Here is a 72,089-nt window from a genome sequence, read left to right as displayed (position 1 = left end):
CTAGCTGGAGGCTGAAGCCTGGTAACAGTAGCTAGCTTACCAGTGCTGGTAGAGCAGCAACTTTATAACAGACTCACTGACAGGAAAAAAGTGTACTTTTTAAAACCAAGGCTTGTAAGTGGGAACAGAAGCCTGAGAAAAGGAAAATGCCCTTGACCAGGGGAAAGAAAGCTGAACAGAGGCCTTATGTGATGGCAGCTGGGTCAAACAGTAAGAATGGGGATGTTGAGGAAGGATTTACCTCAGCTCAGGAGGGAGAGTCCTCAAAGGAAGATCCAGTAGAATTTTAAAAATGGAGATTTGAGCTGGAGATGAAGGCCAAAGCACAAGCTGAGGAAAGGGCCTTTCAATTAGAGAAAGAGAGAATAGACAGGGAGGCTGAGGTAGAGAGAGAGAAGATTGCTCTAGAGAAAGAAAAAATGGAGAGGGAAGAAAGATTAGAGAAAGAACATATGTCTTTTGAACTCAGGAGGCTAGAATTGTTAAATCAAAACAATAACAACAATAGAGGAGACAACTCTGAGGGGGTCAGTTATCCAAAGCAGACCTAAAGAAATTCCCAAGTTTTAGAAAAGCAGATGATCCAGAATCATTCCTTGTGATGTTTGAAAGAGCGTGTGAAGATTTCCAAGTGAGGGAATCTGAAAAGATGATTATATTGAGATCCCAAATTAGTGGAGGCCTCGCTGAGATATACGCGGAGATGCCAATTGAATTAATCAAAGATTACACTGAATTCAAAAAGTTAGTGTTTGCCAGGTATGGCATAAATGCAGAACATCTGAGGCAAAAGTTCAGATCACTAACTAAGAAACCTGATGAATCCTTCTCACAATTGGGGGCAAACTTGTCCAGATGTTTGGAAAAATGGCTGTTGCAAGAGGGGATTCAAACAATTCAGCAGCTGAAGGATATTGTGGGATTAGAACAGTTTTATTTCCTCTTACATGGTGAACTAAAATATTTGGTCAAGGACAAGAGACCCAAAAATCTGAAAGACCAGCAGAGGGTTGGCGACCATTTTGTGGGAAAAGCCTCAGAACAGAGCCAAGCCAGAGGGCAAAATTTGGAGGGAAAAGTAGTAAAAGGGGCTGGAAATGAACAATGGAGTGCTTCAAATGTAATGAGAAAGGTCACATTGTGTCCCAGTGTGGTAAAGGCAGAGAAAATAAAGAATTTTTACCACAGAAAGTAAATTTAAGCAAGCCTAAAGCTGTTTTTTTGTCCAGCAGGGACAAGTTGATACAATAGATGAGCAGTCAGTAGCCATGGCAACGCCAGCAGAGCTATCTTCTCCAGACGAGGAGAGTGAATCTAGTATTCCTTTGGCTGAGATCAGGCACTGCTTTTTGATTAGAACAGATCACAAATTATTTGATATGGCAGGGGACAATACTGGTATTTTAGATAACAACTACATGGCGCTGAAAGATTCCTGCTCACAGGTGACCTTAGATCATCCAGATATTGTACCACAAATACATATTACCAGAAGAACACATGGCAGTGAAAGGAATAGGACAAGAAACTATTATCTTGCCTGTGGCTGAAGTGCCAATTCGTTATCAGGGATGGCAGGGAAAGTGGCACGTAGGAATTTCCTCACAGTTGCCATCGGCTGTGTTAATTGGTACAGACCTCTCTGAGCATGTTAAGAGAGTTCTGGTTATAACACATTCACAACATGAGCAGACAGAGACAGCTGAGGAAAAGAGTGACAGTCAGGGGGTAGAAATGACTGACCATACAAACACAGCTGAGATATTTACACTTGATTTGCCACATCACAATTCTTTTTCCCAAGAACAACAAGGAGATCCCACTTTAAAAAGTTGCTGAAAAAGTATCTGGAATACAGTTAACCCCTGAAACACCTGAAAGATTCCACATTAAGCAGGGATTACTGTACAGAGAAACACTGGTAAACCCCTTAAAAGGGGGCAAAGACATTCAAAAGCAGTTGGTAGTGCCTGTAAAATACCGCCAAATGATATTAGAAAGGGGACATTCTGACATATTTGCTGCACATCTAGGGATCAATAAAACCAAACAAAGAATAACGTAAAACTTCTATTGGCCAGAGATAGGAAAGCAAATTAAAAGTTTCTGCCAGAGTTGCGATATTTGCCAGAGACAGGGTAATAACCGGGACAAAACAAAGGCAAAGTTGTGTCCATTACCCGTAATCTCTATCCCATTGCAATGTATTGGTGTGGATATTATAGGGCCATTGCCTAGGGTCACAAAAAGGGGACTATCATGGACCATGCCACACGATACCCAGAGGCTATTCCTCTTAGTAATATTGAGACTCATACAGTGGCTGATGCCCTGCTGAGTTATATGAGTCGAATGGGCTTTGCTTCAGAGATCGTGACTGACCTAGGAACATCTTTCACCTCAAAATTCATGCAGAGACTATGGCAAATATGTGGTATCAAACATTTAAGTACTTCCCCATATCATCCGCAATCTAACGGGTTAACAGAAAAATTTAATGGTACCCTGATGCGCATGATTAGGGCCTATTCCGCTGAAAACCCTAATAATTGGGACCAGAGGGAAGCGAGTACCTTGACAGATGGTACAACACTAACCTCTGATTACCCTGAGAAATCTGGGACTGACGGAGATCTGATATATGGAAATGGAGTGCAGTCAATAGAGCATGTTCAGAGTGCTTTCACACTTCCACTTCCACCAGGAGGCCAGGAATCACCCTCTGCAGCTGAAATCGTTACAGTATCATTAAAGAGCCTGCAGAGAGATGTTTCCATGGTTACTCAGCTGGAGAGTGTTGTTGGAGCTGATCTAGTGCTTGTGAGAGCCCCAACTAAAATTGGTTTAACCCAAGAGCAGCTAAATGAATTAAAAGATGTGGTTACAAAGTACCAACATGTTTTCCCTAACAAGCTTGGGTTAGTCAAGGGAGTGGTGCACAAGTTAGAAACAGGATATGCACCCCCACAAGCAGGGATTCCATACAGAGTCACTGGGACATATGTTGGCAAAGTGCGGCAAAAATTAAAGGCAGTAGGGCTAACAGTGAAAGCAAACAAATTAGGGATGTGGTGATATTTGCAAATTTGTTAGTATTTTGGGGGATTTTCATATTATGGGATCTAAAAGGAGAAATAATAATATATATGGTTAAAAGTTAAAAAAATGCAACTTTGAATGTAAAAGGCCTGGAGAGTCTTATAAAAAGGAAAAGAACTGGGATATTTTTAAATAAGGATAAAGTAGAGATATATTTGAACTTATATTTAGTTGGTCTGGTATGTATGAAAGAACTTACAGAAATTCAAAGGAGAGTTGTAACCATTATTTCTAAGAAATGTGAATTTTACAGTGAACACAATGAAAAACATAATAAAGGTAGATGTCTAAAATTACAAGGTGTAACAGGAGAAGAAATTTATACTTTAATGTTTACTCTCTGAATGAATGAAAATCAAGTTGGTTTTTTCAAGGAACTGTTTAAAGTATTGGAAGAAATATGGAAAGGATTTGTAATAATGACAGGAGAAATTAATATGGCAAATGGATACTGTATAGAGAAAGCTAAATAAAGCCTTTAAAAAGTTAAGAAAAGTAGTAGAATAAATAGAATAGAATAGAACTGAACTGATTTGAGAGATGTTTAGAGGGTGATGAATGTGGACAAAAAGAAATGTTCTTCCACTTTGCTTCAGAAAAATTACTCTAGATTACAGCGTATTTTTCTGTGTATAAAATGACACTTTTTCCTAAAATAATGAGAGAAAAAAATGAGAGTCATTTTATACACAGAAGGCAGCAGGAGGAGGCAGAGAGTGAGACAAAGAAGCAGCCAGACTTGACCGCTTCTCATGGTTGCCCATTGACTGCGATCCAGTGATCATCTCCTTGCAATTGGACAGCAGCAGCAGCAGTCAATGGGCAGCAGCAAGAGGTGGTTAAGCCTGGCTGCTTCTTTGCCTCAGTCTCTGCCTCCTCCTCCTGCTGCTGCCTCCACTGCTGGTTGCGGGTTCAGTGTTCATGCAGCTGTTTGATCCCTGCTTTTCCCTTCCTTTTGCTAAGCCTTGCAGCTTAGCAAATGGAAGGGAAAAGCAGAAGTCAAAAGAGATTGTGCAGCCCTTTGATCCCCTCTGTTCCCTTCCTTTTGCTAAGCACTATGGCTTAGCAAAAGGAAGGGAAAAGCACAGGTCAAATTTTCAAATTTGGGGTTAGAAAAGGGGGACTGTCTTATACATCGGGTCATCTTATAAATGGAAAAATACAGTGCATTTTTGTTTAAAGATTTGATTTTGATAGTGACTACTAATGTGAGTGTCATAAAAGTAACTGATCATGCTCTATTGAATATGGATATTAAAATTAAATATGATTCTAATGAAGCTAAAAGATGGAAGATAGACAAAGCTACTTTTCAGCAAAAGAATATAACAGACAAAAAAGAAAAAGAGTTGGTGGGAATATGGGAAATTAATGATAGGGTTGCAGCAAGGATACTATATGGGATACTATAAAATTATGAATAAGAGGAATGAGTTTTAGGGAATCATATAATTTCAAATGACAATGAGAAAAAAGTACGAAAATAGTTGAGAAAGAAATAAGATTGTTGTAGGGAAAATATTTATTGGATAGTGCTAATTTTTAAATTAGAGTTACAAGCAAAACAGAAAAAGAGAATATTGAAATAGAGAAAATTGAGAGAAACTTATATTTGAAAGCCTTTTTTGAATATAGTAAAAAAATCCAGGAATGTTGTCAAAAATCTGAGTTTAATTAGATTAGTTAAAAATAAAATGGGTAAAAGGTGTAATCTTATGAAGGTGAAATGGAAAAAAATTTGAGATTCTCTAAATCACAAAAATATATACTTGGGGGAAGCTTTCCTTATGAAGAATAAGAAAATATATTGAGAACAATTTGGGGGAAAGACTTTAAGACATGAATAGAGCAACCAACTATAGACCCATTTATAGACCAATTTCCTTAATAAATCAAGATGTTAAGAAACAGCAGTATTAGCAAAGAGAATGGTAATTTTATTTTTAAGTATATTCAAGAATATCAAAGCAGTTTTATAATAGAAAGGCAAATGGCAAAGTTGACTAGGAGAATGTTAAATGCATTAAATGTAATAAGAGCACAAAAGGTGAAGTGGAGTAATTTCATTGGATATTTTCAAAGCATTTTGATTGCATGGAATGGCCAACATTAAAAGTGATAATAAAAATATTAGATTTTCAGAGAAATTATAGATATGATAGATCACTTATGTTCAGAGAACACTGCAATAATATTAGTAAACAATGGCAGAACAGAATAGATCTCCCTAGGCCATGGTACTAGAGAAGGATCTCTCCTTTCCCTAATCTTTTTGCTTTGCATATAGAACTGTTGGTAAATGTCATTAAAGAAGATATATTAAATTGTGACATATGATGATGATGCTGCCGCCACATTTCTCCCAACAAGGGACCCAAAGGCATAGGTATTAAAAGAAGTTTATTTTAATATTATATTTTATTAACAGTAGAAAAATCAATAATGGTTTTGGACCAAGTAAAATCACATTTTTTTTAAATTGGAGAGATTACAATGTTCTATTACAAAAAAATTGGAATAAATCAGTGATTGTGTTTAATTAATAGTAAAGATGAGAGAGATATTTTAAAATTTTGATATTAATATTCGAAAGCCAATTATATATTTAGGTATAAATATTCTAAGGAATTTAGAAACATTGTAGGAGGATTTTTCTTTAAAAATGGAGCTAGAAATAAAGAATAAATTAGACTACTTTAGGGAAATTGGGCTTTTGTAGTTTCATTTAGTAGAATAGCAGTGTGTAAAATGAAGACTTTTTTAAAAAAATATGATTCTACTGATAAAGAAGAAGAGTTAGTATACTGAAAAATATGATTAATAAATTTTGTAATGAGAATTAAAAGGCAAGGATCAATAAGAAGATACTATATAAAGTTCGAATAGTAAGAGGATTTGGGCTTAATTTATTTATTTATTTATTTAACTTATATGTTATATTTATATTTATATTTAACTTATTTATTTAATGTTATACTATATAGGCAATCAATTAAGAAGTATCATATTTCAGTGCAATAAATTAAATTAACACGGTTGAATCATAAGAACTGTATTGGAATCTGAAGAATATTCTTTTTGAGCAATAGAATAAAAGTATTCTAATCTCTTTCTTGAAAACATGCTTTTAATTTGGAAAAATTACTAAAGATTATTTGAAGCTTCACATGACTTTTCCAGTTGAGAGCAAGACAAAAGGCTTTCCCTTTCCTTCTCTCTGTATTTGTGGAAAATATTTCTAGTGCCCTTTCCCCTTTAGAAGCAAGGTGTGTACACACATGTACACATACAGAGCAAGGACAGACAACCTGACTAATAGTTATAAAAGAAGCAAACAGGCCATGCACAGATCCAATTCTTAAGCAAGGCAGCACCCTCCTCCTACCAAACAATTCACCAGATTTTCACAAAAATGGGCAATTTTATGCAAAACATTATTCTTGTCAATGTAAGAAATCTTTTGAGAGCACTAGTCAAATTATGAGAACAGAATGGCATAGATGGTCTAGGGCATTGTTGCTTGCATCGTTTTGAACAATGTCCCCAAGACTTAGTCTAATTGTCATGTCAAAGTGTTTTGACATGGTTATATATATTTAAAAGATTCTGGAGAAGCAAACAAAGAAATCTAGCTCTAGATGTACAAGAAAGCTTAAAATTTGCAGTCATGATCAAAATGATTCAGAAAGTTGAGGGGGAGGGGGGAATCCAGGAGAACTGGTTGAGAAAACTTCCTACACTTTATGAGTTAAACATGCCCTGATGTGAAGAATTTTGTTTATAATTAAGTTTAAACCTTACTTCATTGGAATGGATTTCATTTCTCCATGCCTCCATCTTGTACCATTCTAGTAACGTATGGATGAAAGAATCACATGGAAAGAATCAGTCATAAAGTATCTTTCCAGGTAAAAAATGGCTCAGGCGCCAGGAAGGGAAAATCAAGCAGTTCCACCAAATGAATGTAATATATTTGATTCTGCATTGTTGGCTCCTGCAATAATAGCCAATCTGTGTAGTCATGGACAAGCTGTGCAGTCTCAGGATGTCTCCCAAAGAAGGAAACGGTGAATGACTTCTGTGTATTCTCTACCTTGAATATCCTGGAAAGGGGTCACCGTATGTTGGAATTGATTTGAGGACACACAATAGATACATATATCCTTTCTCTGGCTGTCATCCAGCAGCACTACCCAAAACTAGGACATAGTACTCTGTGTCTTTGTCTCCTAATTACAATAAGCTACCTACCAAAATTTCTCGAAAATTGTCAAGATTGTGGATGCTGTTCATATTTCATTGGGTTAGTATTTCCTAGGGAGAAATAACATCTCGCTTCCTAAGTCTCACAGTATGGGAAGAAAGGACAGAAGATCTTATCTTCGTGATTTGCCATCATTTCAAAGAGAATTTACTATTTTTTTCTGAGAGCAAAATCTTACATACAAATTAGCTTGACTTTATTTATAAGAGATCTTGTCCTGAAAACAGCTGTCATCAGCAAAAGTGGAGTTCTTGTATAACTCTGCATGCTTTCTCATTAAAGTTTATGGATGACATAGACAGAATTCTGCATTGACAGTTAGAAGAAGCTGTATTATAATTGCTACAAGAAACATTAGGAAAATCCTTTTTGGTTAACTTGAGATCTTTCTTCATTTATTCAAGAATGGAGGAGAGATCAGAAAATCTTACAGTTCCATTTTTCATAATTCCACCAGCATTATTGTACATCCTGATTCTATACTAGGTTGCCAGATTTATTTCTTCCTGAACAGAAATTTGTTTGTATTTTGCACTTATGCACAATTTGTATGCAGTCTACCTTGTGTTTGCTGTTTGTTACACATTTGCTCATTCTCTGAAGCATGTTCAGAAATATTTCTTTGCATATAATTTGAAGAAGAAAAAGGAAAAAGAACAACAGAATTTGCTGCCTGCAATTTCTTCCTGATTCACAGCATCGCAGACCACAAACTGGATAATTTTATTTAAAAACACACATTTTTTAGTGCAAGTATTTTCTGTCTCTAGGGAAAAAGATGAATTTACTTCCCTAGAAAGAGAGAAAACAGGAAGCCGAGTCCATCAACTACACAAACTCACAGCTTGGGAGAACTGTTTTTCGATCAGCCTTTGGCACTAGCTTCAGAGAAACATTGAAGAACTGTGATCAATGGGAAATGGGACAATGAAAGCCAACGAGATTGAAGTCCACTATAGTTGGTATTTGCCCTTGGACATCTATTTCTTATCTTATGATGTTTCCTACTTCACTGAAAATGTTTGCATTATCAAAATCATAACAAAGATGTATAGTTCTGCATCTTAAAAGAAAACATCCCAAAAGTTATTGTAACGTTCAGCCCTGCCCTCACCTGTCCGTCACAGCTGGGCAGTGGAACAGCAGCCAATGAGGGGACGGAAGGTGGTGCTAAAGGGGGAGGAGCTGGGATATAAAGGGGTGTATGGTGTTTGAGAGATCAGTTTTTGATAGATTAGAGATGAGAGCTTGTGCTGAGGGTTAAAAGTGATTGTTAGTTATAGTGAATGAGAGAGCCTGTCAGTGTGAAATAGTCTGTGAGAGCCAGTGATTTATTTACAGTGATTGACGTAATGATTCTTTACCAGTGATTTACCATTTTTATTCTTGTAATCAATAAACCAGTTTTTGTTTTAAAAGATATACTTGTCCTTTTATGATTTTTTTAAAGGATAAGTTGGTGGCAGCAGAGTTTTAAAGTAAAGTAGCAACCACTCTTTTAGGTTTGAGGGTGGCTGCTACAGTTATTTACTCACATGAAACCCAGTTACAGTGTGAATATGAAATGATGTTGTCACACAGATAGAGATTTACAAGAATACTGAGAATGGGGCTACTGTGAATGTCAATAGGTGTCCATTAGGTGGGTGGACTGTATTGAGACAAATGTGTAATAACAAACCAAATCAGGGGCATTTCTGAATTTCAAGGGCAGAGCAAAAAGCTCAGAGTCATTAACAACACAGAGAGGCACAACTATGGATCCCTCCTGTTAAATCCAGCATTCAAAAATCACAATTATAAATGTGGAAAGAGAAAGAAAGAGTGAGTTTGTGGCAAAGCAGAAGAAGGTATATATTATACCTCAGAAAGGAACCTTCCCTGCCTTGCTTCTTCAAAGTGATAGAGTAAATCACCAGGCTCTACTATGGCTGCACTGCTTCTGATTTCAAATCCAGGGAAGAGGAAGAGTGGATTGCATTGCCAATTTAAAGAAGGAATCAAAGAGCACCATGCTCTTTGCCCTTTACAAGTCTCTCAGACTGCTCCTCAGGATGAAGAGTGCTTTCACCTTTACATCTGTGGGGAAAAAGGGGGCGGAGAATAAAACAGAATATCCAAATCTTCAGATGCCCTCTGCCTGATCAGATCCCTTCTTCTGCCTGCATTGTTCCATCTATGACTTAGTCTTGCTATTTACATTGCCCTATGGATGGGAAATGGGTTTTTTCCAGAAAACTGGAAATGCACAAATGGATTCAGACAATGGTTGTTCTGGTTTTTTCAGGCTCTTTGGCCGTGTTCTGAAGGTTGTTCTTCCTAACATTTCGCTAGTCTCTGTGGCCGGCATCTTCAGAGGACAGCAACCTGTGCTCTGGCAGCAGGGGCATAGGCTGTGTCAACTTGGCCAGTCCTTTTCCAAGTATGGGGCCGTCATTCAAAACCTGTGGCTCAAGTAAAAATTCTAGTTTTATAAACTAGTAACCCTATTATTTGGGAGCAGGCAGAAGCAAGGTCATACAAAATTCTGACAAATCTTTGCAGGCAAAATGAGTAGTAGGCAACATTTGGAACAGTTGTCTCCTACAGTATATGCAGTTTCCTGAGTGAGATGAATTTATTAGACATCAGCCTGCCTCTCCCAGGCATCCAAATGTTTCCAGTTAGTTGTCAAGTAGCTTTGAGATGCTGCCTTTGTTTTTCTTCCAACCTTCAGAGTTTTTGCCTCTCCCTTCTTCAAATGGCCCTCACATCTGCCAGGCTCCCTTTGTCATCTGAAACCTTACTGGCTAAACTAGCATTTATCTGCTGTTCTTCCAAAAACTTGTGAAAGAGTGCTGTCAGCTACCCATAGGCTTTTCATGCTGCACTGACAGCCCCATACTTCTGGCTGCAAGAGTCAATTTCCCCCTCTGAAGACAACTCAGCAAGAGGAGGCATACATCATTGGTTGACATATCTAGGGGACAACTTGGGCTTTATTGCATTCAGCAGTTACTCACTTTCAAATGGCACCAGAAACACAGTCCATTGCATTATTTCTGATTTCTTTTCTCAATTCAAATAATTGACAATATTTTTAATTTTACTGATGCTACATGGTATGCAAAAGATCCATTCTGGTGTTTCATCACCCTATTTCTGAACAATGGCCCATTGTTCTACTTGGTATTCACCCTGGAATTATACAAATATCTTGATGCAGTCCATTTTTGAATATTTATTTGAAGACAGTGTATGTCCCTAGTAATAACCATAGTAAGCATCCATTCACTTAAGACATTCAGTTCCGCAGCTGCCTTCTCAGTAATTCATACAACTATGCAAGATGGCTCACTATAGTTGTTTCCATGTCACTCAGAGGAGTTTATGTATGTCAGTGCCTTGCCTAAATATGCCTGGTGCATTTCTGATAGAGTTGCAGTTTGACGTGGAATTTGCTCATCTATAGCTCAGCTTTACAGGGACGTGGTGGCGCTGCGGGCTAAACTGCAGAAGCCTCTGTGCTGCAGGGTCAGAAGACCAAGCAATCGTAAGATCGAATCCACACGACGGAGTGAGTGCCCATCGCTTGTCCCAGCTCCCACCAACCTAGCAGTTCAAAAGCATGCAAATGCAAGTAGATAAATAGGGACTACCTCGGTGGGAAGGTAACAGCATTCCATGTCTAAGTCGCACTGGCCATGTGACCACGGAAGATTGTCTTCAGAAAAAAACGCTGGCTCTATGGCTTGGAAACAGGGATGAGCACCGCCCCCTAGAGTTGAACACGACTGGACAAAAATTGTCAAGGGGAACCTTTACCTTTACCTTATAGCTCAGCTTTATAGACCTTATGCTGTATTAGCCTAGGGAACTATCTGTGCTGGTGAGACAATTACCCCTTTGTATAATGTGTATTTTGCATGCAGTAGGTCTGAAAGGAACATCTCTAATTAAAGAGAATAAAAGTGAGGTGAAGGAACAGGAGATGGGAAAGTGAGGTGAAGAAACAGGAGATGGGAAAGACTCTTTTCTGTTTCAAGCTCTGGAGAACTATTTATTTAAAATACCATATTTGCCAGCATATAAGATGACTTTTTTGGCCCAAAAACATGCCTCCAAATGGGGGGTCATCTTATACGTCGGGTGCACTTGAGTTGGGCCAGGAAGGAGCTGCTGCCACCATTGAATGAGTGACACAGGGCCGCACCAGCTGGGGAGGAAGGCAGGCGGGCAGGCAGGCAGACGGGCAGGCAGTCGGTCCAGGTGGAGGGAGGGAAGCAGAGCCAGCCATGCCTGAGTGGCCAGAGCCCGCTGCCGGGCTGCCCACTTGCCCACCCGCCGCCAGAGAGCTTCCCCTCCTCCTCCTCCTCTGCTGCTGCCCGCACAGCCACTTCCCATCCTCTTCCTTGCCCTCCTCAGGCCTTTCGCTGGCTGAGCCAGCTGCCCGCTTGCCCGCCTGCCGCCGGAGAGCTTCCCCTCCTCCTCCTCCTCCTCTGCTGCTGCCCGCCCAGCCACTTCCCCTCCTCCTCCTCGCCCTCCTCAGGCCTTTCGCCGGCTGAGCCAGCTGCCTGCTCGCCTGCCTGCCACCAGAGAGCTTCCCCTCTTCCTCCTTCTCCGCTGCTGCTGTCCGCCCACCTGCTTCCCCTCCTCCTCCTCCTCCTCCTCCTCCTCCTCCGCTGTAGCCCGCCTGGCCGCTTCCCCTCCTTGGGCCTCATCGCCAGCTGAGCCAGCTGTCTGCTCGCCCGCCACCGCCGGAGAGCTTCCCTTCCTCCTCCTCTTCCTCCTCCTCCTCCTCTGCTGCCATCGCCCACCCGGCCGCTTCCACTCCTCCTCGCCCTCCTTGGGCCTCACCGCCAGTACTGCAGCAGAACCATCCACTCTGTATTTTGAGTGGAAATGTTGGGAGGTCGTCTTATATGCCCAGTCGTCTTGTACGCTGGCAAATACGGTACTAATTATAGATCATCACTTACTGAAATACAGAACAACAATTATTGAATTCTAAACAGAATATGAACTGTTTATCTGAACAATTGTCTTCTGGTTGCTGTCACATCCATACAGGCGCAGCATTTTCATCTCTTTTCCCTGAATGGCCTGCTTCTTTCATGCTGCAGAAGCTGGTTCTAATTTGTGTCCGACTGCCCTCCTTTTTTTGGACTTTGTTCTTCCGTTGCTCTGGTAGTGGCCAGTAAGATAACACAAGAACAAATAAACAAAAAAAAAAACACATATAAAAACACAACAATAAAAGCCATAAACTATATCTGACCACTTAGATCCACTTAGAAAATAGACCAGCTTACTTACCAAAGACATGTAAAAAGGTGTGAACAGAAATGGCTCTGTCGGCCAACAAAAAGACAACAGAAAGGTAGCAAACCTAGTCTGCACTTACAGGGAGTCTGAAAACAGCAACCAAGGAGGCTATCTATTATGTCCTACTAGACAACATTCTAATATAATATACTGTCACCACACTGTGCCAACAAGTGATTTTATTTTAGGTGGAGGCACTTGTGTTTCTTTATGAGGTTTTTTTCATTAACTGGGATTCTCTTTTGTGTATGTTTGTTTTTGACCCAGATTTTATCAAGTCAACAGCAGGAAAGGCAGTCTCAGAAGAATTTACAATGATCTTATCTATGTATACTTCATTGATTTTAGTGGGAAGGATATGGAACTTTGTTTAGACAATGTTGCAGAGGAATTTTGCCACTGTTTCTGAATTTCCCAGTAGGCGAAGCAAGACAAAGATGGATGGAGAGTGAGGACATGATTTGTGGCATTTCTTTTTCGTTCTAGTGTCATGCAAGCATGTGCATATGCCCATTAAAAAGGGGAATGTTGCCCTTCCAGCAATAATTCTCACCTCCAGCTGCCATGATGGCTCCTTGCTTCTGTGTAGGTCTGGGCTATCTTTAGTTCTTGCATTATATCCTTGATGTTTTATTTTGCATTAAGGCAAAGATTGCCTTGCCCCTGAAACCATTCCTGTTAATTCTTCACATAAGAGACAACAGGATTGTACTGTAAAACTAATTTAACTCCCTGCCACAGCATTGTACTAATAAAAAGTAGCTTTATCAAACACTCATGGCCCACACTAAACATATGGAGACATTTGCTTTCCAGGTAACCTTAAATCCAAAAGAAGCCACTAATGGCAAGAACACTGCCAATCTTTGTTCATTCAACTGCACTGGTTTCCTTTGCCTTCTGAGCTCATCATTTTATCCCTTCTTTGCATGTGTTCTTACTATCTCCTGAAGTCAGGTGCACCCATAAAGCTGACATTGGATTGGACTATACCACTCCAGGTGGAAGAGTCACATTTTATAATGCTTTCTCATGTAAAACAAAATAAACAGACCAAACAAAAATTCAAAAATAATAAAATACGATAATCTTTGGCTTTTGGTTGCATGACTGAGGACTATCGTTTAGTTTAGTTGTTCATGTCAGAGTTTGGACAGTTATTTTAAAAATGTTGTTCATATTTTTGACCTAACAATTGATTTTCTAATTACTGTAATTTTTTTCACACCCTTGAAAATAAAAAAGTCCCAAAATCCAATCAATTGACCTCTCCCCTATAACAACATTTTGGAAATAGTAAATAAACATTATTCCTTATGTTAAAAGTTCAGTGACTGCAAAAATATTGTGGCATACATTTATTTACTAAAGGCATTATTTCATTTATCACGGCATACATGCATAATAGTTGAAACATGGTATAGCCCACGTTACAGATTTCACTAAGGTAAGACACTGGTTGCTAAGTGGAGGGTCTCTTTGATATCAGAGCAAGACCTTAAAATAAAATAAATAAAAATAAAATTCAAAGTCCACATGTGGGCAATACAGTACCTCTGTTAGAATCAACTATAAATTAAATTCTCTTGACCTCTTCATCAGGCCACGTTGAATGAGTTCAAATCTCCAGGGCTGGATGAACTGCATCTGAGAGTACTGAAGGAGCTGGCTGAAGAACTCTCAGAACCGCTAACCATTGTTCCCTTTTTATTAACATTTTATTAATTTTTCAATATATCTACATTCAGTTTGTGTTTGTTAAACGTCGTGTTACATGGGTTGCTTATTTTATTTGTTTTTGCGTCTTAGTGTCTTCTTAATTGTCTCTTCAAAATCTACACTTTTTAAAGTATTTGAACCAATCGTACGTATATTTTAGTGTACAGTATTGGTTAATATCATAATATTGCTCTCATAGTATACAACGTTCTCAAAATCCTCTCTCAAAATCCTCTAGTAAAATACCCAATAAAAGCAATTCTAGTTTCAAAATTACATATAATTTTGAGGCAATTTAACCGACCGACTTTGTATTTTATACCAATAATAACTAAATAAATTCCTAAGACATAGTAAATGTTATCTAAAGAATTTAATATAGATTTTCTTTATATAATTGCTTCGCCATTTCTATCTCCACATTTCCTGTCATGTCTATATCAATATCATATCTAATATATGTTAATTAAATACTATTTGTTTTACCTCACCTTAAGAACCACCATGTTATGCCTTTACCCTGATCACTTATCTCTCATTTCAGTTTAATTCCCTTTTCTAATATATAAGATATGTCCTCTTACAATTCCAGAAGTTTGGTGTATCCACGCTTTCAAAGTTGAGGGCCACCTTAATATATGTTTTCTTTACATCTCTCTAAGTAACTCCTTCTCTTGTTTGTCTTTTCCCAATTCTTATCCATATCTCTCTAAAAATTCTGCCATCCCTTGTATTGTCTGAGATCATTTTATGCACTTGGTCTATCTCCAATAGATCTTCCAGGCTATTTTTAATTAAACCTGCTGGTTCGTTCCCTTTATCTTCCCTTAGAAACACCTAGGAATCTCCTCCTATCCAGGGTTAGAATTAGAGTTCCTAAACTTTTTCCTCTGATTTCCTCCAAGCCCCTTCTTTGGTTGGCATAGATCATCCACTACCCTCACATTTCCCTGTTCATTATTCCCTGTCTCCTGTTGAATATAGTCCTTCCTTAACTGCTCATTGAATAATTTTGCCTATTCATTATGGGATCTCATTATTTCTAAAATTGCTTGAAGGGTAGATTTTGTTTCATCCCAAAATTTTCCTTTTTGTAGCATTATGTCCCAAGATGTCAAATAATTGTATTCCAAGTGAAAGAAGTCCAATTGTTTAAGTAATCAGTAAAATTCCATCAACAATTGCTTCAATAATTCCACTTTAATAGATTGATCATCTTTAGGATTAAATTTCAATCCAGTCTCAGACATAAAGTGATAATCCAGTTCACTCGATGTTGGTATTCATGCCCTGATGTCTTTCGTAATCCAGACTTGGAAGCAGTCCATTCCAGTATTAATTCTATCCCGGCCTGTGTTCCAGTCAGGTTCAGAATCCAGGATATATCCATATGTTTTTATTGGTCCACATAGGTCCACATTAGCCAGATATATATTCCAAGATGAATGGTCTTTGTTCAGATCTCAGCAAAGTACAGTTAAAAAATTCCACTTTTGCAGAATTAGACTTTCCAGGGTTAATATGTCAATTCTTCAGTCAATTCTCAGAAATAAAAGGGAAGTCACAACAAATTCTGAGCTTAAAACTGCCATAGAGTGTTCAAAATCATTGTTCTGGGCTTTTTGCCAACACTGTAGATAGCCAAAACATAAACAAGTTTAACTCCCAGAGTTGTTTAGCTAATGATGATTTTAAGAGAAAGATTTCTTTAATTTCTAATGCCAAAGTAATACCAAACTTATTTCCTTGAAGTATAATTAAATGTCTAATTAGTGTCCAATTTATTTTCTTTGCACCTCTTTGCATCTGCTTCCCTTTCTCCAGATTCACTGCTGCTCTATAGGTGGTGGGGATAACAGATGCTTATTGCTGTTATAGGGATTGTCTCATCCATGAATAGTCATAAAGCAGTATAGTTATAAAACATTATCTCACCCAGTGGTAACAATGATGTTAATTAGCTTATTTATCACTTCTTTATTTCCAACTTGCAAGCAAGCTATTTAGCTGCTTGTTTCCACCTGCTGGTAAATTGGGAAGTTTCCGGGATCAAAACGGGGGTAACTGCCATCCCCCTGTGATCAACAGGTTTCTTCTCCATTTCACCACCTCTTCAGGGTGGTTTTAACCTCTTGGGGGGTCCCAAACAGGTCAGAATTCAGCCCAGGAGACAGAGCTCCATCTTCTTGTTGCTGTCCCATCGCAGCGTCAAGCCAGAAGTCTGCTATCCATTATTTTCTTGAAATCATGGGAAACAAGTGAGGTGACAGATGATTGGAGGAGGGCCAATGTTGTTCCTATCTTCAAAAGGGCAAAAAAGAGGAACCTGGGAACTACAGGGCAGTCAACCTGACATCAATCCCAGGCAAAATTCTGGAAGAAATTATTTAAAAAGTCACTATGTAAACAGCTAGAAAACAAGACAGCAGGAACTAGAAGCCAACATAGATTTGTCAAGAACAAATCATGCCAGACTAATATGATCTCATTTTTTGATAGGGTAACCTCTCTGATAGACAGAGGTAATGCTGTAGACATAGTATATCTTGACTTTAGCAAAGCTTTTAACAAAGTGCCCCATGATATCCTGATTAGCACGCTAACTAGGTGTGGGCTGGATAGATCAACTATCAGGTGGATACACAAATGGCTACATAATCATACTCAGAGGGTGATGATTAATGGGTCCTTCTCTAACTGCAAGGAAGTAACAAGTTGGGTACCTCAGGACTCAGTCCTGTGTCCAATGTTCTTCAACATTTTTATTAATGACTTAGATAAGGAAGTGCAGGGAATACATGTCAAATTTGTGGATGATGCAAAATTGGGTGGAATAGCTAATACCCTGGATGACAGAAACAAAATTCAAAATGATCTTGAAAGGCTGGAGCATTGGGCAGAAACAACAGAATGAAATTCAACAGGGATAACTGCAAAGTACTGCACCTTGGAAAAAGAGATCAAATGCACAGTTATAAGATGGGGGATACCTGGCTCAGCAATACTACAAGCAAGAAGGATCTTGGAATTGTCATTTTAAAAAAGCAAAGTGTGCTGCTTATATACCGCCCCATAGTGCTTCAAGCACTCTCTGGGCAATTTACAAGTTAATTATGCAGGCTACAAATTGGCCCCCCCCCAGCGAGCTGGGTACTCATTTTACTTACCTCAGAAGGATAGAAGGCTGAGCCAACCTTGAGCCGGCTACCAGGGATTGAAGCCCAGGTCTTGAGCACAGTTTTGGCTGCAGTACAGTAGTTAACCACAGTGACACAAGGCTCTTAATCATAGATCACAAGCTGAATATGAGCCAACAGTGTGATGCACTACAAAAAAGGCAAATGCTATTTTAGGCTGTATTAACAGATGTATAGTTTCCAAATCCTGTGAGGTGCTAGTTCCCCTCTATTCAGCACTGGTTAGGCCTCACTTTGGGTACTATGTTCAGTTCTGAACACCACATTCAAGAAAGATCTTGACAAATTGGGACAAGCTCAGAGGAAAGCAACAAGGATAACCAGTGGGCTGAAAACCAAGCCCTATGAGGAGAGACTAAAATAACTGGGTACATTAAGCCTTGAGAAAAAAAGACTGAGGGGTGATATGATAGCACTTTTCAAATACTGGAAATACCATTATATGGAGGAGGGGCAGTATCTGTTCTCAATCATTCCAGAGTGCAGGACAATGGGCTCAAGTTAAAGGAAGCCAGATTTCCATTGAATATCAGGAAAAACCTCCTAACTGTTAGAGAAGTAAGACAGTGGAACCAATTACCTTAAGAGGTGGTGAGTGCTCCAAGGGATTCAAGAGAAGCTTAGACAATCACCTGGCAGATATCCTTTGATTTTTATTCCTGCATCAAGCAGGAGGTTGGACATGATGGCCTAATCGGCCTCTTCCAATTTCATTATTCTATGATTCTATGTGGATGGGAAGCATACAACAATTTTGGGCCCAAATTCATTTACCAACATCCTTGTAGGAGTGTCAGCATCACTATCCCCCTCCCCAACTTTTAGAAAAATAAAATAAAATAAAAATAGCAGAAACTCCTTGTGACTCCAGAGGACATGGGGACAATTATGTCATGTTTTGAGGGTCCTCCACCTCCAACTCAAGGTTTTTTTTGTTATTTTTAAGTGGCCTCCAGAAGTTTTAAAGGGGTTTATTTCAGTTAAAAATATTTTAATGAGAATAAAAGGGGTTCTAGGAGCAAGTGTAGATATGCCTCTCTGAGGCACAAGGATAGGTGTGTGCTACTCTATGACCTCTAGAAGCTGATTATTCCTCAGCAAGTTAGTAAAAAAAAATGGAGAACAAGAAAAAGTATGGATCTCCAAAAAAGTGGCTCTGTTTTTTAACATCTCAATATGCTGTGAAGTAAAAATATGGTATTACAATTAATAAAATTGTATAAATTTTATTAATTAATAAAATTAATAAACATTTTTTATTAAGTAAATGCCTCTTGATACCCTGAGGCATCCTTCAAGGACCTACAAAGACATACAGAATGAAATACTGAAATATATTTATATAAGCACTGATAAACTGGAAACATTCAAATTAGACACGCACACAGTCTTCGGACAACTGCACAAAATAAGACCAAATCAGGACTACTTGATTTTCATCTGACTAAGGGATGGAACAAAGAACCAGTGTTCACCCTTTAGGTAGTGGAAATGATCTGTCACTTGAAGTGAGGAAACTGGAAATATAAAGTAATATGTTAGATTGAGCTGATGGTGTCAATGTAGAAGGCGAGTAACAGCTGAATTCCCACTAATGGCCTGGTCACTCTAACCATGAAGGTGATAGAGAGGCCTCAGGGATCTTTATGTGGGAGATATTCCTCATTGCAGCCAGCCATTTTGTGGAGCTACAGGGTGAAGAGAAGATTTGCATCTTCACTTAGATACCTTTTTTCACTTGAGAATGTTCTTTTTCCTTGTCCTCTCATTCAGCTTAGTATACTATTTACTAAACACCATTGCAGTATTGGGTGTGTGTGTGTGGTTCTGGAAGCATAATTTTTGTATAGCCTTCGAGTAAATGAGTCAAACTACATATCCTTCCTTGCTCATTTCTATTTATATTCCCCTCCCATTTGCATTTTTTTAAAAACTGAAGATTCAGAAATGTAAATAATGTCAGAAATTCAGGGGTAGAGCAGGCTAAAGGCTAACGGGTGGGTTGGCTCTGAGCTGTGCACTCTTTATTTGGCTACAGAGTGGGTGAGGGGGCTTCTGTGTACTTCTGTGTGCTTGAGAAGAAGACCCACACTACTGCATTGAAATTTCAAGAGCATTTTGATTGACTTTAGGAAGAGTGCTCAGACAGTAAAATATGTCCAACAGTGGAACAGAGTCCCTTGGCAGGTAATAGAATGTTAAGCTACCCAGTGCAGCATAGTGCATAGAGTGATGGACTATGATTCAAGAGGACTGGATTCAAATCCCCGTTCATCCATGGATGTTCAACCATGGATGTTACCTGAGGGTCTGGAACCAGTAAAACCATTCCTTAAATATCTCATTTACATTGAAAGCTCTATTAGGGTCAGAGTAAGTCAGTTCTGACATGATGGCACATAACAGCATGAATTTTAAGATAGCTGGATCATCATCTGTCAAGAAGGCTTTAGCTGTGGAATTCCAGATTCAGCAGAGTGTTGGAGTTCCTCTTGTATATATATGCAGAACTACATTTCTGTTTTTCCCTATTCATTTGAATGTTTTTGTTCATTTTAATGAAGATCTGAAATGCACAAATGTTGTCATGGACCTAGTGGATGGACATGTTGGAATGTCTCCTAAAGGGTATAGGCTGTACCTACTTAGCTGAACAGAACAGAACAGTCTGCAAAAACATCTGTTGAAAATGTCTCTAATGTAACTTGTTGTTTTCATTCATGTGAATAGAAGGCTGTAATTTTGTTCAGTCTGCTAGAGATATGCGCAGTCGGAACATATTAATTAGTGTGTAAGATACAGTGGGGTCTCTACCTAAGAACTTAATCCGTATTGGAAGGTGGTTCTCAAGTTGAAAAGTTCTTATGTTGAATCTGCATTTCCCATAGGAATGCATTGAAAACCATTTAATCCGTATCTGCTCTTTTCCGTCCATAGAAACTACAGTGGAACCTCTACTTAAGAACTTAATCCATTTTGGAATGGTGTTCTTAAGTTGAAACGTTCTTAAGTTGAAGCAAAATTTCCCATAGGAATGGACTGAAAACCAATTAATCCGTTCTGGCTGTTTTTTTTGTTATGTAGAGGTGTGTTTGTACATTGAAGCATTAGTTCCCATAGGAACTAATGCAAAGCTGGTTAATACATACTCTACCACTAGGGGGAGAATTTTTTTTTAACCTAAGATGACCTAAGGTTAAAAAAAGAGCAGGAAAGGTTTTTTTTCCTGTTCTTATCTTGGATTTCTGTTCTCCAGTAGAAGCAAAATTTAGCAAATGGAGCTGTTCTTAAGTTGGATTGTTCTTAAGTAGAGACGTTCTTAAGTAGAGACCCCACTGTACTTTTGCCTGGATGTGATTGAACTGAGATGGTGGAGGACTTCAAGAGCTCCAGATCTCACTCAACAGACCAATATGTGTTGGGCATTTTAATATTAAACATCACTTTGCAACATCTTCAGACTTGTATCTGAGCGTTTTCTGTTTTGTATGTGGGTTCTGTTTCAATGCTGTCCTGTTTTTTAATTATCTTCTTGAATATTTTAAATCAGGGATATCTGCAGCTAAACTCACTCTCAAGATAAAAATAGAGGTCTGATGAATCAGAATCATACTGGTACCTTATGGTGTCTGGAAAAGTTCGCTATGAAGGAATAAGAAAAGAGTATTTGTATTTCTGTTGCATGCCACCAAAGAAACCAATTTCTTTGGCCAAAGGTTCAATGCAGGTATACTAAGATGCTTTTGTGTCTATGTTGCCAAACAAGAAGACTCACCCCTTTGGTTTCTTTCCAGTGGACACTGCATAATTCTGTCTCATCACTTACTTAACCTTCTGTCCTGAAACTGAAATTAACTGTAGATCTCCATAGCCAAAAGGAGTATATTCCAAAGTGATGATCCAGGTACTGGTGCTGGTTTGTGGGTCAAACCTCTGCAGTGAACTCCCAGGAAAGGGGAAAAAATATTTACTTATTGATTGTTTATCTATACATTACATTTTTATACCACCACATAGTAAACTTGAGACCAAATTGCTAACATGCGCTGGATTATGGAGAAAGCCAGAGAGTTCCAGAAAAACATCTACTTCTGCTTCATTGACTACGCAAAAGCCTTTGACTGTGTGGACCACAGCAAACTCTTCTTCAGTAAACATATCACAAGACCTTCATGAGTGGTCCCCAGTCACTCCTGAAGAGATCCTCAAACTAATTATCTCACTTAAGCCAGGCAAAGCTCCTGGCCCCGATCTCATTTTTAATGAGATCTTGACCATAAACCCTCATTGGTGGGCAGAGCCCTTAGCTACTCTTTATACCTTGATAAATCACTCTGGCTGTTTTCCAAACTCCTGGTTATCATCCATACTCATAGCTATTCATAAAAAAGACGATCCCTATCGCCCAATAAGCTTATTATCCAATATTGGAAAATTATATTCTAAATATCTCTTGAAAAAACTCTCCACATGGGCTGCTGATAAGGATCTTTATGGAAAGGAACAGATAGGCTTTCATGCCGGAGCATCCACTCTGGATCATATCTTTTTGCTGACTTTTCTTGCTGAAAAATACGCAATCCACAACAAAACCAAACTTTTTGTTGCCTTTGTGGACCTCCGAGGGGCATTTGATTCCGTAAACAGAGATCTACTAGGGAAAAACTTTCCAATTGGAGTATCGATCCACGCTTGCTATTTTTGCTCCACCAATTGCATTCCCATAATTCCTGCCAGGTTCGTTTACCTGATTCCAACACTTACCGGAAAAAAATTCCAATTTTCAAAGGTGTCCACCAAATTCGCATCTTGGCCCCTTTACTATTTAATTTATTTTTCGCCGATCTTCCCTCTTTTCTTTCCCCTTGCAATCAGTCGGCTGCACTTTACTTAAATTTCAGGATTTCTGAGATCTTAATGATCTATCCATTAACCCTAATAAAACACAAATTTTGGTTTTCTCCCACTCTTTGTCCCCTACCCCTTGGACAATAGGATCTTCTTCTCTTATAAATATCTGGGTCTTCATAGTCATCACAAACTCAGCTGGACATTTCATTAAAAAGCTGCTATCTCTTCAATTTCTCCCCAATTAAAAGCTATTTCTAAATTTCATTATTCTTCCAGAAACCAATATATCCCAGCAGCCATTCAGATTTTTCAGTTTAAGATTCTTTCTCACTTGCTATACGGTGTGCCTATATGGATACACTTGGTTAATTTGGATATTGATCAAGTTGCAGCAATGTTTTTTTGCAGAACATTAGGAGTTCCCAATTTAATTTGGCTTTCTACTATTTCTTTAGAATTGGGCATTCACCTACCTTCCACAACTGCCTGGTTACTCACATTTAAATTTTGGCTCCGTCTTTTTTTAAATTCACATTCTGGATCCCTGATATATGATTTATTGTGTGATTCTTATTCCTTTTCTTGGTTCCAGCTTACTGAAAAGAATCTCTTCTCTCTTCACATATCCCTGGAATCTTTGGTAGATATGAATTTCTCTAGGGCTTATTCCATAATCAAGGACAAGCTCTGCCACACCAAATTCAATTACCTATACAATAACCTTAACCCTGTATGTTGCCCTCTTTCTGTTGGATTTTTTCCTTCTCAGGATCATTCTCCCAAATATTTCCATTCCCTAGTAAACCCACATCTAAGAAGAGCTTTTATGTTTTAATATTTTTCCTTTGGCCACCCATGGCGGTCTATTTCTCAATATCCCTTGTGAAAAAAGACTTTGGTTTTTTGTTTGTTTGCTTTTTGTTTAGAGACACCTGACACCCTGGTTCATATACTGTTTCAATGCCCTGCTCATTCTCACCTCCGATTGTTTTTTCTAGAACCTTAGATCTCCTATTTTTCCATTTCTTCTGAGTAAATTCTTTCTATTTTCATGAGTGATGAATGCAATGCCCTGACCACTGCTGTTGCAGGTTTCTTATCTGCAATTCTGAAATTGTCCCCTGCTTCTTGCTCCTAATTTGTAAATTTTTTGTCATTTTACTTCCCCTATTTTGTTTATGTTGTAATTTGTAATTGCCATTAATGGTTTTAGAACAGATATCTCTCCTAATGATAATCATTTTGCTCATTGTTTGGAACCTACTGAACAATAAAATCTGGCAGTGTGAAGTGCCCCTGCTTTGTGCCATACCATCTTCCATAATGCACCTCTCCATTCTACCCATCCGTTTTTCTTCCATAGTTGGCCAACTATATATTTCTCTGGTTTCAATGTCCTTGAGATTTTGCCTGCCTGCCTCCCCTTTTTCCCCCTTTAGTTCTGCGCACCCTTTGTTTCCTAACCGCCCACCTCAAGATTCAGTCAGCATTTCTTGGTGACTAAGTGTGTACTGGGCTGTTGGAGGATGCCCTTTATGTTTGTTTTTCCCCTACAATTTTTTTTAATTTTTATTGTTGCAAATAATAACATTATTTTCAGCAGAGACTGCCACCCTCTTATGCACGTGTAGTACTATTTGGTTAAATACAAAAGTAAAAAATTCACACCATGAACACTAGGAGTAGAGAAGATTTTTTTTTCCTAGTCATTGAACCTTGCTACTCTTTCTAATCCCACTTCCACTAGGTACTTTTACAAAGTACCATAACCAATGTTTAACATGGCCTGAAGGGTGTCAAAGAAACAATGAAATATTGATCCAATGCTGGATAAATACAAAGAAAACAGAAGAAATATAATGTTCTTTAAACTCCTCCTTTTTAAAGAAAACACCAATTTTGAGCTTTTTTATTAGAGTTCCCTAAGAAGCCAGTTAAAACTAAAGTCTTTAGTTAAAAAGTTGTCCTGGTGAAACATCAATAAAAATAAACATTAACTGCCCAATTATTTGACCAGTTGAGGTCATTGGATAGAAAGCTTGTTTTTCTCTCTGATAATTTAAACTGTACCTTCTATCTTTTTAGGTGTTGATATTTTTGCCTGCTTCTGTTACCTTTTAGAACATTTATTTATTTTCTCAAAGCTGTAATGCCTTCTTGAAATATCCCTCTATACCATTACAAAACATCCCTCTTTACCATAACCCTTACAGTCATTAGGGCCACATTTAGGGTTTAGGTTTGCAGGTAGGGTGCACACATGCACACAAATGCAATTTTGTCCATTTGGATATTGTCCCATGAGGCATAGAAAGCATAGCTCTAATTTATCCATGTCTTCTCATTAGCTGAGCAGCAGCTCTCAGGCATGCAAGACACTGAACAGTTATATGTGCATCTATTATGCAGTAACTCCCAGTGCAATAGTTTTCATGAACATAACTTAACTGTTTGCATTTAAAACTTAAATGCCCTTTTAAAGCAAACCTTAAAAATATATGAGTAGGACTGTGTACCAGATGCAGTTAATGCCAAAACATTAACTCAGCCAGGGCTATTTGTACCACTCTGGCTCTAACACAGATCAAAGCATAAAGCCCTGTATTGGTCACTATGTGGATTGGCATTTTCATGAATTGTTGTGGTAAATTTTGGGATTTTTTTTAAAATGGGTACAATAAAAATGATGAAAACAGTAAGAAGTATTTAAAAAAATTATTATAAGGAAGACGCAGAAACACCATCGTCCTTATAATAGAGATGATGACACCAGAGAAGGAGAATGACAGATTTGCAGTGCAATACATCTTCAGGGCCTCTCCTACATACTCCAAACACTGTGGGGCTGAGAAGGGTCTCTTAGTTACATCACTGGGCTATAGATTCCCTTGCAGCTGCTTTTTGTAGCAATTGGTTCAACTGCTAGCTGAGGGACAATGCCTAACATTTAGTGCTGGTAGCATAGTGCCTAGGCCCTGATGTCATTTATGCATTCTCAAATTCCTTTTTTAAAAAATCTTTTAAGATTAAGTGCATGTGGTTGTTTGTGTACTTGTATGGGTTTTGAGAGATTGTTTCGAAACTTCAGGTTTTGAAGGTTGGAGTCTGTTTTTTCCCTCCCTCCTCCTTCCTTGTGTTTCTTGTTAGTGTGATGGTGCTACTGTACCAATGCTGAAGTTCCTGAAATACTGCACAGCAACCTGATACCATGGCTACCTCATATTTAAAATACTAAGAATGAGACTGAAATCTAAAGCAGCAGCTTGACATTGTGCCATCCAGACTACCTCTACTCACCCAATTTCCATTCTAAAGGACATCCATTCCTGAATTGACATGATAGCAGTCAGCAGCAGCAAATTAAAAAGAGAGGAGGAGGAGGAGAAGAGGAGGAGGAGAAAGTTAACTTTAGATATGACTGGTTTTCACTTCTGAAAAGGTTTGTCTCCAATTTGGCAAGCTGATGCTTCTGTCTGAGGTCTACCATCTCCCTAAAGTTTGGGACACAGCCTGAGGAAGATGGATCACCATTGAAAGCTAGTTATTTACTTAATTTTTAAGTGCTCCAATAAGGGTATCACCAGCTTCTGTATTTGTATTGAGGTTTTTTTTTGGGGGGGGGGGACCACATGGCCTTTAATGGATTTTTTTCTGAACTATGGTAGATACCTATATTGTAAACCACACATAGTGGCCAGCCCATTAGATGGGTAGAGTAAAAATGTAAATAAAATAAAAATAAAAATAAAATACATGCATACATACAGTTTCCCTGAAAATAAGACCTAACCTGAAAATAAGCCCTAGTGTGATTTTTCAGGATGCTTGTAATATAAGAACTACCCCCAAAATAAGCTCCAGTTAAGTGAAACCCAGCCCTTCACCTTTGTGCAGCATTGTGCAGCAACCAGGACAAGATGACATGACTGTATTTGAATAAATGTAGATTGTTGTACATGAAAAAAATAAAACATAACCTCAAAGTAAGCCCTAATGCGTTTTTGGAGCAAAAATTAATATAAGACCCTGTCTTATTTTCAAACCTAGGACATCAACTGAAGAACAATGTGGACTTTTAACACCAGTCCAGCAGTATTACATGCTGAAGAAATCATTCACTAAGTAATCTGATTGCCATTGCAATTAGAGCTGCTAAAAGAATGTGTAATATCAGTCAAATCAGTGAGGTATCCAGTCAACAAATGTAATTATATCAAATACAGTAAGTTTGGACAAGTGAATGGGATTCAATCGGCTGACGTTTCCACATTCAATCAGTTTGAAACAAAGGATTGAAGCTATCTGCTGGGATCTAGATTTCTCCAATGTTTCAATAAATCAGGTTGAGATGTCCACCATCTGGTCCTGTTTTATTGGATTAGTTTCAGCTAGTAACATCTGAGGAGGCTGTCAGGGCACTTGCTTGCTGTAGGCCTATCATCATCACACTTGATCCTTGCCCAGCTTGGCTTCTGAAAGCAGCCAAGGAAATGATGGTGGAATACGCCACACATATGATCAACTCTTTCTTGCAGGAAGGGGATTTACCGTCCTGCTTAAAGGAAAATATTATTAGGCCCAGTCTGAAAAAGTTAAATTCAGTGATGGGAAATCTGAAAACTTTAGGCCTGTTACAAACATTCTATTCACTGACAAAGTTGATCAAGAGGGTAGCAGCAGAGCAGTTGCAAGTGTTCCTGGAGGAAAGTGACTCATTTGATCCATTCCAGTCTGGGTTCAGGCTGTGGCATGGCACTGAGACAGCACTTATCCTGCACAATGACCTGTTAAGGGAGGCTGACCAGGGTAATATATTAATTCTGTCAGCAGAGTCTCATCTCAGTATTCTAGATTATGGGCTGGTGAGGGGGAGGGAGAGGAGGAGGAAGATTTGCAGACAGGGAGGCGTAACTCTATTTCTTTGGTTCCTGCCTGGAATCCAAGGATATATCAGATAATGTGGCCATGTTACACCTGCAGTCAATAAGTTTGGAGAAGTTGCACAGCTTTATAGTACTGTGGTTCCAACTAGAGTTTGGCATGAATCAGAAAAATCGTGATTCATTTCAATTCATGGTTTGTCAAGGTCGATGAATCACAAATAAGTAATTTACAGTGTTTTTTTTTTGACAAATCGACAAATATATTTGTCAATTCATTTTTGCCTTTAAAACTTTATAAAACTGCCCTCCACACACCTAGAGACAACAACATCACAGAGATGCTTCTTGTGACTCTCCTTTACAATCCCTCCAAGACTGGTAAAGATTGAGTTTCAGACACTGAAGTTATAGTCCCACAAATTGCGTCCCCCCCACCAGGAAAGAGCTTTTAACAGCTGGCTTCGGGAAACACAATGTTCATCAAACTTGGAGGACTATAAAGGAGAGTAATGAGAAACTTCTCTGCCATTTTGGTGTCTCTAGGTGCCGGGGGGGGGGCAATGTTATAGCCCAACAAATAGACAATGAAAATGAAAAATTGATAAAAATAAATTGATTCATATTCAACAGGAGGCATCAATTGGGATGAATATGAATTGACAAATCAGCAATTTTTCATGAATTTTGCAACTGATTTTTTAATTCATTCCCATCTCTAATTCCAACCTATCCATTCCAAGAGACTTTCCCACTTTTAATTTATTAATGATCTCCTCAGTATCTTCTTCTCCGCCTGGTTGCTCTATCCATATCTCTGTCCATATCTTCAAGTCTATTATCCCATTTTTTTCTCAAGAGTTAAATTTACGCAACTATGACAAGAAAGTTGAGGCAACTGAGGGGGCTGGGGTGGGAGGCCTAGTTAACACCCAACTTTTCACAGAAGCAGATAATGTACTAGTACCTGGAGAATTTAGAAATATTAACAATTTTAAAAATACCTCCCAGAGTTTTATAGCTGGTATAGCAATGCTGGCAGGCAGTGCACATTGTGGCCCAAAAAACTGACTTTTCCAAGGGCTGATTACTTTTCAGAGCTGCCACCCTAACAGAAGTTGCTCAGAAACCTAAGAAAATCAGGTAGATACAGAACAGAAGTATTATGTAGTTCGACATTCAGATGATAGATAGGTGGTTCTTCACATTCATGTCATTTAAATTTATTGCACTTTACTTTTTTACAAAGTACATTTCTTCCCTAGAAAGGCTTTAAATCAGCTCTAGACAGTACTGCGGAGACACTTTTGATCAACAAAAGAGCTATACTTTGAAAGGCGAGTCTGAGCAATTCAGTTCAAATTTAAAATTTTCTTTCAACATCATCTGGAAACTCTGTTTCTCATTGCCCAAAGAAGCAGATAGCATTTTCAGAAAATATATGTATCTTTCTTCAAAGTAAGTAAATACTAAACAGAGGTCTTCCAATTAATTCTTTCATTACTTAAAAAATCATTTGTTTGAGCAAATTCTAGTGCATATTTCATGTAACTGTTCTTCTCGGGGGGGGGGATGAGGTGCAGTGCTGAGTATTTGCACTGGGATAATGCTCTTTGGATATTGAAACTATTCCTTTGAGCACTGGCAGCTATATTTCCAAATAGGAACTCCTTGTCAGGCAAAACTATAAAGATGGGCAGATCCACAGATCCATCAAGTGTGTTTCCATTGATTTATTTCTTTTCCCATTTCCAAGTCTGATAGGTGTCTGTTCCATGCAGATCTTTTTATCTGGAAAATATATAGTTATCTTATGCACATTTTTCAGAGGGATTCCTAATTAATGCATGCACTAATTGACTAAAATATGGTTTGCACATTTTTCAAATGTCTGTGTTGTTCAAGAGATTCCCCCCCCCCCCCGCATGTAGTGCAGTCATGGAAACTCACTTTCTCAAGACTTTTATGTAATTCTTTCCTTTTGCTCCTGCTTCTTCTATGTCACCTTTCTCCCGCTTCCTCCAACTTAGACAAGTCATATGGTTGACTCTACTAAATGAGAGCCTAAATGTAATGATCTTAAAATAGCAGAAATCACTTGGATTTGGATGTATATGTCACTGAGATTGGCGGAGAACAAAGCTGAGCAAGACTGATTTAAAGCTTTGCAAATCAATAAAAATATTGAAAGGTATGCTGAGAAATCTTTTAAATGTCTAATTGTAGACATTAAAAATGAAACCGTAAAACAAAATTTTCTTAGCTGCAGGGCACACCAGTTTGAAACAGATTATTGTTTCTTCTGTAAAAATAGTCTGAATACCCATCCCACAAGTAAACTATTCCCATAGTTTTAGGATCTATGGTGCTTCAAAATGCAGCAAAACCTATCTGGCCATAGACAAAAATGAAATTAAGCAAATTAGCATTTACAATATGAGAAATGAGGCATATCTGCAATTCTCCTCAAACGTTAGCTCTCTTTATGTGATATAGAGTTCAGTTTCCTAAATGTGCTCAGAGCATGCTTGCCATATTCTCCATGCAAGCAAGGTTGAGCCTGAGGCAAAGAGTTTTTTGCCTATCTGTGTGCTTTACATATGAACAAGAACTCCAATTTTCCAGCCAAACAGGAGTAGGAATTTCACCTCAGACTTAATGTAACTCATGGTGGAAGCGACAATGGAAGTGTACCACGTAGACACAATAATAGTGTGTCTGGTTCCAGACAAACTTGAATTTTTTTCCTCTGGGGCTTGCATTTTTACATCTACATCATAAGCAGTATCTGGTACCAATTCTGAACAGCTCAAGCTTCCATCTATAAGGCACTTTCATAAGGCATAGAGGTAAAAAAGAGAGTTCTGCAAAGTACTGGGAAACAGTTTTTATCCACTTGTGTTGCCCTACAAATTCAAAGATGGAGCAAATGAAAAACAACTAAAAACTGCAATGAATGTTTGGTGTAGGGGAACAATGGGTAATGTAACTCCTCCTTCACATGTAGTTTGCTCCTATGAGAGTTTTTTCACATGACAACTCTAAATGTCCCACACGTCCCACTGCTGGAATAAGAGGGATTTTTTAAAAAGTTAACTAAAGTCACAGGAACTTTAGCCCAAATTAAAAACTCTTCAGTTGGTGTGTGTGTCCTCACCACCACTATCTCTGTCACTGTATCTGTTCAGGTAGCTTGGTGAAGAGATAGCTATCTAGGATGGGGAGAAGAATGAGAGAAAGAGAGTTGAAAAGGGAAAGAGGGGGGAATGAGTGAGGGTGGGTGAGCAAGGGGGTTGGACAAGCAAGTGGGGGGTAGTGAGCAATCAGGTGGGTGAGCAAGCAAACAGATGGGTGAGGGACCTGCTGATCCAGGCAGCAAATCCCAGTGCTTCGATCAGATCCTGGACAACTGACACCTCTAGGAGTCGTATAAGATTTACAGACTTCCCTGGTAAGAGAATAGATTCTATGATTCATCATAGCTGACGTTATCCCAGTAAAGGGTTAATATCAGAATGAAACCGAATAATTAGTCACAAGCTGTTTTTAAACTTATCTGAGTATCTCATTATAAATGAAATTCAGAACACCAGAACTTGTTAATTCTACACAAGTTCTATTTATTTACATCATTTCTAGGTTCCATTCTTAAAAGTAACAAAGACAAAAATGATCAAAGACATTTTTACAGTTATGAAGAAAAACTGTAGACACATAACCTTAAGTCATAAAAAGCAAAAACCTTATAGTTTTCAATGACAGGTATGAAAAAGTATTTAAACTTTTAAAAGTAAAAATGTACAAAATTTAAAAAAATTCTTAGCTCTAAGCATATAGTTGACACAAAGAAAAAACATTTACTCTAAAAAGAGAAAAGCTCATCCCAGCCTTCTCAGCTTTTTTTCTGTTATTCCCATTGCTATCTCCTGGTTGCTCTCAGTCTATCTGAATCTTCCCACTTGTTTTAAAAAAGCAGGTGGCTGTGGTTCTTGGGATATGTTCTCTGGGAGATTATCCCTGTTTTATACACTCAAGAGTTTCCAAAATTAGACAAACCATGTATGATGTCGAACTTTATCTTTCCCTTGGCTAAGCAATACCGGCTTGTCCAAAGAGCTGTGAGTTGAGCCAACTACCTGCCAAGATAGCTCCTAATCGCTTGCTCATTCCAACCCACCTTGCTCACCCACCCACTTGGAGTAGCTTCCTTAATACCTTATTTGGACAATACATCTTGAATGACTGTTACATGCTTTTACATTCAAAATGTTTCATTCATAAATATTGCAGAATATTATATGCATACTCCTCATTGTTATGATACTGAATTAGGGAATTATTACTTATTTTGAGGCTAAAGCTTTATAAAATGAATGACACTTTTCTTTTTCTGTTTTAGTTGCTTATGAAGAAGCAAACACATAAGATAACATTCATCCCTTTCCTCTCCTTTTACACTGTTCGTATTCTTCTATACAATATACTGTATCATTATTCTTATTTGTTTAACACAGGTTTCCACATCTATTTTGTGTTAGTTTTTTTGTTAATTTACATTTAGGCAAATATAACTCAAGCAGCAAGGTTGTCATAAGTTCAGCCAAAGAAGATCTAGAATCTGAGGGGTTAATTACAGCTGAGGAAAATGTTGGGCAGTCAGAAGCACAGACAGCTGAATCACCACCAGATTCTACCCCCCCCAGTAGCCAGAGTGAGAGCTAAACTTCGGCAAAGACTCATGAGATGAAGGTCAGAGGATCGCACAAATGCTTCCCGCAGAAACATCAGGTTGACCAGCCCTGAGTTTTAGCAGGATGAAGTCTTTAGATGACTGCTGCTGCTATAAAATCTGCATCCAGAGGCTTGGAAATTTGTGGAAGCAACAAATCAACACTCTGGCTTGCAATCATGCTCCTGCTTATCATGCACCTGTTCTCTGGACCCTTGGCTTTGGACTCTGACTGCTGACTATGGTTTGTGTTTTGGCTTTGGCATTTTGGTATCTACTTTGCATCTTCTGGACTCCTGATATTGGACTGGTTTATTGAACTGTTGCCTATTGAAACCCCCTGGGAATGTGACAAATGTAAACAGCACTCTTTTTCTTCTTCTTTGTTATTGTCTCTGTTCACATGACATAAGAGACCTCTGGGTAGTTTGGGTGGCATATAAATTGAATGAATAAAAATTGAATAAATAAATAAGCATCATTGTTTTCTTTTTCCATAGCAAAAACTGGTATGCAACTCAGTGAATGAGCTACCACAGTATTATTCTTATCAATTCTTTGTTCCAAAACAAATCAGTTGTTTTAGCAAACTGACTGTATTTTTGTTTTACAATATAAACTTATATCTCTAGCTGTGATTTTTCAATAATGTTTTTAGGTGCCTCTTTATGCGGCACATTTTTAAAGGATTTTTCATTTTTAGGATAAAACTTTCACATCTAAATCAAATTATATATATTTTTCCTGCCACATATTTCTATTAATAATCCATAATTGACACTTCTCATCCTGCTTCTGTAGTGGCTGGTCCCCCTCCTCCCCACTCCAGTTTGTCCCCTCTTGCTGGTAAGATGAAATTTACTCTGACAGAGGGATTTACATATAGCAAACTGATAGAAACAATTCTGTTTGGCATGCAAATTTAAAATAAACAACGCTGTGACAGAGGAATATTTTGCCTCACATTCCAGCAAAAAAAATAAAAAGCCCTGCTTCCCAGGCAGAAAAATCCATGCTTCCATTTACAACTTGGAAACACCTTATTTTAAATTGATTTTATTTTATTTTTTCTTAACCCAAATCAACAGCTGTTCTAATTGGTAGTGTAATCAGGCCTGTTATGTAATGGGTGTAGCAGTGGAAGTAATTTTTGCCTGTGCTGTTGAAAAAATTAGAGTAACAGCACACATTCAGGAGGTCCCATGTGTGAGCAAACACGGGTCCAAAAACATGTGTAAGCCTGGACAGAGAGCAATCAGGAGTTTGCACATGCTAAAATGGGCTGAATGAGTCCTTCTCACAGGTCTGCCCACATAAGAACACCCTTGTACTCTCAGATATTATTATGAAAAGGTCAAGTGGGCTTTGTAGTCCTTAGACTTAACTTGCACCACTGACAGGACTCTAAGTAAGCTAGGCCGAGGCAGCACTCTCAGATGACCCTATGACAAGTGTACTGTTCAGAAAACCAATTGAGTTTTATAATCTTTATTTTATTAAAGAATAAGCATGTTACTAAGTATCAAAGCCAAATTAAACCAAAGCAAATAAACTAGCATTGTGCTGGTTAGTTACAAAGATGTAGTTAGGCAAAGAAAATATGAAAAATAGAAAAGTGTTCAAAAACCTTACAAAAACACAAAAAGCCATTAAAAAGAATAAAAACAGTTCCAGTCCAATAATTCATTAGTAAAAACAAAATAATCCAAGTAGGTTATAAAAAGGCTATAGTCCTCAGTGATCCTGTAGAACAAGAATCCTGTACTAAAAAGAAAGATTCAGTAAAAGTCCCATTATCCTTAGAAAAGTCAAATCCAGTAAATGTACCATAGTCCTTACAAAATTACAAGAGCATAGTCCATATGGAGTATTCCAAGAAAAGAAGTCCATAAAGAATATTCCATAGAACAGTCCATAGAAAATAGTCCATGCATAGTCCTTAGGGAGAAATCCCATAAATCCATAGGTAATCCAGTATAGTAAAGGTTAGTCCCATGTGTCACGAATGACTGAAGGATCGGTCTTGAAAGACAATGTCCATAGGCAAAAAGTTCCTTTTTCAAGAGTAACTGGCAAGGGCTCATCGCACCTTCCCACGATGTCATCCAATCAGAGTTGGTTACTAGGCAAACAGTCCTGTTGCACCACATGACTTCTTTCTCATACGCACCAGATGTTATTTGGGTTACGGTGGTTTATCAAAGAGTCACAACAATTCCCATCTATCTAATCACACAGAGTCCTTTCTCAGGCTTCCAGAATAACATTCTCTCTGCTCGCCTAGAAAACAACTTGTCAGCATAGCATAGATACCTTATACAAAGAAACAAGATGGAACCTCTCTGGCTCATTTCTTAATTACAAAACCCATATGCCTTAAAAGATTTTAACTCAAAAACCCATCTCATCACAAGCCCCCGGAAGATTAACAAAATTCTCAAACAATTTAAGTTTTAATTTTGATAACTGAATAAGATGAGATGTCATAATTAAGCATTAACAAAATAGAGAAACATATTAACTTGAACATAAAGCAATACAGTTCAAATATGATTCTAAAATAGCAAAACAATTGATACATGAGAACTATTATAATTACAGTATTTACCATACATAAGAGAAAATTGCATTAGACACTTCTACTAGTCTGAAAAACAGAAGAACAAACATGTTAGTATAATTAATCAAATACATCACTCTGCATATGCTCAGATAATACTCTAGTCATCAAACAGCAAAATAGTGAAACAAGGTTTAACATCATAATAACTTGACAAACCAATATACTGATATGAAGTAATAATAGATAAAACACTCTATGTATGCTCAGGAACATAGTCATACAGAATATCAAGAAAATTAAACATCAGAGCTTTAACAATTCTAGCCATTTTCTCCCCTTGCATCTGCACTAAACATTCGAGACAAACAGTGGGCAATTAAAGCCTCCTTTCCAGGTAGATGTTCAACATCAAAATTATATTTTTGCAATCTGAAATACCACTGCATTAATCTTGGGCTTTGATGTCTCTGCTTCTCTAAGAATGTCAAAGCATTTTTGTCTGCTTGAATTGGATCAGGGCTGTAAATTACAAGGTTGTCTACATAGCCAATCACGTAATATAAATCACCAAACAATTCATCAACCAATTTCTGAAAAGTAACATAGGTATTTTTCATTCCAGGTGCTAGTTTTCTGAGTTGGTAAATTCCCTGAGGGCAAGTAAATGATGTATAAAGGCGATGTTCCTCTTTAATTAAAATCTGATAAAGCCCTCCTTTTATTCCAATCACAGAAATGTATTCAGCATTTGCAACAATTTCAACTAACGTCTCAACATTGATTGTAGAGATTGTTTCAGTCTCCGTGAACTTATTTAACTGGCTAAACTCTAATTCCACTGTAGGATTAACATCCTGTTTGCCTTGACACACTGAAATAGTATTGAACACAGCTGTTCTACATGGTTCAATCACTCCTTGTGAAATAAGACTTTCAACAGTTCCAGACACTAAATTGCCCTTAGTCCCTTCTAGGTCCATAGGAACAGAAACAGCAGTCAAACCATCATTGACTGTAATAAAATGTTTCACCACATGAGTTTCTCCCGGTGAATTCGAGAAGACGTTTTGGTGATTAGCTAACACAGACTCCAATATCTGTCCTGGGCTAAATTGATCAATGCCTTCCACGCCTTGGTCCAGAAATGCCACACCCCTGAATGCCTGTATTGCTGAATTAGCTGTGCTATCAGGTTTGGTCACAAGAGGCCGCTGTTGCATCCAAGTTCCCTCGGGAGTACTCTGCATAGCCTCAGAAACAGTATCAGCATTCTCACCACTTCCTTGGAAAATAGGCTGTTGAAAATAAGTATGGTCCCAAACCTCTGCCTTTCTTTCTAAAGATCTTTCTGAGAAGATTAACTGTGGTACTGGGCCAAAGTTTCCAGATATGATTTCAGTCTTTGGAGAAACATCGGTACTTTGTAAGCCCAAAAAGTTAGCGCTTCCCCCTACATTGGTTGTGTTAGAAACAGTCTCACAATCTGACAGGTTCAAATGCAGCTTTCTATCTTTAAGCAAGCTTACAGGATTAGCTCCACATTCACTTGTACTATTGAAACAATGTGAAAGTCCATGCTGCAAAACCGCTCCACTATCAACTACTATGGCACTTGGAGATGACTCTGAGAAAACCTTCACTCCTCCAGCCTTCTCAGCTGACTGCTCCGGTACACTGAGTAGGCCACCCCCCTGGTAAATCTCATTACTTCCAAACTGCCATGAAGTACACGGGGTCCCTGTCAACCTAACAGTGTCTGATTTCGCTGTTCCCTCGGGGCTAAGAGAAGGGGGGTTGTTTGAGATCTGACATGCATCAAGATCTGCTGACACAAGTCCTGGCAAAGAATTGAGCTGAGTCTCTATTACATCTAAGCTGATGTGAGGGCTCTCAGTCACAGCAATTGCTTGATTGCTTTGGAAAATCCCTTGCTCTCCCTCTTCTGGCAAACCCATAGTCTCATCCCGAATTATTTCAGAGCTTCTCACCTGACCTGTGCACTGAAAAAGAGCTGAGGGTGGTGCTGAGCTGAATCCCAATGCGCTGAAATTCTCTGGAGCACTGCAGTTTTCCCTTGCGTCGTCCGATGCTAATTCCTCCACGGAAACAGCTTCTCGGCGAACTTTCTCCTGCATTCCTTTCTCTAAGCGTGGCTCCAGGGCCTGTGAATCCTTTGTTTGGACGGGTGATAAATCGCTGTCTTCTCTGGAATGCTCATTAGAATTCCACTGGGCCTCGTTAACTCTTTCCACACAAGCATCTTGCATCTCAGGATCGCTCCCAATTGTTTGGAGCGTCTCGTTGCAGTAATCCCCAAAGGAACCCTGCTGAGCTTGGAAAAACCTTTGCATCAAGCCAGGTTCAGTGCTTAAAAAACGTTTTAAAAGTATGTTTTCCTGGTACAGATGTTCTATAAGGGAATCTCTTTCCCTAATTTTCTGCTTGGCTTGCTTGAAAAATCCCGAAGCCACTTCCAAGATTCTATCCACGGTTGCTGACTGTTTTTGCTCCCCCATATTCTGCTGGCAACCTAGCCTAGGCTAGGTCAGCAATAAAAACAAAACAAAAGAAAAAAATTAAAAATCTCCTCTGCACCTTCGACCAACTGCTGTCACTCTGCTATCCTAAGATATGCAAAGGGGACAGACAGCTGCCAAAACCAAAATAAAATTAAAAATCTTCTCTGCACCTTTGACCAACTGCTGTCACTCTGCTATCCTAAGATAGGCGAGAGGACAAACAGCTGCCAAACCAAAATACTGAAAAATCCAAAAGGAAGAGAAAAGAAAACTGTGACCACTCTGGGAACCTCTCTCTCTAGACTCATCTCCCTCTTAACTCCATCTCCCTCTCTAACTCTGACTCCGCCCCTTTTACATATCTCTCAGCTCTGCCTCTCAGCAACATTAGCCTGCAACATGAATATGCATGAACTACTTAACATAATAAGGGTGAACGCTACAGTCATCTCTTGGTATAATTGGCAGGGGGAAAGGTTTTTGCTAAATTGGATCTAATAAGACCTGTTCCAAATGCACTCTAATGGCAGTGATATGGGGCCCTGGCAACTGAAATCTACCCCTGTCATCGAGCTGTCCATTTAGCATTTTCTATATGGTAATCCCCCGATTAATCTCTAACCATTTATGTATAAAAATATATCCTAAATATATCCATGTATCAGTCCCTTTCTGTTTTATTTACCATCAATTATTGCAAATGTTCAACTCCAGGTGGTCCCTGGAGAACTGGGACCACCCCACTATTCCTGGAACTCTCCTCTCATGGCCGAATAATCCCTCCTGATTCTTGGTGCAATTGTCAATCCTATCATTCCTGATGCTTCTTCATGCCAATTTACCAAACCCCTGGGGGCAGAAGTTCTGAGAACTCCCTGTCTAACTCCATGACTGGCATGCCCCATTGATGCCAAGATGCCATGACTATCCAATATTCTGGACCTAGTTTATGTCAGGCATGCACTAGTATTTGAATCCGCAGCACCCTAATGTCATAATCCGTTCTGAAAATGACATATGGTTGTTTGTTTGCTTCATAATACTGAGCACATTTATGCAGTAATGGTTGCCAGTACTTCCACATGACAAGTGTGGCATGACTTATCTCCAATTTATATTCGATTGGATTTGTTTAAAACAAAAGATGAATATTTTGGGTGGCAGAAGCCTAGATTCCTGAATTGCTATGCTTTGAGCAATAACGTTCATGATGTTTGTCCTTTGTAGGAGTATAAAAGATTACTGTGGCAGTAAGATCCTTTTTTCTCCCCTTGCCGGCTCACCAGTTTAATTTTGCTCAAAGCTGTGTAACTTATGTTGCTTTAATCTGACTGGTCAGGAATCTATTTTAAAGACTGAACTGATCCCCACTGTGGGCTTCCCTGAAGGAATGTTTGCAGTTGTCTAGATTTATCATCTCTTGCCTGACCCACCACGGACAACCTATTAGTTGATAACTAACACTTTGATTTTTTTTCCTGATGTGCATTACTTCACATTTTCTTATATTGAAACACATTTTCCATTTTGCCACCCATTCTCCCAATTTGGAGCTCTTCACAACCCCTTCTGGTCTTCACCACCTTGAAAGGTTTTGTGTCATCTGCAAATTTGGCCACCTCACTGCTTATCCTTGTCTCCAGGTTATTTCTGAACATGGTTGTTGTGGGTTTTTCGGGCTCTTTGGCCGTGTTGAAAGGCACCAGATCCCAGGGACACTCTGCTTTTTGCTTCTCTCCATTGTGAACATTGCCCATTGACACCTACTCTATGTTTCCTGGTTCTCAACCAATTTTCAATCCATAAGAGGACTTGCCCTCTTATCCCCTGACTGTGGAGTTTTCTCAGCAGCCTTTGGTGAGGGTCAATGTCAAACGCCTTCTGAAAATCCAGATAGGCAATATCCACTGGTTCACCCGCCCCCACATGCCTGTTGACCTTTTCAAAGAATTCTAAAAGGTTTGTGAGGCAAGACTTACCCTTACAGAAACCATGCTGATTTTCTCTCAGAAAGGCTTGTTCCTCTATGTGTTTTAAGATTTTATCTTTGATGAGGCTTTCCACCATCTTCCCTGGAACAGATGTTAGGCTAACTACCCTGTAGTTTCCTGGGATCCTCCTCCTTCCCTTTTAAAGGGAAGATGCCTTTTCAATTAGGTGTCCACTATCAAAACACTCACCCAAAATTGGTCAAGCCAGGGTCATAGTCTGCAGCCAAAGAGTGCTACACTGGACATCCCAGCACATGTTGTGAATTGCCATGCACGTATGGAACCCTTCAGCATATGTGAGCCATGCATTACCTGGGAAATCTGTATATAACCTGTAAATCAGATTAGGAAATTGGAAGAGGGAAAAAGCATTTTCGGGTTGTGCCCTAACAATCATCTCTGTGTAAATAAGGAATCCAGACAGCCAATTGGCCTAACAGTGATCTGGTTTGTTTTTTTCCCCCGTTCCCTTTCCTCTTCCTCATCTAATTCTTTTTTCTCTACTTTTTTATTCAATAGTTTGAATATGCCCACAGACGTACCCTTCCAAATCTTTTCAATAGTCTCAGGTGGTGAGATTAATGGTAGAGAATCATCCCCGCAAGGGAGAGCCTGCAGTGGCATGGAATTAAACCCTGTGGCTTGAACCTTAGGATGAGCTTTATCCACCTGCTGAGCAGCAAACCCTGATAACCTGATTTGGTAGGGACCACTGCAGGTTCAACAGGGTCCAAGGCTTTGGAGTACGGACCATGCCACCGGCATTGGGTATGCTGGTCAATATGGGAGCCAGGTGTGCCTCATTCCTGTGCATGGCCAAATCCGGGGTGTGGGGTGTAGTTGCAAGATCCCATGACCAAATGCCTCCATTGCAAATCTTTGTAATTTATCTTATCTAAAAATCTACATGGAGTTTTGTTGGCATGTGTTTAAAAGTATACATGTATTTACTTCAGATATTTAATACATTTAACCTTGCCATGTATTTTAAATTCTGCGTATGGAAACACCACCACCCCCAAAGTTGAAGTGCCCCAAGGTCTAAATCAGGCCCTGCCCAGTATCAAACTGGGTACATCATCTGGTGTGCAATCACCACTGCATCACTGACCATGTGAAGGACCACCCATCAGAGGAAGAAAGCCGCTGCATGGCTGGATTTATGCATTTGGTTTTTCTCAGCTGGATTTAGCCCTTTGAATCACCCGTGCCCTACACATATATTGATATTTGTACTGTATTTGTGTATCTAAGACTAACTGGATTTTGCATGGCCAAATGAAGCCTGTACAAAGGGTCCTGTTTTATGTGGTTGGTTTCTACAGCATGGTCTGGATTCTGAAGTGTTTCAGCAGCAAGCAATTGCTAACTACATGAGGAAGAAAGTATTCTCACTCCCTCTCCACCCACCACAAATGGTGGGAGCTGCTCACCAAGCAGAATCACAGAGCTGGTAACTAAACAGAACACTTTTTCTGAAGACTGTAGATTGTTTACTATGTTTGCTAATAACTTCAGAAGATTTCCTGACACAAATGGTAACCTGAGGGACTCAGGACTTGAATCCTGAAAGTCATTTCATGTTAAGGCTAAATAAGGTTATGATTGTTTGGAGCTTGTTTAAGGATGAATATTGTGATAAATTGCTAGTGTCTTTCTGTTATTGACCAGAAGGGTTGTCTGGCAGTTAGTAAGATGTATGATAAGCAAGTCACTCTGGAGTTCCACACTAATGTAAATGGTACAAATTTCATTCACCAATCTTAAGATCAAATCCTTTTTCATAGATTATAGATATCTTGAATTAAATTACATAAGTCTGCCTAAGGCAGCATATTTTGTGCCAAGTAGCAAATGAATACAGTATGGTACTTTCAAATCTTTATTGTTACAATAATAGCATCATGACATTAAAATCTTGAGCTTTTCTTTTGTTCTGAGTCCTGTTTATAGAATACAAGTGGACAGACAAAAGGTTTATGGTATATACTTTGTTTTTCTATGAACCACAGGAGTCCGTGGTACACCAGCTGGAAACAGGAGGAAAGTAATGGCTCACAAAAGGAAATGGAGAACTAAGGAAGAGAAATTTGTGGACATTTTCCCCCCCAGTACCTAAATGGGAGCCAAATCTATTCCATTCCAAGAATGTACAAAGTATGAACAATTTGTATTATCATATGAAGGTATTCAGATGAATGTGTTAGTGAAGGGTATAGTAAGTAAAATTTATAGACCTGCTAGATTTAGAAGAAGAGAACAAGAATGGGGAACAAGATTCAAGAAAAAGAACAAATGGTGAAGAATGGATGAAGATATGGAAAATGAGGGTTTTATGATTTATGTCAGTGAGAACAAAAGAAAAAAATTAAACTAAGTTTAAGATGGCATTTGACACCAACAAAATTGAATAAAATTAACTCTAATTATCTGAATATCTGTTGGAAATGTGAGAAAGAAATTGATATATACTTTCATATGTGGTAGGAATGTGAAAAAGTACAAAGATTTTGAAAATTAATCTTTAAGGAGTTAACTGATATATGTGAAAGGGATATAGAATTTAATCCTGAGATAGCTTTGTTATCAATATTTGTAAATGTTGAATATGTTATGATGACTAAAGAGTTGATTACCAATTAACAGCAGTCAGGTTAATAACAGCCAGGAATTGGAAATCAAAACTTGAATTTCAAATGGAAGAATGGTATAATGAATTATGGAATATTGCTATAAATGATAAATTAACTTGTAATTTAAAGGTTAAGAAGGGAGAGATTAAATTTTTTTTATGATATATGGGACAGATTGATTGAATATGTGCTAGCAAAAGGAAAAGGGAAAGTTCCAAATCAGGAGTCAATGCAGTTCTGGAGAAGAGGACAATAAAGGAAGAAGAAGAATAAAGACAATGGAAGAAGAAGACTACTGCAAGAGGTGGCATGGAACACATTTGATTTGTAGTTTGATTTATGTATTTTATGTTGTTGTTTGTAATAAAAAAGTATTTAAAAAATCTAATAACCCAATTAAAATCAGGAAAAGCGGCTGGCTCCAATGCTATTCCACAAGACTTAGTGAAATGTGATCTGGATTGGTGGGCTTCAATACTTGCCCTCTTCTTTTCTGTTATAGATAACACTGGATCAATTCCTAAAGCCTGGACCAATGCCATTGTGGCCCCAATTTATAAAAAAGGGGATCACTCTCTCCCATAAAATTATAGGCCAATTAGCTTACTATCAGTGACTGGAAAATTATATGCAAAATACCTATTAAACAAACTCACATCTTGGACTGACAATCAATCTATTATTGGCCTTGAGCAAGTTGGTTTTAGGAAAGGCAAGTCTACAATCGACAATTGCTTAATACTCTTGCACCTTATTAATAAAACATTAAAATATGCTAATGTCAAACTGTATGTGGCCTTCCTTGATTTAAAGGGAGCTTTTGATTCAATAGATAACTATTATGGGACAAATTGTAAAATCTGGACATTGATAAAAGACTCTTCCTCCTCATAAAAGGTTTATACTCTGCAACAACATGCCAAATTTGACTTTCTTGAAGAGGGGAAGTAACCAAACAGGTCCCACCTAACAAGGGAGTGAAACAAGGCTGCATCCTGGCTTCCTTACTGTTTAACTTTTTCATGAACGATCTCACTCCCTTTTTGGCAAGACTTCAATGGCCATCCTCCAAAATTGGGAACTCGTCCCATTCCAATACTACTCTATGCAGATGATGCAGTCATCATTTCCCACACTGGTCCAGACCTAAAATGCCTGATTAATGGATGTGCAGAGTATCTGAGCAAAAATAAAATGCAATTAAACTCTGATAAATAAAAATACTGGGTTTTTTTTGCCAAAACATGGAAACAATTTCAATTGAACCTAAATGGAAATCACACAGAACAGATTAAACAGCATATATACTTACTTTTTCATTATAAACACTCTTGGGTCCCCCATTGAAAAATGGCTATAAACGCAGCTAGGATCACTACTCAATCTATTCCGCGTTTTTACTATAATTCAGGAAATCAGTTTGTCCCGTCAACATTACAAGTTTTCAAGTCCAAAATTATTCCACAAGCCCTCTATGGTTTCCCAATTTGGGCAAGTGCTATGGATCAATTGATTAAACAGCTACAGTCCTCCTTCTTGCATGCCCTACTCAGTGCTCTGTCTGGAGTCCGGAGTATCTTTAATACAGACAATACTGGTGGTCTCATTTTCACTGGAAGCAAAGAAATCATGCTGGTGGGATAGGTTTGGCAATGAGTCATAGCATTGTGAGCCTCAGAAAATTGAGATATAATTACAATATTCTTCAGATCTCTGATCTGGAGACACATCTGTTAAGGCAGCCAACGTATCTTTCATTTTCCTAGATTTGAGGTGTGTTAGCTAACATGAATCAGCTTAAGGAGATTTGTTTTTATCACTGACTATTAATCTGAGTTTTCCAAAATTCCATTCTCACCCCACACTGTTAGTGTGCCTGGCTCATTCCCATGTATACTAAGACAAAGAATGAATTTTCTCCATTCCTCCTTCTCATTGCCACTGTCACTGCCAACAGTGCAGTATCTTAAGGCTTGTTAACTAATGGGTAATGACGAGGAGAACTGGAGGTTCATGAAGATGAAGTGGGCATGTAACCTGAAAAGATGTTTGAGAAGAGGGAGTTTGAGGGACTTTCAGAAACTTGCAGGTGAATTGGGAGGCTTTGGGTAGGAAGGAGAAGAATCTTGGTGGACAGTATTTTCATTGCACCTTTCTGTTGAAGGTCATGGACTGAGAAGAGAGATAAGAACATTGGAGGTCAACCATTGGTTGTGCAAATGACATAATCAGGAGAGGTTATGCTTCTTGTACCATGCCCTGTGCTTTCATGAAGAAGGACTCCTGGCAAGCAAAAAGCTGCACCTTACAGCTACAGTTGGGAAGAACAGATTTTACACATGTCTTGCAAACCTAGTCAGGAGTCCTTAAAAGTGAACTGTGCTGGGTATAATGAAAATAATCCAGAATATAGGAAGACAAGTACTTTGGGATGGCAGTGTAAATCAAGAGTGTAAATGATGACTCAAAAACTGGTTTACAGGAACCTATCAATGGAGAGGAAAGGAAAACAGTGAAGCAACAAGAGGGAAAGAACTGTAGTTTCAAATGTCTCTACACCAATACACTGAGCATGGGAAACAAACAAAGTGAGCTGAAGTCTTAGCACAGAAAGGCAAACATGATTTAATATGCATTATCAAAACTTAGTGGGTGGAGACTGGGATGTAGTGGTTGAAAGTTACAACTTATTCAAAAGAATGGATGAAGTAAGAAAGGAAGAGCAGTAGCATCATATGTAAATGATTTGTACAAATGTCAGCCGTGCTGGTGCTCGTCGCTGAGCAGATCTCCTTTGCCTTTCCCTCCCAGGAATAACATGATTCTTGCTGTTTACCCAGGGGAAGGGGGCTCAGCCTTTTCTGAGGCTTTCATTCCTGCAGCAAACTGTTCATCTCATTGTGGGAATTTTGGCTGTGCAACAGTGTACAGTGTACAGTGTACAGGGAAAGGAGGAGACTGGGGTATGTGCATTGGCACTCACCAAGGTTTGCTTGTAACAGGGTATCAATTCTGATCCCCAGCTGGCCCTGCTGCATGGGTTTTACATTAAATAAAATCAAAGGCAAACTCATAACCATAGAAATTAGCACAAGGGGCAACAAAGCAGTTTGTGGATAAGGAAGGAATATATATTGAAATAAATAAATAATCAAACAAAGAAATATACAAAGAAATAGAGAAGATGTCACCTGTGGTGCTCTAGATCCCCCTAAGGGGCAAGTTGCACTCAGTCAGAGACTTCGACAGGCCGTTTACCTGTAAGAGTTCTACCTTGAAACACAATGTTCTAAACATAGAAATTGGCATATAATGGGAGGTAAGCTAAAACTACTTTCCAAACTTTCTCAGCTTTTTGAACATGTTACTTGAACATACTCATGTTCAGATGAAATCACAGACCATTCCATTACTTTCTAGCCATTAAAGTATTTTAACATTTTCCTGGTATTGGAGTATGACCATATTTGTAGCAGAGTGAGTGGCCAGCCCTAGCATTAGGCAAAGTAATTTTTTCCTCAGATGACAGCAGAGGCAACCTTCTAGATATTTCTCATTGATTTCATAGTCACTTCCTTTATAAGAAATAGCTATGTATTCCACATAGCCTCTCCTGGGCTCAGTAACCAAGCCTGTCATTTCAGGTGTTTTGAAGATGCTGTCCCATTGTCAGTATTCAAGTAAGATATAACTGTCAGCCCAGTCAGTTGATGTGTGTGGACTGTGTAGTGAGCATCAATTTACCATTCATCTCTGCCTGCAAAATATATTTGGTCAGCCCTGAGGATATATGCTGTGCACACGTCATGAGTGGTGCAAGTATTCCATGCCAAAAGTGGCAAACCAGCAAGACATTGCCAATATTCTGGAGTCACCGTTGAAATGAATTCTGGGAAGGAATGAAATTTTCAAGGTTCTTTATCCTTTCACAAAGAAGACTGATGAATAATGCATTGCCTTTCCATGGGCTTAGCCCTGTTGATAGAATCTATCCAATGATTAATTATCTCCTCTCAGGCCAGCTTTTCCACTTCCTAGCCCTGTCACTGGTAACAGACTCTGGTGAGTCTTGCTACAGATTAGAACATGAGATAAAACAGCAGAATTTCAGAAATTTGTCCTCTTACATGTTGATGTCCTTTAGATTGTGCATGTTGGAGGATTTTTGAGAGAAGCTGATTACTTCCTTAATACTTCGGATAAACATTTGCTTTAAACTATGTTGAGCTTTGGGAACTTCAAGAACAAAACTGTTAGGTCAGTTATTAATACTTAGAAGTGTGTGAGAAATTCACTTCTTTGACTCCCCCACTCTTTCATGATTATTTTGAGTTGGAATAGCCCTATAAAGACTGTGTCACATGTTCTTCCTGAATAGTTGAATTGGCTCTTAGATAATGTTGGTTCAACCAAATAATAAAATAGAACTATCTGATCAGCTGAAATCCTGTTGCGTTGTGTAGTAAGTGGCACTCAAGAAGACCCACTGAATCAGTGAGGATTTGGGGAGCCAGCTCCTCCATATATTTCATTGATTCAAATAGGCCTACACTAGTTGTGATTTACTTTGAAAACACATTTCTTTGTGAATGAAATACAGCATGAATTGGTTCCCATAGATAAGTACGCCAACAGATAACCCATCATTTCACAATTCATTATTAAATTATTTATTAAATTATTTACAGCTGCCACTGAAAAACACCTGATTGGAAAAGGTAACTCAGCAGTTTTATCTGTACTGTTTGATTTCTGATGGTTTGTTCATATGCACAAGTAATTAGTAGATGTGATAGGTGTGAGACATTTCAATATGTGAGTAAACCCAACTGTTGTTTCTATTTGTGTCTATAAATGTGAATCTGTGAAGAGAAATTGTATGTCCTCCTTTGTTCTCTATTTTGGTAATCTACCTTTTTGATACTTAAATGTCAACCCTGATTTCTTGGTATATATTAAAATTGAATATATACCTGACTTCTCACAAAATAGATGATGAGACAGCAGGGATATGATTCCGAGATACATTTAAGAGACAAAATAAAAAGCACTTCTGATTAGCATCAGCTGCAAATCCCCTGTCTTAAATTCTGCAGCCTTACCATTCAGAAAATACTAAAATAAATACTTTATTTTATTTTATTTTATTTTATTTTATTTTATTTTATTTTATTTTATTTATTGCACTTATATGCTGCCCATCTAGAAATAGTCTACTCTGGGTGGCTCACAACATACAAGGTGAAAACAATTTGAAATATATATTAACAGTTTTTCAACAATATACAGAACAACAATAGTTCAAGATGGGATGAAAAGAGAAGTTCAGTAGTGCCTGGAGGGAAGGCCTGTCTGAATAACCAGGTCTTAAGTTGGTTTCTGAAAATACCCAGCTAGGGGGCCAAGCGAATCTCAGAGGGGAGTTTGTTCCAGAGAGAAGGAGCCACTGCTGAGAAGGCCTGGTGTCTTGTTTTTTCTTTCCGGGGCTCCCTTAGTGTTAGGCTCCTCAATCACCCCTCCTGGCTAGATTGGGTGGTACAGGTAGATCTAGGTGGGAGGAGGCGCTCCACCAAGTATCGAGGTCCTAAACCATTTAGGGCCTTGTATGTAATCATTAAAATTTTGAAATCAACATGGAAGCGTACAGGCAACCAATGCAAGGCGGCCAGGGTGGGAGTGATATGTTGGTATTTCCTCCCTCCAGTAAGAAGTCTGGCCGCCGCATTCTGCACCATTTGGAGCTTCCGCATCAACCGCAGAGGTAGCCCCATGTAAAGCGCATTGCAGTGGTCTAATTTCGAGATTACGAGCGTGTGGACCAGAGTGGTGAGCGCCCCAACATCAAGATAGGGATGCAGCTGGGCAATCTGCCAAAGATGGAAATATGTGGAACAGACCACTGATACCACCTAAGTTTCCATGGTAAGCGCCGGGTCCAGGTATATCCCCAAGCTGCAAACCTCACTCTTTGCAGTGAGAGTCACCCCCCCCCCAAAAGAGAGGGAGTTTCCCAAACTGCTGATGGAGGGTCCACCCACCCTCAGGACCTCCATCTTGCCCGGGTTCAGCCTCAGCCCATTTTCCTGCATCCATTGCAGTACAGCCTCCAGGCAGCGCTGAAGGGATGAACCGGCATCAGCTGCAGTTGGAAAAAAGGAGATGTAGATCTGGGTGTCATCAGCATATTGATGGCACAATGCTCCAAACTCCCTTATGACCCCACCCAGCGGCCTCATGTAGATATTAAACAGCTTTGGGGAGAGGGTCGAGCCCTGCGGAACTCCACAATTGAGGCACCAGAGGGCCAAGTCCCCCTCCCCAAGCTGTACACTCTGAGGACGGTCCTTCAAGAAGCGGAGCCAGGCAAGCGCCAGGCCACCAATTCCCAACTTGGAGATCCTCTTCAGGAGGATACCGTGGTCGACGGTATCAAAGGTAGCTGAGATATCGAGGAGGACTGACTGGGACATTTCCCCTCTGTCGGCCTCCCTCAATATGTTACCTAACAAGGCGACCAATGCTGTTTCTGTATCATGGCCTGGCCTGAAGCCCAACTGGAACAGATCCAGGGCATTTGTTTCATGTAAATCTGCCTGAAGCTGATCGGCCACCACCCTCTTGACTACTTTGCTAATGAAAGGAACATTGGCAACGGGCCTATAATTGCCAATATCGTCCGTGGCCAAATTAGGTTTCTCTTGAATGTGCCTAATGAGTGTCTCCTTGAGGGTGCGGGGAACCCTGCCCTCAAGAAAAGACCCATTAATTATTGCTGTGGCCCATTCAGTTGTTATAGGCCTGGCTGCTTTGATTAGCCAGGCTGGGCAAGGGTCAAGAAAAGAGGTGGTGGCCCGACAGTGGTCTAACGCTTTGTCCACAATATCAGACATCACAGGCTGAAAGACATCTAGAGTCACCGGGCAAGGCAGAGCACTGGACATCTCTGCTTGATCCACTGTATCCAAAAAAGGAAAAAGCTCCCGGCAGAGGGCCTCCACTTTTGATTTTAAAAATGCTGCAAATTGATCGGGTGAAATACTAGGAGGAGGCCCATCACTTAGACCAATTTCGGATAGGTCTCAAACTATATGGAAAAGTTCCGCCTGCTGATTTGAGGCCTCACTTATCCGGTCAGCAAGGTGAGCTCGACTAGCAGCCCTTATCTTAGCAAGGTAAGGTTAGTCACAGCCCTGACAGCTTCCCTATTATAATCCATCAGTTTCCTTCTCCACTTGCACTCTAGCCTTCTCCTGCTTCGCTTCATCGCTCATAGTTCCTGATTAAACCAGGATGCAGGCCGAGCTGTGCATTGGAGAGGGTGTTTAGGAGGGATCGTGTCAACAGCCCTAGTGGTGGCTGTAAACCAGTTGTCAACGAGTTGCCTCGATAGGAACACCAGCCAGATCTGCCAGAATCCCTCTCATGGTATCCTGGAATCCTATAGGATCCAGCAGCCTTCGAGGGCAGACCATTAAAATAGATCCTTACTCCCTGTGAGGTGGGAGGGCCACAGAGAGGTTACATTTTATTAGGTGGTGATCTGCCCATGAGAAGGGAACTGACACAAGGTCAGTCACCATCAGTCTACGCTCACTCCAATTGGTGGAGAAAACCAGGTCTAGTGTATGGCCTCCCACATGGGTGGGGCCTTTAACATATTGGGACATGTTCAAGGAAGCCATGGTTTCCAAAAACTCTAGAGCTGGACCAGAGGTCTCATCCTCCGCATGAACGTTGAAATTCCCCAAGACCAGAAGCCTTAGGGATTCCAAAAGAACTGCGGACACAAAGCCCACCAGCTCTGGTAAGGAGATGGCTGGGTCGCGGGGAGCATGGTAACCCAGCAAAATCCCAATACCATCCCTGGCTCCTATCAACACATGGAGGGCCTCCAATCTGGCTTCACCACCACAGAGTGCCTAGTAACCTGAAGAGTGTTTTTATATACAATGGCTACTCTCCCCCGTCCCTCCAGTCTACCTTGGTGCTGGACAGCATAACCGGGAGGACAAACAAGGGCCAGGGGTGGACCCCCTTCCCCACTAATCCATTATGTATGCCAAGTCTGCATCCTCTTCCAGAATAAGATCATATTTACCTGGAATTTATTGGATACAGACCTGGTATTCAACAACACCAATTTTAGAGTGGAGGGTTGATAGTTCTGGCTTCCTCGATGCTGGCAGTTGGTCAAAGTCCCAGAACGGTGTACAGCTTTCAAACATCTGTTCACCATTCTTCTGACATGAGTAGGGACTCTGTCAGTGCCATATCTCCCTCTACCCATAATCATCCAGATATTCAATGGCCCCTCGCTGGGAAGGCAGGTCTTCCACTCCATAGCAGGCAGCAAAAGAAAGAAAAAAAGAAAAAGAAAGAAAGAAAAAGAAAAAACCCAAAACACAAGATTAATACAATTTGAACCAGACATATATAACAAAAAATATTAAACTAAATAGCTAACAATAATTGAAATAAACAATTAAAGTGCATAAAATTGATAAAAAGTGCATAAGCCAATTACAATAAAATGAACAGGATAAAGTAAATGCAGCAAAACAAAATAACATAGAATGAAATAAATTAACTTTAAGAGTAAAAATAAAAATAAAGTAAACAATGCAAGTAAACAATATATAGAAGGAACCAGAAATTAAGCTTTAAATTCCTCCCACCCAATACCCTTAAAGCAAAAATAAAATTAAACCCAAAATTTCCTCCCCCCACTCACAGTCCTGTTCCATCTTGTTCTGTCAGTAGTTCTTATAGTTCCAGATGTTATTAGAAAGCTTTTCAAATTGAGATTGGGGAATGTTTCGGTGCTGAGCAGGGAGAGATAACAGTAGCAAAGAGTTGGTAAGTAAAATGGCGCTACTGTTGCCGTTCTTTGAACCAAGAGGGCAGCCGACATGTCCACACTGCATCTGATGTAGTCAAGAGAGAGGGCAGAGGGGATATTTCCTGAAGGGATCGGAGGCATGGCAACAAGCAAAGGGGCAGCTAGCTGGATCTCACAGCAGATGGAACAAATGGGACCCCAGTGCCGGCACCCCACTCCGAATTCTCTGATGAAACCACCAGCTCTCCAGCAAGTTGGGAAACTCCTCTGAGTGTCAAAGACTCCTCGTGTTCTCCCAAACTCTTTAGGCTGTACCCTGCAGGCTTCCCCATCGAGCCCCCCATTCACCTCCAGGCAGGAACCGCAAAGGACTTGCAGGGCTAGCAAAGCCTCCCAACAAAGGCTCCCTGGCTCTCGGTCACCAGCACAATTTTCTTCAGAGCGCCGCAGACAGCCTCAAATGAGTACCCGCAATCAATACTTTATTACGGTCAAAGACCAGTAAAACCAAATCAATATAAAATAGATACATATAATTATGGCTTAGTAAGATCAGTAAGGGTAATAAAATTCAATTAAAACATGATAAAACAACCCTTCTTTCCAGTTAATAACATCATGTATCCTTAATATATATAAAAACCTGAGCCAGTGTTATATTAAAAACATGTCCATCTAAAATCACCTACCCAAACATTTGATTACGAATAACCATTGCTGCTGCACAGAATTTGGCCACTTGTCTCGTAATATAAGGGGTATTGTCAGAGAGTAACAGCTGGACATAATCCTCCTCTGATCTCCCGGGAGATTTACAAATAATAGATGATAAAAGCTCCATTTGAAGATCCTGATAGAAAGTACAGAAAAGGAGAACATGACCAACTGATTCAGCTTTCTCACTGTTACAAGGGCAGAGAAAATCTGATGTAGACAAACATCAAAATTTTCCCTCCAAAAGCTTAGACGGAAATACATTGAGCCTAGCAAGTACCCGCAATCAGAGCTCCAGCGCCAGCTCTGATCTCCTGCCTTGTCCCACACTTCCGACCCTATCTGCAGCCATGAAAACAGCCCCTTCTCTCAGCCTCCACAGCACAGCCAGCCACCAAGAAGAACAGGATGGCAGGAATCAACAGGGCAGGAATCAACAAAATAAATGGACAAAATAAACGAAGAAAGAAGAGAAAGGAGAAAAGAAATCAGACCGGTGCGGCAGAGAGAAACGCCTTCTATTAGTATAAGTATTGATAGGAAGGAGGCATCATTCACAAGGAAGCTGAAGGAGGAAATACAGAAGCAACAGGTACATAATGAATCAGGGCCTGTCTAAATTAGATGGAAAACCTATGGCCCCCATTTCCTCAGCCCTCCCCAAGATATTTTTTAAGGCTCAAAAACTCTCTTTGGGCTCTCTAGGGAGCATTATGAGCAGTTCTGCCATGTTTTGAGTTGCCCAAGCACAATTGGCCTCCACACCATAAATATTTTAAAAAACATAGTGGATGCTACAGGGCATAAGAGTGCTTTTCAAGGCAGTCCATTGTTGTGAAAAAATGTGGGTAATATGAAGGTCATGGGAGAGTCTTCCATGGTCCACAAATGAGCATGGGGAGCGGTCAGATTCTGGAAACTGCCCACCCTTGGTCTGAAACATTTATTCCAGATGGTTATCAGTGTTTGCCTTCTTGATAACGTTAGACTCTCTAATGGAGATGGGTTTACCAGTTAAAACTCTGAAAATGCCACAGATAGGCATGGGATCACCTGATGTTTAGTCTTTGGCTTCCTCTAAGAAGTTAAAGAAACTGTGTAATTGCTGCCTATCATATGACTTATGATGTTTTGTGTTTGATTCAAAACTCAGCCCTAACTACTCGCTACATTAAATAAAGTACTTCATATTTGCTTTATTTTCAAATCCCAGAAATCACATGGGGCATATGCAATCAGGAGTGGGAATTGTGACAAACCCAGACCTACTGGGATATGTCACACAGTTACACTAAGCTGCCACCAACCATTCCCTATAAGAAGTCACACAGACCAGGGATGGATTTTTAAACAATAAAAGAATAAGGTTTATTTTAAATACACACAGGGAAAAATAAACAATCAGGTGAATAACATAAAGGAACGTGGCTTATTCTCACTCATACAAGCATACAGTTTGGTTCACCCAGAACCTTAACTTAAAGCCCAGACCCTGAACCTATCAGTTCTGGCTAACCAACAGACACCTGAACCTATCAGGTTGGTACTCTGACACACAGTAGTACCCTGTCTGACACACAGACTCCCACACCAACTCCTTCTTCCCAGCTGCTGCTTCGTCTGCTTAGCTTCTCCACACACGCATCACATATTTATACAGTACAGCCCCTCCTCCTGATGTCCCGCCTTCCACTCCCCATAGGATGGAACTTTCCCTCCAAACCCATGACAGACAGGTAACATCAGTGCTGTATGTAACACCTCCCCTCTTTAAAAGTTGTTTTGTAGGGGGAAAGCTAAGGTGCTTTTCACCAAAAAACAACCTGTATAAAATACACAACAACAGTTATACATACCATATTATACTTACATATACTTACATTCTAAGTTAAACCATAGCAAATATGCATTTAAACATTTACCATATACAGTACATCAATTTACCTTTATTAATACAAACCAAATTCAAAACCAGGTACATTTTACTTTTTATCAGCATTATATACACATAGTCCATGTTTCCTTCGCCGTCTTCATTCTTCAGGTCTTCTTGATAAGGCGTCAGCAACACAGTTCACTGACCCTCTGACCACCTTCACTTCAAAGTCATAGTCCTGTAGGTTTAAAGCCCACCTCATAAGTTTGCTATTGTGGGTTTTCATTGTCTTTAACCATTGCAATGGTGAATGGTCAGTACACAGAATAAAATGTCTTCCCCAGATGTAAGGCTTGGCCTTCTGGATCGCGTAGACTATGGCCAAACACTCCTTCTCCACGGTTGCCAAATGTCTCTCACCTTTTTGAAGTTTCCTACTCAGGTAGGACACTGGATGTTGGTCACCATTCTCATCCTCCTGGCACAGAACTGCTCCCACCCCGCTGTTAGACGCATCGGTGTAGATGATAAACTCCCGGTCGAAGTCTGGAGCACGCAGGACAGGATAGTTGATTAACGCCTCCTTCAACCTCTGGAACGCCGCCTCACAGTCGCTGGTCCACGGGATGCTGTCATCAGCCTTCTTCCTCGTCAGATCGGTCAGCGGAGCCGCAATCTCGCTAAACCTCGGGATGAACTTTCTGTAGTAGCCCACCAACCCAAGAAATGATTTGACTTTTTTCTTGGTGTTGGGTCTAGGCCAACCACGAACAGCTTCTATTTTGGCCTCCAGGGGTTTTATCATTCCTCCCCCTACCATGTGACCCAAGTATTTTATTTCTGGGCTACCCAGCTGACACTTGCTGGCCTTTACTGTTAGCCCTGCTGCACTTAACCTCTGCAGCACTAACTCCAGGTGTATCAGGTGATCTTCCCAGGTATTACTGAAGATCCCTATGTCGTCAATGTAGGCCACTGTAAAGTCACTGAGCCCTGCCAAGGTCTGGTCCATCAGCCTTTGGAATGTGGCTGGTGCATTTCTGAGACCAAAGCTCAGGACTCGAAACTCATAGAGACCAAAAGGGCTGCAAAAGGCAGTCTTTTCTTGATCCCTGGGATCAATTCTTAATTGCCAATATCCCTTTACCAGGTCCAATGATGAGATGAACCGACAACCCCCTATGGTTTCAATCAGGTTGTCTAGCCTGGGCATTGGGTAGGCATCAGGAGTGGTTACACGGTTTAATTTCCTGTAATCGACACAAAACCTAATGCTCCCATCAGGCTTGTCCACAAGGACTATCGGAGAGGACCAAGGACTAGAAGAGGGGACGATTATGTTCTCCCTAAGCATCTCGTCCAGCTCCTTCCGCACCTTGTCCCTATAGGGTCCCGTTACTCGGTATGGGGATACTGCCTGCGGGGGTGCATCCCCTGTATGGATCCGATGCATCACTCCCTTCACTATCCCCGGCTTGTTGGAAAACACCTGTTGATATTTACTAAGCAGCATTTTTAGTTCTTGCTGCTGGTCTTGGGTGAGTGCAGGACTGATCTTTACCTCCTCTGGGTTGTATTTTACTTCCCCTCTACCCTCCCAGAAGGGTAATTCCGCTTCCTCACTCTCAGCTGCTTTTATCGCGAATAAAACCCTCTGTTCCCCTCTGTAGTAGGGTTTTAGGGCATTCACATGAACCACCCTCCTTGCTTGGTTCTCCTCCTGCTCTATAAGGTAGTTCATGTCTGACATCTTGGAAATGACCCTATATGGTCCTGCCCATTTGAGCTGCAGTTTATTCTCTCTGCAGGGCCTAAGCCAAAGCACCTCCTCCCCTGGGTCAAAGTGCCTCTCTCTAGCTTTGTGGTCATACCAAGTTTTCTGTCTGACCTTCTGAGCTTGCAGGTTTTCTGCTGCCAGCTCTAGATTTCTCCTTAGGTCATTCATCAAGGTGTCTATGTAAGTCACAACGTCTTGTGGGTCATCCTGGGTGATCTGCTCCCAATTTTGTTTGATCAAATCAAGGGGCCCTTTCACCCCTAAGTGTGCAGCAAACATGTCAGAGTGACCCCTTTGTAAGATCATGGGGCGATACGTTTCAGGTACCACTAGCTGACTTCTGATCCCATCTCCCCCTTTTGAGATATTCCTCAGGGTTTCTCTATATAAAATCCCCTTTTTCTCCAGAAATCTCACTGGGGTTTCAGGTGTTAGCTGGGCATCAGTCACCTGTTCAAAACACTTTTGGAGAGTGGCGTCTGCCTTTTGCTCCTGTCCAAATCTGCTGTCTGTGGTTAAGGTTTCCACCACAGCTTCTGAACTCCCCTCTGCTTCCGTCTCTGGCTCATCATTACCCCCCTGAACTGTCCCTGTGGTGGCTTGTGAGCGTGTAATCACTAGCACCCGTTTCACATGTTCAGCCAGGTCATTTCCCACGAGCACGGCTGCTGGCAGAGTCGATGAAATTGCTAGCCGCCAAACTCCCCTCCAGCCTTGAAAGTTGACAGGTACCTCTGCTACTGGCAGAGAGATTACCTGCCCCTCAATCCCTGCCACCTTCATGCTCTCATTTGGGATTATAAACTCCCTAGGAATGATATCTGGATGGCACAGGGTTACCTGGGAACAAGTGTCCCGCAGCCCCCTATACTGACGGTCAAGTATTCCTACGTCCACCCCGGCTGTCTCAAACAACTGAGAATCTGTTTTCACCAGCAAGCAGCGCTTTACCTCTATAAGAGGACCATTTTCCTCAGCCTGATCAGCAGAGGTAGCTGTTCCAGACTGAGTAGCCATGGCAACAGGCTCCCTCAGTGACACTGAGCCTTGCTCTTTCTGGACACAGAACACAGCTTTTGGCTTGGTCCCACTAGAATTCTGAGGCACCATTCCTTTTAGCTGCTTTAATTTCTCACACTCTGAGATTAGATGACCCTTTCCCTGACAGAAATAACATTTTCTGGTGTATTTTGATTCTCTCTCATCTTGTTTTGGTTTTCCCTCCAAAATCTGAGGTCTTAGTTTCATGTCTGAGGGCTTCCCTTCACCATGGGCCCCTCCCCCTTGCTGGTTTTTCCCTGGTCCCTGAGAGTACTTGCTGTAGGTTTCTTTGGGTTTACCCACAGATTTCCCCTCACCCAAGGGCTTTCTTATTTGGGAAATAAAATCTGCGATCTCTGCGGCTGCTGCCACAGATTTCGGTTTCCTTTCCCTCACCTGGAATTTCAATTCCCCATGCAGGACTGAATAGAACTGTTCCAGGGCTATCAAATCTTTAAGCTGTTCATAGGTCTCTGTTCCCTCCTGCGATAGCCATTTCTCAAGCAGCCTCACCAATTGGGCCCCCACTTGGGTAAAAGTCTGTTCTGGTTTTTTGGTTAGGGACCTGAATCTTTGTCTCAGCTGCTCTGCATTTATCCCATGTCTGGCAAACACCAGTTTTTTAAACTCTGCAAAATCTTTCATCAGTTCCTCAGGCATCTCGGCATAAACCTCAGCCAGGCTACCACTGATTAAAGATCGCATGATGGTCATCTTCTCAGTTTCCCTCACTGAGAAGTCCACAAACGCTCTTTCCACTAAGGAAAAGAACACCTCAGGACAATCTCCCTTGTGGTACACAGGGAATTTCTTCAGGTCAGCCTTAGACAATTGGCTTCCCTCAGAATCCCTATTATTATTATTGTTCTGGTTCATCAGTTCCAATCTCTTTAATTCAAACGCCATTCTCTCTCTCTCCAATCTTTCCTGCCTCTCCCTTTCCTCCATTTCAAATTGCCTCATCCTCAGTTCATGCTGTTGGACTAGGATCAATTTTCTGAGTTCTGGGTTCTGCTCTCCTGTGCTGTCACCCTGCACTGAGCCAAATTCATCCTCAGAACCTTGGTCAATCTGGGGGTCTTTCACTTCACTCATGTCTGCTATCTGGCTTCGAGTCAAGGGCATAATCCCCCCTCAGAACAGGCTGCTTTAAAAAGTCAAGCCTCAAAATAAAACGACCACTTTTTTCCTTCTTGCCTCAGAACCAGCTTGCCCTAGAGACTGCTGCTGTTCTTCAGCACTAAAGTTGCAACAGTATCGAGTCAGAGCCTACCCCCCTCTGCTGGGCCTCTCAGCTGGCAAGCTAGCTCACTGTTGCTACGCAGTTTTGCCTCAGCTTTTTCCCGCCAAAACTAGGCTGCCTCAGAGCACCTTAATCTAAGTCTCCCCAGTTGGCACGTTCTTCTACTAGCGCACCTCCCCGTGAGGTACACCTAGAAGATTACCTACGCGCCTCAGACTGTCCCTGACTAGACCCCCCTTGCTCTGGGCACACTTGCCAAGGCTTTGCTGGACCACTGGACAACTGGACCAGTCGTATCCCACACGCTGGACACCAATCAATGTGACAAACCCAGACCTACTAGGATATGTCACACAGTTACACTAAGCTGCCACCAACCATTCCCTATAAGAAGTCACACAGACCAGGGATGGATTTTTAAACAATAAAAGAATAAGGTTTATTTTAAATACACACAGGGAAAAATAAACAATCAGGTGAATAACATAAAGGAACGTGGCTTATTCTCACTCATACAAGCATACAGTTTGGTTCACCCAGAACCTTAACTTAAAGCCCAGACCCTGAACCTATCAGTTCTGGCTAACCAACAGACACCTGAACCTATCAGGTTGGTACTCTGACACACAGTAGTACCCTGTCTGACACACAGACTCCCACACCAACTCCTTCTTCCCAGCTGCTGCTTCGTCTGCTTAGCTTCTCCACACACGCATCACATATTTATACAGTACAGCCCCTCCTCCTGATGTCCCGCCTTCCACTCCCCATAGGATGGAACCTTCCCTCCAAACCCATGACAGACAGGTAACATCAGTGCTGTATGTAACAGGAATCACCAAATCTGTAGGGAGGGGACATTGGCTCTGTAGCCATTTTGCTTCTCACACACTCACCAGGAAGGACAGGTCAAAAGAAGAAGAAAGAGAGAAAGAAAAAGAAAAAGAATGAATGTCAGTGGAATTTTCTTTGTTTTTAAAAGTTTGGTGTGAGTTATATTTTACTTACCTAAAGTTAGTCCCAAAAGGGACATGAAAGGAATTCTTCCCAAATAATGTGAGGACTCTGAGCACATTCAAGTATCTCTTGGGCAGCAATGACACCCTGTTGGGCTGATTCTTCCATTCCAGATGCACCACTGGATTGCTTCTGAAATGAGTGAAGAAGTCCATGCATGAGGTCTCAATCCAGGTAAAATTCATGTAGGAGAATTTTTATGTAAAAAAAGAAAGAAAGTGATGCTTTGCTGTATGGTACACAATTAAGGTGTTGTGTCCAGTTTAACTCTCATGAATTATACACAACTCAGAATTATATACAACTAGTCTTTCTTAAAAAAATTATGACTAAAATTTCAACAGAACAATAACAATATGTTCTCATCCTCAAAATATGAATATTTTGCAGTCTATCTCCTAGCCAAAACACCAAGTAAAGTTTTGAAAAAAGTCTTCTATAATTCATAACATGTTCCACTGTAAATAATTCAAGATGTAAAATGTTTTTTAAAAATACAATAAATGTAAGCATATTCTATTATTCTGTGGTATCATTTCTGTAAAGGAAACATGGTGGAATACATTTCATAGGTAAGATAAAACCACAATTACCTTTGTTTTAATTCCCAAAGCAAAATACAAAGTACTTCTGTGAACATTATGTCACCACTAAAGCACCAATTACTCTCCCTTTCACAGGTTAAGCCATCTTAGTTATTGCAAGGGTGGCATTTGCAATACATCATTCTCTGCTCCTTCAGTTCTTCAGAAGCGTGCTTGCAGTGAAACAGTCAAGTTTTTTTTAGGGCAATCCATGACAGAATTCAGAGAATGGTGTCTATGCATCATTTATATGGAGTTGTGCTTTGCCTGGGTCAAAGATCGTCAACTTTTCTATTCTCTGGGGAACACTCCATTCTCCAGATAATGGTCCACAGGATGGAAGCATATGTTGCTGCACATACTGACCCCATCACAAAAATCCAAGCTCTGTCATAAAGTTGCTGCCATCTTGCTGCTAGCAAAGTCTTCACAGATAACTTCAAAGCAAGGACATTACTTACAGAGACATTTAATATATTCACTCAGGGAATACCTCTATTACTCATGATATAAAAAATGTTTCAGTTCTCCATTCAGGTGAAAAATGTGTGCCAGATATTTGCCATGCCCCTGATTTAAATTCAGCTGCATTTAAATTCAACATAGAGTAATCTATTTGTGAGAATGTGGATAATTTGAGGGATGTTATGTAATAATATATATGAAGGAAATAGGTGGTTCTACTTATTTTCTTAGTCTTTTCTCTTAGTCTTTGAAGACTATTGTCCAAGAAAATATGTAGGATGCATAAGTACGTTGGCATTATTAGGAGTGGTGAATAATTTGTAATTAATTAGTCCCCTGATCAAGTTCCTGGTCATGTGTGAAGTCATACAACAGGAGTACTTCTAGGAGTACAATGGGGAACTCATTAATAGGAACTATTCACTGCTATGAGTTACACCAGTGCGTCTATTCAGGTGAAAATAGTTGATTCTGGACTCTTGGATTCTTTTGTATATGACTTTAGATACTCCTTATGTATAAACCTGATTTATTATTTGATATACTTAGTTTTTTCATATATCGCCCTCTTTTTATTATTTGGATATTTTTACAAAATAGACAAAACTAGATTAAATCAATATGCTGTGGCCAAAGAAAATATATTTGCAGATCTTATTTGCCCTGGTGACCATCAGGGCCAGGACCCATTAAGCAGAATGTCACATATACTGGAGGAAGGTCCTGGGTTATTTCTACCACACAATATTTTCTAGGTGTCCTACATTAGCACGATCCCTTGCAGGTGGTAGAGGACACTATTCCATTGCCACTATTGGAGTTAGATGCAGTAACCAGTCTAGTCAGCTTTATACATGGACTAGGAATGGAACCCCCATGCAGAAAAATATCCTGGGATGACGCAATCCTTCAGGTGGATATTAATCAGTCCAATATTATTTTCCTACTTTTGGATAGATTCCAAAAGTTGGAAAAGTCATTTTAAAATGAGAGAATATAATGAGATGCCAAAGCTACCCATTATGAGTGCCATTGTATCATTCTAATAATCTCTGCTAGGTCTTCCTAAAAAGACGTGGTACATTAAAAGTTATTATCAGCTTATGGTAAGCCCTTTCCCAAGGATACTGTGTCTTTAAAAAGTTTTTTTTTCTTTTCTTTCCTTTCCTTTCCTTTCTGTTCTATCCCTTTCCTTTCCTTTCCTTTCCTTTCCTTTCCTTTCCTTATACAAAGACACACTGTTTGGGTTATGAATATAATTAATGTTTTCTATGGTGGGCTTCATCAGTATGTCTTGCTGCATACAACAAGTGAGACATGTCAAGCTTGCTGTCAAGGCCCACTCCTGTTTGAGTGCTAAAGTGATTTGTTTACCCACTGCTGAAATGGTCTGTACCCTTCCCTTGAATGCAGTGGGCCAGTGGCATCCTACAGAAAGTGGAAATAGTAATTGCATATTATACTTCTAATCTGCCAAACACACTCTTTTATTTAAATTGCCTGGCCTATAAATCATAAGTAATCACCTCAAGCCTAAATGACCTTAACAAGAATTATAGTGAGACTTGTTCAGCTGAAATATATGGGAGCACACAGTTCAGTCTGTCTTCTGTTTAGTCTCTGCTTGCATGACATGTGTTGCTCACATGCCTGCAATACCATCTTGTGATGATCTGGAAGTAGATATGTGCTGCCATCCCATCTCAAACACTGAGTTTTTCAGTGGAGCTGGTTTAGGCAATCTCTACACAAGGGAATAAATCAATGCAAATCTGATTTCAAAAACAGCAGCACCCAAAAGCCAGTTTCAGAATATTTTCGCCTCTCAGAATGCTCTGCTATGGATCTGAAAGTGACTATTGCAGGAAAAACAAATCAAAATCTTGACTGATTCAAAACTTTCATATTTGTAACAAACCAAGACCAGGACTGAAGCACATATGACTTCCTTCTCTTCCTTCTCCCCTCTTCTCTGGGAATATTCTGCTAAGAAGGGACAAAGAGAGGAGTCTGGCTGCTACCTTTGCTTCTCAACCACTACTGGTTTCATCCAGTTGACACAGTAGCAGGAAGAACTTGACAACTGTCAGTATTATTCCTCAGGTCTTTTTTCATGTGATATGGTAAGTTACAACTTAACTTGGGATAGATTTAAGTTCCAACTTACAGTAGTGCCTTGACTTACGAACTTAATCTATCCCAGACGATGTTCATAAGTCAAAGTGTTCATAAGTCAAATCAGGATTTCCCCATAGGAATGCATTGAAACCTGATTAATCTGTTCTGGCTGTTTTTTGTTCATATGTAGAGGCGCCGTTTGTAAGTCAAAGCATTAGTTTCCATAGGAACTAATGCAAAACTGGTTAATCCATCCTCTACCACTAGGGGGAGAAATTTTTTTAACCTAAGATGACTTGGGTTAAAAAACATAGGATCTTGAGCCCCTCCCAAAAATAAAGAGCAGCTTTCCTGTTTGGGTCTGCCAATAGAAGTGGGCATAGTGCAGATGGCTTAACAGGGGTGGGTGCCAGCATAAAAAGGCCTGTGCTGCTGCTGCGTTCCTTACTTTCATGCTCCTGCTGTGGGGGCTGACCCTGCTCCCCCAGCACCTCCCTCCTGGTGGATATTAGGTTTGGAGGGGGGCCTAGCTCCCCAAAGGTCAACAGAGGGGTTGCTGCTGGGTACACGCCACTTATGGATGTGGGTCAAAACAGCTCTCATACTCCTGATCGTATTGATATTGGAGGCATGCGCATTTCCCCACATTGTATTCCCAATTTAAGGTTTTAACTCCTTCACTTTTCCCTTTAACATGTGGCTCGACTTCAACCAGCCACAAGGTGCTGTCAATGAGGTCCCAACATGCTGTACCACTTTTGGAAGCTCTCTGTCTGAAGGTCTCATCATATGCTATTGCAGCCCCATTCCCTGCCAACTTCCTGGCCCTTAAAACATTCCAATAGTGGTTATTAAGGTGCCAGGCTCTTTCGGGGTATGCAATCTGTACAATGCCCACAAACTCCATGTAGCCATCTAGCCAATTGCCGGATGTTCTGTCCACCTCCCTCCTGGGTTTCTTGCCTGCCTTGTCCCAACTTAAGGGACAAGGCAGGCCCTAGTATGACCTTCTTCCCCTTCTGGTATAAGGAGGGGAAAATGTCAACATGTCACGCTGTACTTTGCAGGACAGATGGATGCCAGGTGTGTCCTCATAATCCTTGATAGATGTTGTGCAGCCTACTGAAGGTGTCTGGCCAGCATCCCACACCTCATCAATCTCAGGCTGGGCTGCCCTCCATTAGCAAGCCAGCCACCCATCGTGGTATTCCTGATACCTGAGCTGCCTCCCTCCAGTAATCCCTTCACTCCCTATTTGCATCTTCATCAGAAGAGGACTCACCCAAAGAAGACTCTGAGGATGATGAGTCTTCCCTCCAGGCAGTGCACCTCTTGCCTCTGCCAACCAACCGCCTCTTTCTCTTTCTGGGCTTGGTAGCTGCCCCTGCTGGACTTGTACTGCAGGATATGCTGGAAGCCCCCTGGTCTTCCTGTGTGTGACCTCCCTGGCTGGATGGTCCTAGCTGTGTAGCATCTGCTCTCTCCTCCTCCTCCTCCCAAGCCAGACTTCCAAGCTGCTTGGAGATCTGGGCAAGTGCCTGAGTAAAAAAAAAAAAACTGCCAGGAGCCCCTCTGCTGCTGTGCTCCCCTTCATTCCTGTTGGCCACCAGCTTTTGCCTTGCCAGGACCTGTTTACCCACCCTTTGCAAAAGGGCCCATGCCTTCCCCTGTGTATTGAATGGGACAGTTTGACCCATAGTAAAAGGTTGGGTGGCCAGTTTGTCAGAAGTCAGAATAGTCAAAGCTATGGTCCAGCTCTCAAAGTGAGAGCTGGACCATAAAAAAAGCTGACCGCCGAAGAATTGATGCCTTTGAATTGTGGTGCTGGAGGAGGCTCTTGAGAGTCCCCTGGACTGCAAGGAGAACAAACCTATCAATTCTAAAGGAAATCAACCCTGAGTGCTCACTGGAAGGACAGATCCTGAAGCTGAGGCTCCAGTACTTTGGCCATCTCATGAGAAGAGAAGACTCCTTGGAAAAGACCTTGATGTTGGGAAAGTGTGACGGCAAGAGGAGAAGGGGACGACAGAGGATGAGATGGCTGGACAGTGTCTGCGAAGCAACCAACATGAATTTGACACAACTACGGGAGGCGGTGGAAGATAGGAGGACCTGGCGTGCTCTGGTCCATGGGGTCACAAAGAGTCGGACACGACTAAATGACTAAATGATGACGAACAGGTTGGGTACACTGGCCGCTGTTCTTGGAGGGCATTGTTGCCTCCTGCTGGGGTGGTTTATTGAGGGCCATATGGGAGGGTACAGTTCCCAGGGGCTCCTGTGTGGAGTCCAGAAAAAAAAAATACTTGGGGGGGGGTACTGCTGGGAAATGGTCAAAGGCCTATTGAAAAAGGCAAGTGGTCATGAGGCGGGGGGAGCTGGTTCTGCTGAAGCCATGCTATATTCCAATAAGGCCTGTGGAATTGTGGTTTATTCCCTCATGCAGAGGGGAGGGGGCCAAGAGGCTAGATTATAGTGCCTCAGTCTCCCCCATGTCCCGAGAGAGCTTCGTGGTGCAGTGGTTAAACCGCTGTATTGCAGCCAAAACTGTGCTCACGACCTGAGGTTCAATCCCAGGTAGCCAGCTCAAGGTTGACTCAGCCTTCTATCCTTTCAAGGTCAGTAAAATGAGTACCCAGCTTCCTGGGGAGGCAATGTGTAGCCTGCATAATTAACTTGTAAACCGCCCAGAGAGTGCTTGAAGTACTCTGGGGCGGTTTATAAGCAGCATGCTTTGCTTTGTTTCCAGAGCAAAGCACTTCTCCCCCATCTGCTTTCTTTCTTCCTTCCTTTCTTTCTTTCTTTCTTTCTTTCTTTCTTTCTTTCTTTCTTTCTTTCTTTCTTTCTTTCTTTCTTTCTTTCTTTCTTTCTTTCTTTCTTTCTTTCTTTCTTTCTTTCTTTCTTTCTTTCTTTCTTTTACTTTTTATTTGTTTATTTATTTAATGTAAATTTGGGTGACTGACTGGCCTGTCACCTTCTGCTGCTGCTGCTCAGAAATGGTAGAAGGGCAGTGGTGACCTGGGTTTTAGCCCTGGTCTCCTCCCCCAAGTTCCTCCCCACCCCATTGAGCACTCTGGCTGCCTGGGCAGAGGCAGCCCAAATTTCAGTCCTGCCCCCCCACACCTCCTCACCCCAATGGGGCACTCCAGCTGCTGTCCCACATGGTTCTCACTGCTGCTTCACTCTGCTTGACTCCACTCACCTCCATCTGCTGCTCCCAGTCTCTGCAGGCCTCTGCTTCTGCACAGCCTCTCTGGTCCTCCAGAGTGATTGCTTCTTTTGGATGCCTGAGGAAGCTTCAGAAGGTCTTTGCAAGCCTCCAGAAGTCTTGCAGGCCTTCTCTGCCTCAGTGTTGCCCCCTGGAACCAGCAATCCTTGAAGGAAGCTGATTGGAAGGAACTGGAGCTCAAAAGGACCCCAGCTCCTCCTTTTGAATCTTACTGGCAGATTGGTGCAGCTGGCCAGCCCCAGTCCTCCCTGCTACCCTTCCTGTTGGGGGGATACGAGGGCCCGGCAACTTCCTGCTGGCTGGACAACTTCCTGTTGGCCACAACTATGTGCCCACTGCCATTATGGGGCCTACAAACTCAGAGGGAGGTTGCATGATGTTGCATGTTTGGAGGAAGCCTCCCTCTGTAGAAACAAGCCTAGCCCTGCCAGTCAAAAAGTAGCATTTCAGGGAATATGTTCCAAATGATATTTTCCCCCCAATATGCTACTCTTTTGTATGGAGGGAGGTTTTAAAAAAGGAAGATTTTTTTTAAGAATGCGGGATTGCCAGATATTAAAACTGCAGTCCTATGCATAGTTAAATAAAACCTGGGAATAAAACCTGCTGAACACAGGAGGCCTTGCTTTTCAAGCAAACTTTATTAAATATAGAAGTTTCTGCTATTGGCAGTGTCAAGTCATACACTGTAAGAAAAGATTCACCCTGGTTAACTAACCCTTAGATTAGGAATACTTTGATGATGAGGACTCATACCCTCACTTTATGAAATCTGATGAAATCCCTTCCACTTTATGAAAAGTACAATGAATGGAGCAATCTATAAATCTATACAAAAGAATAAATGCCAGCACATCCCTATGTCAAAGATCGTATAACCATATAACAGAAAAACACTGGGAACTTCAATCATACTGTTAAATACAAAAAGGCGGAGGAGAAATAAAACAATCTATCACCCTTCTCTTCTACATTGCAACACTTTGTATTCCATTGTGTTTCATGATTTTTTTCATTACATTGTATAAATTACTCTCATCTAGACATAAAACATTACATTTTTTTTTTATCTTTATGTTTTATTCTGCCTGGAATTGATGTAATAATATCTGTTTCAACATTGATTATCTGGATACCTGATGGCAGAAAATCATTTTTATATATTGAATTTTAGTGTTCAAGTGGAGGATGGCTGTTAAAGTCTTTGAACCTTTTTAAAAATTTTGTGACCATCTGTAAATGGTAAAAATGGTGTAGCAAACTGAGAACCAAATCGCAGATTATGAATCTCTCAGACAGCCTGCTAGAAGTGACCCTCTTGTAGAGGTTTATCAATTCTGTAACATGATGTTGAGAGTCAGCCAATGACCATCTTCTTCCAGACTCTGGCACAGAGAATTTTCGCACCAATGTTACCATCTGGGGAGGGAGTGTCAACTCTGGCTTGGGAAATCTCAACCCATAGCTGAGATGTTGTGATTAAGATGAGGATTTCTATGACCTAAAATGTCAGAAATATACAACCATTTATGACTTTTAAATCGTTTAAATATGACCAATTCAAAAAAGAGACTTAACAATTTTTCTGAAATTAGTACTCAGTTTTTTAAAACATTTGCTTATATACACACAGAAAAACTGAAAATTTTATTTTTCTTCACTTCATAGTGCAGAAGTGCATGTACTGAAGGAATCAAATGAACATTTTGAGAGTAAAATGGTCATACCTGGATTAGTTTTCATCAGTAGCAGAATTACACTGAATGATCATGGGCATCTCGAAGTTATCAAATTCATAACTCCTTCTGTTGTCCAACAGTATGTTCTTGTATCACAAGAGAAACACATTTGAAAAACGTTGATTCACCTGAAGAAAATTCTGGATCAAAGTCATCAAAATTTGCTTCAAGTGCAGTCAAAACGTTACTTATTTTGCAAAGTGCTGAATAATCCAGATTAGATTGCAGTACTTTTTGCAGTTTATCACTGTTTTTTTTTCAGCCACTTTCCCCTTTGCACATTTTAAATCACCCTCAGTTTGCTTCACAATTTTCAGTACATCACTAAGTTCCATTCCTACAGTTTCTAGGTGGATGATTGCCCTTGATAATCCATTGGAGTTAGATTTTATATATGTTAAGATTTTAGCCATGGTTTCAGAAAAGTAAACTCTGCACAATCTTAATATAGGAAAAAGCACAACAGTCAAATTCTTTAACTATCCACTGCAAGTAATCATAATTTGTGGAATAATATATAGCTGCATCCAGCCAAGTACACCACTGTGTCATGAAAGGTTAGGGAGGAAGCACCAAAGTAGGTGCAATTTCTTTGAATTTTTGTACTCAGTGGAGCTTTAATGAACTTGTTTTTCCTGTTCAAAATTATCTTATCTACATCAGGATCATTGCTTTGAATCTCTTCTACCACTATGTATATCATGTGCGAAGCATGTGATATGGATCATTTTAGGATAAAGAAGTTTAAGTCTCTTGGCTGCCTTAGTCATTTATGGAGCAGCATTTGTTACGAACAGGAGGATGTTTCCCCATTTTGCACCAAACAACCAGAGTAGTTTTACAGAATTCTCAAAGAGCATAGCAATAGTGGAACTGTTTACTTTTTGTAGCATTTAACATGTTAGAAGAAATACTTAACCAGGCTTGCCGCATTTCAGAGTGCCAATAATAATGTTAGCTGCATATCTTCTGTTTACATCAGTGATCTTCAACCTTGGGCCTCCAGATGTTCTTGGACTACAGCTCCCAGAAGGACTTCACCACCACCTCTGCTGGCCAGGATTTCTGGGAGTTGAAGTCCAAGAACATCTGGAGGCCCAAGGTTGGGGACCACTGGTTTACATCACTTGTTTCATCTATTGAAACCCATACTTTACTGTTGCCAGCAACAGATCTTATTTATTTATTTATTTATTTATTTATTTATAAATATAAATATAAATATAAATATAAATATAAATATAAATATAAATATAAATATAAATATAAATATATAAAACTTATATGCTGCCCACTCTACCCAAAGGTCTCTGGGAGGCTTACAACATTTAAAATACAATAAAAAGGTAAAATAAAAGGGCAAAATAATTAAAATGCAATTAAAAATATAAACTCTAAAAATTGCCATCAGACCCACAGCTAATATTATTTCAATTAAAAGCCTTATGGAACAGGAAGGTTTTGACCTAGCGCCAAAATGTCATTAGCGTTGGCGCCAGACGAATCTCAGTTGGGAGGGCATTCCATAGTCTGGGGGCAGCTGCCGAAAAGGCCCTTTCTCTACAAGCCCTCTTATCTCCTTCAGGGACAGCTCTTTCAAAAGGGCCCCCTGGCTAGATCTTAACTGCCGGGTAGGTTCATATTGAAGGAGGCGGTCCTTCAGGTATCCAGGGTCCAAGCCATTTAGGGCTTTATATGTCAAAACAAGCACTTTGAATTGGGCTCGGGCAGCAACTGGTAGCCAATGTAACTTAAACAGAATTGGCTTGATATGTTCCCTAGCGGCCCCACCACTCTATTCTGGACCAGTTGCAGTCGCCGGATCATCTTCAAAGGCAGCCCCACGTAGAGCACATTGCAGCAATCTATGCGAGATGTTAGCAGTGCGTGTGTAACTGTCATGAGACTCTGCTCATCCAGGTAGGGCCGTAGCTGGTATAATTTCCGCAGCTGAAGGAAGGCGCCTCTGGCCACTGAGCACACCTGGGCTTCCAGTGTTAGACTGGGGTCCAGGAGCACCCCCAAGCTGGACCCCAGTCCTTTAGGGGGAGTGTAACCCCATTCAGGGAAATGGCCCTCCAACCTGTCCGGCGAAGCACCCACTAACAGCACTTCCGTCTTGTCTGGATTGAGATTCAATTTATTAACCCTCATCCAGTCCATTATCAGGTTCAGACATGAGTTCAGCACAGAAACTGCCTCACCTGGATTGGTGGAAAACGAGAGGTAGAGCTGAGTATCGTCAGCATATTGCTGACTTCTCAGCCCAAACCTCCTGATGACCTCTCCCAGTGGTTTCATGTAGATGTTAAATGGCATGGGGGACAGTATTGAGCCCTGAGGAACCTCATGACATAAACACCATGAGACAGAGCAACTGTCCCCCAGCACCACCCTCTCGACATGGTCAGCCAGGAAGGAGCGGAACCACTGTAAAGCAGTGTCCCCAACTCCCAACCCAGCCAGCCTATCCAGAAGAACACCATGGGTCGATGGTGTCGAAAGCCGCTGAGAGGTCCAGGAGTATCAACAGAATCACACTTCCCCTATCTCTCTCCCTACAAAGGTCATCGTACAGGGTGACCAAGGCAGTTTCCGTACTAAAACCAGGCCTGAAACCTGATTGAAATGGATCCAGAAAATCTGTTTCATCCAGCAGCTCCTGGAGTTGCCCAGCCACAACCTGCTCCAACACCTTGCCCAATTAAGGGAGGTTCGCTACTGGTCAGTAGTTAACCACTTATATTTTAAATTTATTTTTAATTTATATTTATTTTATATTATTAATTTTATATTAAAATAATATATTAAATTCATTTTTATCTATTAATTAAAATTGATAAATATATTAATAAAATAAAATATTAATTTTACAGTGGTGCCTCACTTAGCGATGTTAATCCGTGCAGCAAAAATCGCTGCAAAGCGATAACATCGCTAAGCGATTTTAAAAAGCCCATAGAAACGCATTAAAACACATTTAATGCATTCCTACGGGCTTAAAAATTAACCTTAAGTGAAAATCCTCCATTGCGGCGGCCATTTTCGGTGCCTCTAAAGCGAGGCAAAACAATGGGCGGCCATTTTTCCCGGCGGCCATTTTGGAACTGCTGATCAGCTGGCCGAAAATGGGGGCTTTGCGTTGATCGCTTCCCCACAATCATCATAAAGTGAATTTTCCCCATAGGAAACATCGCAAAGCAATCGCTTTTGCGATTGCAAAAACAGCATCGCTAAGCAATTTCATCACTCAACGGAGCAATCGCTAAGCGAGGCACCACTGTATATTAAAATAATCTTATATTTCCTAACACATCTTCATAAAAGGCAGATATGTAATTTTTAATTAGAGTTGATTTATTTGGAGTTGAGTGACTGGTGTACTTCTTGAAGAAACATCAGAGGCTATTAGTACCTAATTAGTACCTAATTTCTTTAAGGGAATATTTGAAGTAACCATCATTGTATTAGACATCCTTCAGTCTTGAAAGACTATGGTAACGTGCTCTGTATAGGACTTACTGTAGAACAGCATCTAGTGTGCCTGAGGAGGCCAATTCAAGAGTGACAATCCCTTCCACACTGAAGACAAACCCGATCTGTCTCCTGTCCAGCTCCCTGATTTTGCTGCTTTTGTGACTTCCTCTTTGCCTCAGCCTGCTGGACAAGGGTCTCTTCAAAATGCGAGAGGCCATCATGCAACGCCTGCCTCCAGGCTGAATGCTCAGATGTCAGGGTTTCCAATCTGTTAAGGTCCATTCCTAAGGCCTTCAGATCCTGCTTGCAGATGTCCTTGTATTGCAGCTGTGGTCTCCCTCTGGGGCAATTTCCCTGCACTAATTCTCCATACAGGAGATCCTTTGGAATCTGACCATCAGCCATTCTCACAACCTGCCTAAGGCAACACAGACATCACTGTTTCAGTAATGTATATATGCTAAAAATTCCAGCTCATTCTAGGACTACTCTATTTGGAACTTTGTCCTGCCAGGCGATACCAAAAATCCGTCGGAGGCAATGCATATGGAAGGTGTTCAGCTTCCTCTCCTGCCGTGCATGAAGTGTCCAGGACTCACTGCAGTGCAGGAGTGTGCTCAGGACACAGGGTCTATAGACCTGGATCTTGGTATATGTCGTCAGCTTCTTACTGAGCCATACTCTCTTTGTGAGTCTAGAGAACATGGTAGCTGCTTTGCCAATAAGTTTATCCAGCTAGACTTTGATGAACCTGCAGTTAAAGAGGTTCTCTTGAAAAGGAGATGTTGGCAGTTTTCTGTGAAGGTAAATCTTGCTAAACAACTGTAATGTTTCACAGTATCACAATGTTGTTGAATATTCAAATGCTTTTGGGCTGACACCTTAACTTCCCACATTGTACAAAACAAATTGACACAATCACTACTGAAAATACACTCCCCAACCTCTTAAACAAAATGCTGGAATTGTACACTACATCTACTTTTAGGCACATTGAAATCTTTGTGAGGGTTGCTGATGACCAAAATACAATCCAAATATAAAATTTATTATGAAATTAAGCAGAAATATGATGTAACACTTTAAAAAGACCAAAATACTGTATGACTTTTCTTGCAGAATAAAAGTCACATGGTTCTCACCAGACGGAAGTACTGAGGGTGGGCCCTCCCACAGTTGGGGATTTGGGAAACTCCCTCTCTTTTGGGGGGGTGACTCTCCCTGCAAAGGACGGTGTACGCAGCTTGGGGATCCATCTGGACCCGGTGCTCTCCATGGAGTCACAGGTGGCGTCGGTGGTCTGCACCGCCTTTTTTCACCTCAGGCGGATAGCCCAGCTGCGGCCCTACCTGGATGTGGGGGCACTCACCATCTTAGTACACGTGCTCGTAATCTCAAGATTAGACCACTGTAATGCGCTCTACGTGGGGCTTCCTTTGAGGTTGCTGCGGAAATTACAGGTGGTGCAGAATGCGGCGGCCAGACTACTCAGTGGGCTGAGAAGATACCAACATATTTCGCCCACTCTGGCCGCATTGCATTGGCTGCCCATCAGGTTCCGCATCGACTTCAAAGTGTTAACGATTACGTATAAAGCCCTAAACGGTTTAGGGCCTCGATACCTGGCGGAACGCCTACTCCCACCAAGTTCTACCCGGGTCACACGGGCGAGCCAGGAGGTGAGGCTGAGGAGCTTAACGCCGAGGGAGGCCCGAAAAGAGAAAACAAGAAATAGGGCCTTCTCGGCGGTGGCTCCTCGCCTTTGGAATAACTTACCTCCTGGCATTCGCGGAGCTCCCTCGCTGGGCACCTTTAAGAACCTATTAAAGACTTGGATGTTTCGGCAGGCCTTCTCTCCAGATTACTTTTGACTTTCTTCTCTCCTTTATTGTTCCCCTATTTTTAATTGTTGTTGTAATTAGGCTGTTTTATGTTATTGTATTTTATCTCTGTTGTTGGCCGCCTAGAGTAGTCCACCACGACTAGATAGGCGGGATATAAATTAAATAAATAAATAAATAAATAAATAAATTAGTAATAAACCAGTTTTAATTTACTTACAAATTCAAATAAATGTTGCAGAAAAAATATGACATCTCATAGAATTCCTTGCCATAGTCATGAGGGTTGGAGTCAAGTTCATCCAGTTTTCACAGCTATATGAACATACTATATCAGCATCTTCTGAGTCACTGTGCAAACTGGAATCTTTTAGTATTAA

This window comes from Pogona vitticeps, chromosome 6, assembly GCF_051106095.1.
Source record: "Pogona vitticeps strain Pit_001003342236 chromosome 6, PviZW2.1, whole genome shotgun sequence".
In the NCBI taxonomy this organism is placed as follows: domain Eukaryota; kingdom Metazoa; phylum Chordata; class Lepidosauria; order Squamata; family Agamidae; genus Pogona; species Pogona vitticeps.
The sequence above is the reverse complement of the archived record's forward strand: the minus strand, read 5'-3'. Positions refer to the sequence as shown.